This window comes from Saccoglossus kowalevskii, chromosome 5 (assembly GCF_978046115.1).
Source record: "Saccoglossus kowalevskii chromosome 5, keSacKowa6.1, whole genome shotgun sequence".
Lineage (NCBI taxonomy): Eukaryota > Metazoa > Hemichordata > Enteropneusta > Harrimaniidae > Saccoglossus > Saccoglossus kowalevskii.
In genome coordinates this window covers 12647407-12705621 of record NC_140645.1, presented here as the reverse complement: position 1 = coordinate 12705621, position 58215 = coordinate 12647407, and the positions used below count along the sequence as shown (strand labels likewise).

General features: G+C 35.2%; 3 protein-coding genes and 1 long non-coding RNA gene across 4 annotated transcripts; 1 reads left to right on the top strand and 3 right to left on the bottom strand.

The window, feature by feature from the left end:
• Positions 1-3683: 3683 nt before the first annotated feature.
• LOC100371259 (tRNA wybutosine-synthesizing protein 5-like) lies at positions 3684-15518 on the bottom strand. Its single transcript, XM_002734276.4, has 7 exons — positions 15344-15518; positions 9476-9641; positions 9192-9345; positions 7377-7565; positions 6327-6620; positions 5218-5364; positions 3684-4231 (listed from the first exon to the last, which is right to left on the bottom strand). Exons 1-7 carry the CDS (start codon positions 15492-15494, stop codon positions 3953-3955), a joined length of 1380 nt encoding a protein of 459 aa, XP_002734322.1. The 5' UTR covers positions 15495-15518; the 3' UTR covers positions 3684-3952.
• Positions 12419-15073, bottom strand: LOC146745510 (uncharacterized). The gene is made up of 2 exons (XR_014929502.1): positions 13041-15073; positions 12419-12544 (listed from the first exon to the last, which is right to left on the bottom strand). It is a non-coding gene; the product is annotated as an uncharacterized LOC146745510 (long non-coding RNA).
• Positions 15519-17351: 1833 nt separating the features above from the next.
• On the bottom strand, positions 17352-42549 carry LOC100371409 (bifunctional peptidase and (3S)-lysyl hydroxylase JMJD7-like). The gene is made up of 8 exons (XM_078008846.2): positions 41947-42549; positions 40920-41085; positions 39649-39802; positions 23583-23774; positions 22491-22623; positions 21928-22088; positions 20625-20777; positions 17352-19059 (listed from the first exon to the last, which is right to left on the bottom strand). Exons 1-8 carry the CDS (start codon positions 42128-42130, stop codon positions 18913-18915), a joined length of 1290 nt encoding a protein of 429 aa, XP_077864972.1. The 5' UTR covers positions 42131-42549; the 3' UTR covers positions 17352-18912.
• Positions 42550-44081: 1532 nt separating this feature from the next.
• On the top strand, positions 44082-57128 carry LOC102809803 (platelet-activating factor acetylhydrolase-like). The gene is made up of 9 exons (XM_006815887.3): positions 44082-44284; positions 45409-45575; positions 47160-47331; positions 47703-47829; positions 49787-49900; positions 50170-50261; positions 54787-54963; positions 55857-56005; positions 56276-57128. Exons 1-9 carry the CDS (start codon positions 44088-44090, stop codon positions 56386-56388), a joined length of 1308 nt encoding a protein of 435 aa, XP_006815950.1. The 5' UTR covers positions 44082-44087; the 3' UTR covers positions 56389-57128.
• The last annotated feature ends 1087 nt before the right edge of the window (positions 57129-58215 follow it).

Here is a 58215-nt window from a genome sequence, read left to right as displayed (position 1 = left end):
TGAGTCCCAAGCGACGGTAACACACGCTAAAAAGGGCAAAGGCTCATTGGTAGACAATTGTTTGTAAACAATGACACGCTATGGCCATCTGACGCATGCGCAGGCGACCCCACGCTTTAATGTATAGTAATCTTCAGAATGTGTCACCCCTTTGTGTTTTTGTAACAGCTCATGTTAATTATGTTTTCCTGCATTACCTATGAAACCAGGGTGATTTTACTGTTTCTTTATATCTATGTAGTTGTCTTTATATACCTTAAGCTTGTCATTACGTGATATTACGGGCCTGTGCGTTTTTATTATGGTAACCTGTATTTGTGACGTAATGAAAAGGTTTTGCCTCATGACTATCGTTTTGATTGACACTCGTTGAGACGCGCTGCGACGATTGGTTCGTCCCGCAACGTCACGCCCAACCGCTCACAAAACGAAAGCTCTTGAAAAATGGACTGAACGGCTAAGTACATGCGTTTTGGAAGCTCACGAAAAAGGCTCTAAATTCCGGCGATGGTGACTGTGAACACCAAGATCGACCTTGATTCCAGGAAAAGACACTGCAAGGTGAAATTTTGTTCAAGAGCACCTAGTTTAAACTGCGAAAACTACTTTGCCCCAAACCCGCCATGTCGGCCTAAACAATTATTGTAATCGAAGAAACGAAGCGAAACGAAACAAAACGAGACGAAACGGAATGACAAACATAATAAAAAATAAACTGTATTCAGAGAAAATAGGTTTTATACGCACAATATTTACAAAATATTTGTCCAAAATAACGAAATTGTAATTAGTAAACGGTTCGTTTCGCTAATTACATATATTCAAAAATCTGTAATTAGCGAAACAAGTGTCCAACACGTACAATATTCACAATTGTCGGACACAACATGGCCAGTATATTCACCTTTCAGTTGCTGAAAATAAGATTTTAAATAGTAAATGGCTCGTTAAGTAAATATTGTGCATATAAAACCCATTTTCTCTGATTACAGTTTATTTTTAGTATGTTTGTCATCCCGTTTCGTTTCGTTTCGTTACTTCAATTACAATAAGCCCTGTTACCAGGGGGACGTCGCCGCGCGAACCAGAATCATCGTCTGCGTTTTTACTGAATCGTTCACAGCGCATCTTTAAACCAGCTTGGAATATAGCCTGTGGGATCTTCTTTTAGTTAATGAACTGAACGAAATACGAGATATTCTGTTGCTGTAAACGAACATTTCCGTTGTTGTTGTTGTTGTTTTCGAATAAACACGTTTATGTCTGTCTTTGTGTTATTCGAATACTTCCCCATCATTGCATAGGAGAATTGACTCGAAGACGTTGCTGTAATGCCAGGGCTTACGACAGCCCAGGAGGAACAGATGTCGATCCCCTGTGTTTATGTGGCCGAAATTGTATCCTGTTAGAGAAGAACAGAATTGAACTCTTTTTTTTTTTGTAACTGTTTATACATTTGCGAATTAAGAGCCGGACACTTGTAATACGTTTGTTTTGTAACATTTCATTGTGTTCGAGAACTATATTTTACTATAATTTAGTTGGGTTTTTTTTCCATGCAAAGCCGCGTGGTGTGACTGAACGCGCGTGTCCGGGGTTTAGTTCCCATGACGACATATCTGGTCAGCTCTATTAATAGCGCCCAAGCTCACGTCCTTGTTTCCAAATCCGGTTATCCACGTCCTCCATTGTGCGTAAAACAAATTATCGCGCGGTGGACTTGGTGCGAGAAATACCCAAGTTTCCCCTACACAGGCACTTTGAATCAAATCCTTACCACAATCACCAATAAAACACTTCTAAATTTAAACAAAATTATTATTATCTCAATTAAACATTAAACGTTTATTCAGGCAGCAAAAAAATAAAAACACGTATTTTGCATTCCAATACAACACTTTGTCAAGCAACACATTTTAGGTAGATTTTGCGTAATTACTCAGCCCATATTTTTTATATATTTGCATCATTTCGACTTGGCCAAATGCTTGGAATGTATACTTTCTAACTGCGGAATGAACTGAGCCATCAATTGTATAAGTCTATGGGCGACACAAAGTCAATCATTCTAGACTTGTTTGGCTGATTACGGAAAACGCAGAAGCTTGCAGAACCAATATTCGCTACTTGAAAACCGGGAATTGGTTGATTGAGGACCTTTAATAGGTCAGCAGAAGTTTGCAGATTTCTGGTGCGTGGCAAGGGTGCCATCACGAGTCCATGCTGAGCTTTCAGACAAGAGAAGGAGTCAGTTCCCCGTCCTCCCATCCATATTCAGTGAAGTATATTTTACAGGGTTTCCCTCATGCCACAGTTTATTCCACACTTGCTTGTCTCGCAAGATGCATACTGTAACGCAAGATTTAACTATGGCAATACATTTTTTACCAAGTTTTGCTGTCAATAACTCGGTATATTAATGTGACAATGCAAATGCAAATTTAGCTAAAGACGGCTGACCTGTGAAGCGATCTCATGAATAAATGATCTATTCTGATTGTAATGAATCATCTTGATGTTTTTACTTTCAGCTTTTAATCAAGTATGTCTCGAGTGGACATGGAGACCAAGGAGATCAAGATACAACCCACTTTTACTTTTTAACTCACAAGCAAATGTATATATATGCCATACAACAAATTACATGATCTCACCCATACTGTCTCTTTAAAACCGTGATTTGTACTGACACGCTTTTATTACTAATCAACAAACAAACAAGAACAAATCTGTACATTCCTGTATGTATTTGAATATACAATAAAGGTCATAAAGCTGTGGTCGTCATAAATGTTTTGAAAAATACACATTTTTATAAATCAAAACGGAGGTTAGAATTCAAAATTGACAAAATCCCGCATTGTATTGTGAAATCAATTTTAGTTCTAGTTAATATTAATGAGATGGCTCACCATTATCCAACCAGCGAGCGCCTCGTTTTGAATATGTGATCGGCCGCCTGCGCAGTTTCTATGTAACGTGAAGGAAAGCGCGCGCATTTTTGGCGTAGACAAAGTTCATCAAAACACTAATAAATATTTGAATATGAATGAAATCAGATGATCGGCTTTTACAAATTTATATAATTATGTTTATAAGAAAAGCCCTAATTTTTAATTTCAATTGTATGATATGTAATTTTTTTAAGGAAAATATTGTATCGTGGTTAAGATTAGTCTTCTTCGCCATCCAAGGTTCATTTATTCGTCCGGCGCCTTACCATTATACCATGGCTGAATTTATATTGTAAAACTGTATATACTCTCAACGAAACGCGAGCTACGATGCGTTTCCATGGTAAATGGAACAGAAAATCGTGTATTCTTGTCAGATAAGCTATGATGTAATGCAAGACGGCAGATTCTACCTGTTCAAATTCTAAATTGATGCAGATTGCCGGGTTCGTAGGGACGCACGGTCATTCAGAGAAACCATGCGAATCTTACGATGCTTCATAGTTATAAAATACACGTACAAACGGCGATACGCAATCACCACTAATAATATGGGAAGCACTGTGTTTATATTGAGCTATAAAACAAGCTATGTTTAAATAAGTTAGGTAAGAAATATAAACAAAGGAATACTGATATCGATACACAACAGAGGACAGAATAGCGTAACTGTTTGTACGTGCTGCGTGTATGAACGCAAAACTATCGAAATGAGACAAGGCGATAAATAACAAAGTGGCGAAAACGTGTGCATGTCACTTGCCACGTATATGCAACATACACGCTATTTTGCTCTCGGTTTTATGCTTAACGGGGTTCATACAAGTTGTATACTATTTTAATTCTAATTCTTCGCAACCAAAAAATTATTGAAACAAATTCTCATAATAATTTTAAATTAAAAAGTTAAGGAAATGTGTGAACTTGTATTACTTACAACCACCAGGATATTTGAATTTGATTTGAAAAGTTACACAAATTCAACCAGCTCATCATTTTCAAAGTTCATCTTTAGAATCATCGTCGCTCACTGTCTGCATCTTCAGCTTACTCTTTTCTCTCTTCTTTGCTTCCTCTTTAAGTTCAAGAATTCCACTCTCGACGTCATTTTCTTGCAAATATTTTTCGTGGATCTCGTCGCTGATTATGAATTCTTGTAGCGGGCCAGCGGGTGGGACTGCTTTACGAAAAAACGTCTTGAGAGATTCGTCATCCAAATCTAGTATATCTTTCTCAGTCAGAAAACCTCTTTTATGTTTATCTAAAATATTCCACAGCTGTGAAAAAGAGGTTGGGAATTATCCGCATTTGAAATACGTGACACTGACATTAATAGAAATGCATATATATTGTGAAATTTCATTTTTGTACTAACAGCCTGGCTCGAATAATGTGACATCGCCCTGTATCCACGGTTTTGTCAGAATGGGTGGTATTTACGTTCAATCATCGATTGCCTGCCCTCTTGAAACCGTCAGAAACACTTCTATAGCAAAATAGGGACGATGCGTAATACAGAAGCACGCAGTACACTTGCGTAAAACGTTGATAATAAAACGTCTACTCAAATCCATCCAAGTTTGCTATTGCATGGCGGTATTTTGGAGGGTAACCGACGACCGAATGTAAATAGCGCCCACTATGACGACGTCGACCATTTCTCGTATGTGGCTAATACCTGGCGCAGTAATTCTAACGAGTCTGGTGGACAATACACCGTCGTGCATATAACTCGAGCACCGAATTTTTTTTCAGAGCTGAAGTTAAGTATATACAAGATTATATAGATCAGCTGAAACCAAGATAAGATACAAAGGTATTCCCTACGAGAAAAGCCTGATACCCATGTTTGTCGCATGTTGCTGTATGATACTGCACTTTGAAAATCAAGTTAAATTTGTTTACACTCAAAAGTCATACTTTTTGTTCTCCTAAACTGTTTCAAAAATCTGGCTTTTTAAAAAGTGTAAAGAATGCATTATTTCTTTAACATCGTGTTCTAAAAATGGGAGAGTTTTGAAAAATAGAAGGACAAGTTTTTCAAAATATGTCACTGTAACATACAAAGTAATGGTATTTCATGGATTCATTGGACAGTAGCTTCATAGTATTTCATAATAAACCAATGAACAGTGTCATGCGATTTATGATGAGTCCGATTCTGCCTTAAAAAAAACTAATAATTGGAGGATAAAACGCCAAGAATCAATCTTGTAACTTTCAGTACCTCGAAATGACACAAAGAAAAAGAGTTAATACTTACTTCATCCCTTGAAGCGATTTCATCAAAACCGTCAGCAAAACTCTCATAGATATTTTCAAAGAATTCTGAGTGTTTTGAAATGCCTACGGCTCTCTCCAATAATTCTTGCCGAAACAGGATGACGTCACCATAGCCAATATCCACCGTCTGAGTGCGGAATAGAAAATATTGAAAATATTTACATGCAATAGTAATATAATGTCCTGATGTTAATGTTGCATATGCACATATTCATGCTAACTATTTCTAAAGTTTTGAATTGTTAAAGCGGGAGAGTCATCACCTGCGCACGCGCGGGAATTGAGTCTTGAGTCCCAAGCGACGACAACAACACATGCTAAAAACGCAAAGGCTCATGGGTAGATGCTTGTTGGTAAACAACGACACGCTATGTCGATCTGACGCACGCGCAGGTGACGACTCCTTCGCTTTAATATGCTAGACTCTGGATCATTGGGACAAAATAACTACTTTTGCCATCGACCCGTGCTGTATAATAGTTTCGAATGATGATAGAACGTGTATCGTATCACGGCTGTTTTGAATTGGCCAAAATCGTTCTAGAACACACTGAATACTTATTAGGCCTACACATATAATCTCAGCGGTAATTTGATTGGCTGAAACTCCCTAATGAAATTCATGACGGCTATGTTACTGTAAAATACTTTATTTCAGCTGGAATTAATTTTCGCTGAAAATACTTTTTGGGTGTTTTGTATGGAATTTATTTTCATTGAATTTTGACGAGTTGAATGTAAAATATAGGGAAACAAATATATTCGCTGGATTTTATTTTAACTGATTCATTCCTTCAGCGAAAATAGCAAAAATTAGTTGCACGCGAAAATAAAGTATTTTACAGTAGCTAAAGTTGTGTAATGATTATGGCACATCACGCAACCATCACGTGATCACGAATTAAAACGTACATAAATAAATATAGAACATTAACCCTTTATTATGTTATATCACCCTGGCATTTTTCTTATTTTGACGACTGAAATATATATATATCATTATTTCTTCACAGATCACGAAGTCATTAAACATAGTCGTTACATTTATACATCGATGTTGATGGCCTCTATTATTATGAAATTACCAACCTTTTGTCCTTTGTGATAAGTCCAGAATATGTCCATGTCGGCCATGGTTGCATATTTGGGGGAGAATCCTTCACAATCTGTATCGTTGTACACACCGTGAGTTGTAAACAGCGTCGTCGTCGAGATGCTACGTCCATACGATCTCACTTGGTGCACGTACTTGCCAGGGATAAAGATGCAGTCACCTGGGAGGAGAGTTGTCCAGGTCCATTGAACTTTCCGTATTTCAGGAAATTTTACCATGTCAACGGCATCTACGTTGATTGACGTGTACGCTGAGCCTGCTTCTTCTGGCTGGATAAGCGAGATAAAAAACACGATGTTTTTTAGTTATATATAATATATCTTCTGTATATGGATTTATCACTAAAACTTAAATATTACGGGGTTATAGACAAACCACTCCGGTGATTGAAGCTAAAAAAAACTTAGTCAGAGGTTTTCAGATGTCTTCAAAAATGGCTTAAGCCCAGTTATCAAATCATTATAGTATAAGCAATGGCCATCCCTGAAAAAAAATAGTTCCTTGCTCGTAGCAACATTTTAAACAACAAGTGTGTTAAACAACATCACTCACATAGGGAAAACTGTTGCTTTATATGTTATTGGGGATTTCTGGTGCGCGCAAGATTTAGTCCAGATACGTCATCATTTTTTAGGCTCGTTCGTGCATACGCGCATCACAAATGACTTGCTTGCGTTGCGACGAAATACTGTGAAATACTTTATTTTAGTTGGAATTAATTTTCGCTGAAAAGGCATTTTGGGTGTTTTGTATCAAATTTATTTTCACTGATTTTTGACGAGCAGAATGTGAAATATAGGGAAAAAAGTATATTCGCTGGATTTTATTTTCACGGAATCATCCTTTCAGCGAAAATTCCAAGCGAAAATTAAGTATTCTACAGTAGGTTGTGTATATGTGTATAACACAGAGAACCGCGAACGAGGATAGATAAGAATTATGGTGGATGTTATAACGTGCCTGATATCACGTGACACTGAAGCACGCGAATGGTCTGTTACGGACGCAATACATTCAAGACTCACCTTGTACAAATTTAGGTACTCGTTATAAACAGGGTCGATCATTATGAAGTCTTTTCTGCCGGCTAGCAAGCAGTGAATATTATGGTCTGCGTCGAAATGAATGATAGACGCAGTGCCGCCGCTACTCATCCAAAAATTTAATTCCTGAAGATTTTTTTGAAAATTTCCGCACATCAAACACTGTTGTGCCTGAAAATAAAGTATACGATGTGTAAAACGTCTGTATTCTGTTATATTGCACGGTGGGATTTCTCGTGACTACTACTGGTTCTTAGTCCCATGAATGAGAATCTACCCGGTACCTATCCTGCATAGTATATCAAAATATGGTTGTCTAAATAGTAACTCCAAACCTCTAAACCTTCAGGTAAAAAATACAAAAATGAATACGTCTATTCATGCAAGGATTGTATACGATTTAGTTGATATCTCGTTTGTAGTATATTGTGAGTGATATAAACCACTTTCCCGCCAGAATAAATGGCGAAGGCGTCGTATTTTATTTTACATGCGTTGTTTTTCATGGCATGTCGGCAATACCACTGTTTATTTTTTTTATTTCTAGCAACAAGTTGATATAATATATCTTTCATCTATTTTTTTTATTTGCCAATTGGAAAATTGTTAGATCATTATTTATCTTTGCTTTTATCAAATTTTCGAACTCATTGTTTTCATTTATTTGTAATTCGCAGAGAGAAATAAAACTATCCACCAGTTTTAAATAAATTATTGACGTTCTTTCCCTTCAGTAGCGCAAAAGCATCGGCGATTTTCCTATTGTTATGTAGTTATTATTCCAGAAGGTTTCGTTGAGGAATTGTCGAACATTAACAGGCTCTGATGTAGTTGATATCCAAATAACTGTCAGTTTCCTTCAGAACGGGTTGCTTATTGATGCTTGCTTTTTAAGCAAAAACTCCTTCCTATTTCCAAGATAAGTTACTAAAATGAATTTAGCAACTTGAATATTCTTATTATTTATGCCACATTTCGACCAAAATTTACTAAAAGAGTATAAATGCTCGTTCGGGCCCTCGTAATTAGTGCCATTAATTATGATCTGTCTTTGCATTACACTCAGTTGTTAATTAAATTAATAGCATGTAGTTCCGAGAAGAATGAAAATAAGTAAGTGAAATTGATATTCAAATAGATTTGCTATGTGTATTTCTTCCCATATTGAGTAGGTTTTTTAATTTGTTTATGAAAATTGTAATTATTATTTTTTCAGATCCATAAAAAAGAGTAATTTCAATTCAAAAGAATTATCTATCCACACCAAGTCCAAATCCTGCCATATCATTTCCGTTGACCCCTCCTTTAATCCTATACAGATACATTTTGTCATTATTTACCCAAATACCTGAAAGTTTCAGGAAAAAACGTAGCACACTAAATACTCTTCGTAAATCAAGAGATGGATACGTATCGTCAGCATGCTACCATATTATTATTTCTGTTTTACCTTTATTAATCCAATTCACATTGCTATCACTTCTACTGGTTGAGCTAGAGCGTCAAAGCATAACATGAAGGGAAAAGGAGAAAATGTTTCACGCTCTCTGATACCCCTAAAGATGTCAACAAATCCGGGTGCATAGACATCATTTACTACACAGCTTGAAATATAAGTATTAAAGTTCGCCTCAATGAAGTGCCATTCGTATCTAGTTTGAGTGTTACTTTTAGTTTTTTTGGTATACAACGCAGAGGGCGCAAGTAGACTTCAGTTGAATTTCAATAGTGGCATGTGCTGAAAGTACATTTCCTCTCAGATTCTCCGCCTCAACAAATGTAGGGTACGTGACTTACCTCGACTTCATGTCGCATTTCGTCAGGTAACAATGAAACCACGTACCAGCTTCTTTCTTCGTAATTTTCGAGAAATTTAGAGAATGTCATTCGCATCTTGATTTGAGGGCGCCTCTCAACTTTCCGCTCAATTATCACATCTAAGTCGCCATACCTGTTGAAAATATAGATTAAGGGGCTGACCATTAGAAACTCTGGGAGGAAAGATGATGGCAAAATCTAGTGTTTTACAACATTAGAATATGTGATGGATTGAGAAAGCAATATACAGAAAATAGTCTCACGTTCTATTAAGATATTCGTCGCTCCACAGTTTCACGCCCAGAGACCCTATTGCTCCACCTCTGAACACCAGAGGGCGACTTTTGCTTACATGGTTTTCCCAGAAGTCTTTGGGATGTATTCCACGTTCGTACTCCACAATCTTTGCATCTGGTTCTCTTTGGTGACCTGGGCGTAAACGAGAATATTATTCAATCGTGATATTTTAAAGCGCGGTGGTCGTCGCGCAGCGCGTGTTCGAATTTCATGTAAATAAACAATGTATTTTACACGCGTTGTATACGTCGCTATGAGTCCCATATCGAACAAGACGCGGCACGACGACTGCCGCCCTTTAAATACCTCCATTTAAATCAGTAGCTTTTTTAGGTATAACGCTGGCAAGTACTGAAAGTGCACAATCGATGTGTTGACGTTGCTTCACTCTGCTTATAACTCGTATACGCAAATGACAGCTGACATCTCGCTGAGAGCGAGATCTGAACGAGACTTGTTCTTGCATCTTCATATACTGTTTCAAATCAGTAGCTTTTTTTTAGGTATAACGGTGGCAAGCACTGAAAGTGTTGCACAATCGATGTGTTGACTTTGCTTCACTCTCCTTGTAACTCGTATACGCAAATGACAGCTGACATCTCGCTGAGAGCGAGATCTGAACGAGACTTGTTATTGCACCTTTGTATACTGTTTTAAATCCGTAATCAGTGGTTACATAGTAGTAAGTCAGGGACACAGTAGACAATACGAAAGAAAAAAAGGAGCACTATTTAGAAGAAAAGCGGGGGGGGGGTGGTTTTAATAACCCTGTATGCATTTAAGGATGTTTACTCGTTGTATGGAAATTCGAATGAAAACAAGTAACTTGTAATTAGCCCAACGGAAACATGAGAATCAGTAAAATTACTGCAGCCGGCGGGAGGGGGCCTATTAACTGAACAGTAAAACGTACTGAAAAAATAATCATATTTAACAATTTAAAAATAGTGCCGGAACCACCGGAGGGCGTTGTTGTCCAGTAGCGCGGCAACCGGGTGCTAGCATGGCCGAACATCGACAGCAAAGTCGCGATCTATGAAAAATGCTTGAGTGTGTCCTATTTTTTGAAAATTAAAGTTGCGTTAGAATTTTCTGCATGGAGTAAATCGGCAAAACAGATGACGACTATATTTATTAAATTTCACAAAGGAGCGGGCAGTCAAAATTGTACATTCTTTCTTTTCGTGTTTTGCTTTTTTTTTCAAACATATTTTTAATACGGTATGGGAAATAAATTGTATTATGAGAAATAATTTGCATATAGTTTTACCAGACAACTATTATAAATAATATAAATAATATTGATCGCATAATAATAAATTTTCGAGTTGTGGGATGTTGAATAGTGTTTGTGGATTCGAACAAGAACTATAATTATTAAACTTAGCTTAACAGTTATGTTACAACCTTGCACATTGGAAATCTCGATTACATAATAAATCGATGGATGCATGTGTACCCGATTCACGTCCACACATAATACGTGTGAGGGCGTAAATCTGGTTATGCGTCAATTGCGCAACTGATTTGAATGACAATGACAAAGGAATCGCGCAACGGATGAGAAGCCCGGTTTGGGAGAAAAAAGGAGGAGATAGACGGAAGAGAGTGAACTGGAAGGAAAGGGTTGGAAGAAGAGACTGGAAAAAGACACGGCAAATGAAGAGCTCCCATAGCCCCCTTTTTAGTTATTTTGAACAGGGAACTTAGTAGTAATGGTGATTTATTGATTTTATTTACTAAATATTTGAAACGTCATAATTCGATGTACTCACTGTCTTGCGTAATTGGAGTGTGTGTATATATCCAAAAATACCTCTTGTAAGCGAGTTTAATTCCCGAAATTATCCACGCATAGTATACCCCAATCGGATTCCCCAAATTAACCCATTTGATAGCAAAAGTCCAAAGTACCGACGACAGACCGGTCACACATGGATGGATGGATACGCTCACACTCGTACACTAGTACGATCTTATTTGTGCATGGCCAATAATGTATTCAAATATTTTGCGCGGAAATAATGGGTAAAATTTAGGTTGGAACATTTAAAAAAAAATGAATATTAATGTTCCTCGTGTATTGTATCGTGTATCACCTCAATGTCCCTCCTAAACTGAAAGTTCCTAAAATAATATTAATATAGCAACATATCGAAACAAACTGGAACAGGACAAACACTAAACATTGTCACTCAATTAATAATATGTGTAGTGTATTAATTGTAATGCCCCTTATAAAATAATGAATGAATTGTATGAAAATATCCAAATAATAATACAGTTATATATATAAGCAACATCTGGCCAGAAAAAAAACAGCCGTCATATTTATTTACTACACTTATCCAACTGACATATTCTGAGAGCATATTACCAATATCTGATCTCATTATCAGCAGTATATATATATATATATATATATATATATATATATATATATATATATATATATATATACACCAATATCTTTAAAATATTAACAATACAATACACGAACAATTATTATATCGGGGACAGACACACCCCTTACCATCAATCTGATTAAAATCTGATGTAGTGTACGGGCTTTAATTATTGTGGCTATAAACTTATTTTAATTTTATTTTTTATTACTTTTGTTATTAATGCCCTTTTATTTTATTATTTTACTTTGATTTTGATTTTTTTTTAACTCTGCCCTACCTACATCTGATCCGACGCCTATGTAAGTCCCGTTCAAATCTCGCATAAGTAACAGCCAATCACAGCCCCCTTTTTATACAGGCTGTCGGTTGCTTACTTTTCAGTGTAGCGATACTCTACAGGCAATCTTTCTGTACATTATATTTTGCCCACTTGAATAAACCATTAATAGAAAATTGCTAGTATATTTTTATTTGCAAAAGAAATTCCACAGCATTTTACAATTTTTGTCATTACATTGAATATTTTTTTCACTTCCAACAAATGTGTACACTTCCAGATACATCTTCGCCAACCAAGGTTCGTTCATTCAGTCATCGCTTCAATTTTACATCACTGAGCATAATTATCTAGAATGGAAGCAAAAAAAATAAGTAAATCGTAATGATTAGAACACTGTAAACAGCTATAGTAAACAATGCAAACTGATTTTAAATTGTATAACGGTCACCGGCCTATGGCATCGACGCAGAAAATTGGAGCAAAAAAATATTTCCTGATCATTTGCGATGTGTTCCAATAAAAAAATATTTTATTCCAGTCCAAATCAGCTCAATTACTTTAATAAAGAGTTATTGTATAATGTACAAAATGATGATACAATTTGATGAATATTTACAGCTACGGCTTCAATACCGTAGACGGTTTTGACCCGACTGTCAACAAAACATCACCCGTCTCCAGGGCAGGCGACTGGAAAAAGACACTGGTGTTCGGTCGAAACGGCGGAAACAAAATCGTCACTCCCAGAATAACTATGCAAAATAACGATCTAAAGTCGAACCATTCGAGCTACAATATTAACATAAAAATGACTTTCGTTGCATTTGACAATGATAAACTTACCGAAAAGCCGTGTTATTCTCGGTCGCTAACGTCGGTATAATCCGCCATTTTATTTGAGTGTGTTTGCCACCCGACTCCGCCCGGTGACGTCATCATGTGCGCTATAGAAGGAGGTATGTGATTCGTTGACTAAAATCGTCGATAGTGGGTCTCGTTGAAATCTCGTTACATAGGCATCGGATCAGATGTAGGTAGGGCGGAATTAAAAAAAATCACAAAATCAAAATCAAAGTAAAATAATAAAATAAAATAAAAGGGCATTAATAACAAAAGTAATAAAAAATAAAATTAAAATAAGTTTATAGCCAAAATAATTAAAGCCCATACACTACATCAGATTTTAATCAGATTGCCCTTACCACATAATATCTTATCTTCATCTACGATGACACGGACGATAATTAGCACAGGCGATAATTGGATCGAGTAGCTGTGAAAGTCCTCCCCCCCCCCCCTGATTTGTAGGAAACTGAAAAACGCGTTTCACAACTCGTCTCTTTATTTACTTTCGTGCTGTATTCAAGATAGTAAATATCACATTTATTTTATTATCACTTGTGCGCTAGTTGACTGTGGTTCCGTAGAACTCAAACAATGGAGCGATCTCCCTCAGTAGAACAATGGACACGCTCATGGATAACCTCGACGATAACTGAGCACATTCACTTCATGACATACTTCCACGTGAGAAACACGATGTTCACAAAACGTAGAAATTAATAACTATACACGAATTACACGCGACATTAGATTTAATACCATCAATTTACGATTAACAGACAGTTGTCGTGGATTACTCTTTCTGTTTTAATTAAGCCATTATAATATATATGCACGCACGTCAACAGTGTGCCGAGAAAGAAGAGTGGGCATGTCAATATGTCCTAACAATTTTATTTTTTTTAAATAGAAATGAAATACAACATATGAAACGCCTTCTATCGAAGCCTGTAGTGCAACAGGTGACCTTTATTTTGATCATATCATACGCTGTTAAATTTTACATGAAAAGCAAGTTCACCGAACCATTTGTCGGGAAAAAATCAACATTCAATAAGATATATATTGTGTTTGAGATAAGAAAAAAATACTCTAAGCGTAATTCAAGGTGAAACAAATAAGTCCTTATATATATTAGAGGACGATATAATGTATATTTCTAAAAAAAATGTTCATAATGTAGATTTCATTTTTAACAATTTTAACAAAATGTAACTACATGTAACTGGATCCAAGTGAACAATTACGTAGCAATATGCACTCACAAATATTTTACCGTAATTCAACATTCAAACTACAATGTGCGTTTTGAATTTCACTGAGATAGGGAATACTTTTTCTTAGTTCGCATTTACGCGACAACTAGAAAAGGTGTACATTTGTAAGAGACAGCAAGACAAGACAGGACAAGACAAGGCAGGGTTTGGCATTGGAAGACCTTGTTGTTGTGTTGTTGTTTTTTTTCGTTTTTTGGACGTTCCACTTGAACACTAAATGCACAGATGCGTTCAAACAGAACGAGGAGATAAAGTCTAGAATAAGGTATTGAAAGTCTGCATTTTATCAAATTTGTTGGTAAATTTGTATTCAAAAATCAGAGGAATAGAGCTGCGTTTGATTCGCAAAATATTCCAATTTCCTACCTGTACCAACCAGGTAGTCGGGCAATGCGTTGAGTGGCTCAGTAATACTGCCCCGAACATGCATGCAGTATTGGAGCGTCGGGATGCTGGTGCTGGCAACTCAGATTAAACCATGCACGCGAAGCATAGACTCGCCAATGTTCTAAGTACCGAACTGACAAGCAGTTGCATGCAATAAGATCGCTTATGGGGAAAACGCAAAATCACTGGCATGTGTACATGTGTATTCCAGTCGGTTAATAAAACGTTGATTATAATAAAAGAAGAAGAAGCGGGATCGTCTCGCCGATGCGTTCTTTGACGTATCGTGTACGAGATTGGTAGCTGTTCGCAAGTTGCGATTCCGTATTCTGAGCGTTATATTACGAAACGATATTTTTGGATTTCGAGTGAAAAGACAGTACGCCCTCAGTTTCATAACTACCGGTGGACATAATCAGCCATTTAACGATGATATGCTGAAGCTTGTAACCTCAAATTTAGCTTTCCATCAGTACTCACTTGTGTGATTAAAATTGGCATACAAAATAACTGAATTTTACTGATGTCTCCATTTACGCCGTACTGCCGAACTAATGTTGTATAATACACTAGTGTAGTATCATACACCCGGCCTGATGGAATGTCACGAGTAGTGTACGATTTAATTAATAAACTTACCAAACGGCCGCAAATGACCTCGTGGCTCCGCACCTGTACTGTCAACGACCACTGGGGGAAACTGTACGCTGTCACTCGATTTGTAAAATGCACTAAATACCACAAAAACACATATCAGCGGAACACGGAAGTACTGACTCATTTCGGCCATGTTGATCGTCCCTACTATAAATATCGCGTGACCTCGCTAATGCGGAGACTAAGCACTTATGCATATGAAAGCGGTATTGTTACCAAGAAAACATCTAGGTCACGTGATCAACACTGGGCGGATTTGGGTCGAAGCTCTATTTTAACCTCATGAATAGATCAACATGATAATGGGTATTTGAAGTTGTGTCTCCATGGTTACAAGCGGTTTTTATTCTTCACAAAACATAATGTTTGACAATTACCATTTTACGTTTGCTGTACTGTACCCGGTGCCGTGTAACCATGGCGATGTTGTCAAGACGGGGTTTAATCTAAGAAAAGATCCACGATGGCTCTATCATGCAATAAACGAAGAACACAGGTACACTTAAATCAGCATATTAGCCAAACAACGTAATTCTTCCAAACTATAGTGATTGTATAGCGCAGGCTGATACCGAAACACGTGACTTGATGGGTTTCGGAGAGTATATACTTAAATTTAATAACATATGCTTGCTTTATCAATTCTATAATTTTTATTATTTTGAGCAAGGATATGGTCATGTACCGGGACATCGTTCCACCCCATAGGCGTCTTGATTTCAGCAACCAACCACTGTGATCAAAGTGACCCAGACAAATACAATATTAAAGCAAGGGAATATCAAAAGTGACCCCTCCGTTTATATTATTGGCGCGTTTCAACAGCCTAATAATAGGGCAAAGATAAGTTATGCTGGATCATATTTTTTACAACGGATTCAGTAGATACATGGTGTAGAAAAATATCACACGTTATACATGTACTAACAATCTTTTTACCTCCATGTAACAATAAACTACCATTCGCTCAAGAGATTCGCTTGGCAAAAATGAGATGCTTTCTGATTAGAAACCACAGTAGACTATCAAATTTTGTTTCCTGGACGACGCCGCTACATTCTTGCAGTATAATGTCGTTATGGCACCCAGCTCATAATTAATTCATTTTATAAATTTGTTAAACATTTATTAAGATCCGTGATATTTATTGATAATTATGAGCGACGCTAGTATTTTAATTTTGCACGCTAATGTTCGTAGTAACTAGCATACTGTTATTCGGAGTCTTGTCACATTTTGTAAATTTCTAAGCTTAACATACGTCTAGCATTAAATAGATGTTACGGAATTCAGACTACTAGTACTTTAATTAGTTATTGAATGTCATTCACCGAGATTTTGCGGAACACCGCCGCGTAGATTGGCACAGTCTAAGCAATTTATTTCTTTTTAAAGTTCAAATTAAATTTTAAAAAATCACGAAATGGAGGTGTTAAGGTGAAATTCCCCGTGATCGCAAAATCACCCCAAATTTCGCAAAACTATTTTCTTCCAAGTTTATTATTATTATAATTTAACTGAAAAAAAAATCACCACAGCTGGGTCATGATCAGTCTAAGTGCCGCATGGCTGTTACGCCAAGAAACCACACTCAACCCAAAACCCTCAGCTAATACTACTTGATTGTCTCGTGCCATTGAAAAATACTTCAGATACTGAGACGGGCGCCAACCAGCGTGGGCAGATCTCTGATACTGACGCTATATAAATGTACTGATTGTTTGATTGATTTAATTAAACATAATGGATATTCCGAATATCGATAGTTATACACTCACCATGAGAGCAAATACTCGTAATATACTGTAAAACATCTCGTTTTAGCTAGCATGCTATTTTAGCTAATATAGCTAATCTGTAATTTTGCTAATTCAAGATGTCACTAATTTAACTTTAGCTTCGCTAAAATGACATGTAGCTATGTGTTTTACAGTATAATGTCTACACTTGCTAATAATATCCTCATATCATTTTAAATTTTAGACTGTAATTAAATTAACTGGAGGTACATATAGTTTATTGTTACAAAAAAATATTATTATTACATGCTAGGACAGCGCCGTCATTTTATAATGAACAAATTGTTAATGCCGTTTCTGAAGAATTAGGTCCGAGCGAACACAAGCAACTACCAACATTTCCGAAAGTAGCATCAATGGATTTGGCCTACCCATTGAATCTGTTCCATTCTAACCTAATTCTAATGATAGTTTATTACTTTTCTAACAGAAAGTAAATGTACTGTTTTTATTCCAAACAGTCCACATGTTTAATAATCAATATATAATAAATACAGAAAAAAATGGTGAAGTACTGATGAGAATATAATTTTCAAAATTGTTGTTTGGTACATTATGTTAAATTTGAATATGATTTAAAGCACACAAAAACAAAGGATTGTTCTCAACCTGGCAAAGTTTGAAAGAAAGGTATTCCATCATACACCACCCCTCCCCCTTACAAGAAAGTAGAATATTTTTGACAGACTGAAAAAAAAATGTTCAGCACCTAGACAAAAAAGTTCTTTAACCCCGTCCCCAAAACAAATTTTTTTTTGTTTTTTTGGTGAACTTGACATTTTGAGAACAAACTTTCATTCAATGAACAATACAATATGCGTATGTACAGATTGGTTTAGTACATACATACAATCACTGAACAGTGATTTTCATTTCATTTTTTCATTAATGCAATTTTATTTTTAAGTATCAAACAAAAATATTAAAAAATGAATCCATACTAAATCTTTGAATATATATCAGAATAGTTAAACAAAAAATGAAGAGTTAAAAAAATTACAGCATTTTATAGCATGTAAAAAATGAATTGAACATTAAAAGTGTTTGTCTTCAATAAATATTTCCATGTCATGCTGGTACAGACAGTTAAAAATAGAAAAATTTCATTTGATATTTTGAGAATTAAAAATAAATACAATTCAATTTTGTGAGTTTCTAACAATATTTTACCATTATATTCAATGGTTTTTATGATTTTTGTAATATGCTCACTAGATACAGAATGTGCCCTCCTTCATCCCTTTCAATCACTGTTTCTAACTAAAATTTTTTGCCACATTTTTCATATGATTCAATGTAATTTTGTGTTAATTTTGGATTAAATAAGATAAACGTCATATCATATTTTTACTGACTCAGATTCACCTCTTGTAGCAAAAAATTAACAAACCACAAAAAATAAAATAAAATATCATACACTATTCTGCGAGACATTTTGAGGTTTCTATGACGACAACAATTCCACTCTAAAGTATCCACTTGAAAAGTATAAATCACATCAGTTTGTCACTTCCATTCACATATACTATGTTTGAAAATAACACCATGGAAAATTTCAAATTTAAATTGAGTTTGAATACAATACCTTAAAATTAAGTTTATAAATGACTATCAATATCAAGTTTTTTGCCATGTGATTGGATAAGATGAATGACATTATCTCATTTACATAATAGTAAAGACATTCAAAATATTGAGATTCAGATAATCAAAGATGGCCGTACAACCAGAAATTTGCATACAAGTTACAGTTCAAAGTTCATCATGAGTCTCTCCTCCAGATGGCCCATGTGGAGGATCAACAAAGCGAGCAAAATCTTTCAGAATTTCTTTGTCCATATTAATAATTTCATTTCGGGTAAGAAATCCTTTACCAGCTTTGTCCAACTTGGCCCATGCCTGGAAAATAATGTTGTGAAATATATTATAACAACTTATTTCAAATTTCTAAGAGAAATCTAATCACTACTTTTACTGTTGCTGTTTATTTTCTACTCAGTATTACTAAAATATTACCACTGAGGGCGCTGTATTCAATTATGATGTCATACATATACATAAAGAATCAGGACTACATTCTATTGTTCAACACAAAAATTGAAAGCAGTATTCCTGATTTATTCCTTCAAAATGTTTGTTCTGCGTCAGAATTTGAAAAAACTCCCTCAGGGTTCATTTTGACAAAAATCACAAATGCCATACAAGTTTACAATCTTGTTTTCAAATTTTTATGCAGTTATGGAAAAGTTCAATGTTGAAATATAAAAAAATATTATGTTAATGGCGGTAGTCGTCAGGTCGCGCATGTATGCGATATGGGTCTCATTTAAACAAAGATGGCGACTTTGACTGTTGCGCAAACCAATGAGTACAAACTGAGCGGTTACCAATTAGGTATATTTTTTGGTCGTTTGAAGGTTTGAAGGAGTCGCCGGTGGTAATTAGTGTGAAGCACCAAGGGCAAAACTCATACTTGTGATTTCATTAGAAGAGTGCATTGGATTCTGGGAAAATCAATGTTTATCAACACAAATGTAGCATATGTGCAGTGCGACAACTACCGCCCTTTAATAATGTGCCATTTTTCAAATTGCTATACAACCAATAAGCATACAGATAATTATAAACCCAAATTTCCACGTGATATCGTCAAAATAGTTTCAAAATGTTTCACTATCTTGAGTTTCAAACAATTTCCAATCCTTTGAGTGTCAGTTATTTTTCCCGCCCAAAATTTCAGTGTAAACATTTTCTTATTCTGTAAAATTATCACTAAATTTCATCAATATTTTGGACAATACAGACAGTTTTAGATATTGCTTTTAGTTTTTGATCAAAAGGTTTTTCAATTTCTATCAACATTTCATGTGGAGAAAAGCACACTGTACAAAATTAATTTGTAGATGGTGCCAACAATTTCAGACTTTTTTTATTCCTTGTTTCTCGGGTTTTTATACCGATAAGGCAATTTTTTTGAGGAGGGCGAAAAAAAATAAATAAAATTAATTCTTTTTTTCCATTAGATTTGTGTGATTCTCAAAGAATTGTAAGTGAGATCATTGATCAGAGAGAAGAAATGAAATAAAATGTTATTCCATGTATAACCTTGTTTCTCATCTGCGCAAGACTTCGGTACTTTGATCATGATACTAGTACTCCCACAAAAATGCAATTTGGATTTGTTATGCGGCGGGTGGTCAAAAAATGAAGATAAAAATAATATTTTTTTAGCATTTTTTTGCGCTCACAAGTTGGCGGGCTCGAGAAATTACGCTGAAATAAAATTATATTTCATTTTCGGCTCCTGTTCATTCACAAAACAAGGGATAATAAAAGTTTGGCCTAAGGCATCTTGTTTTTACACTTTTCACTCATTTATATCACAAGGGACAACTTAAGGGTGCTTTATCTTCTCGGTCTATCCTAGAAAACACAACAACCTAAGGGTGCAAAATCAAACACACCTGCTCTGCTGGCGGTATATTTTCTTCCTCCTTATCCTGCATATCGTAGTAATAATAAATAAACCGCTCTTTTAATAACCTATCCTCTTCTTGTGAAAATGCGAGTAAATTCCGACGTATAATTTCTATATTCATGTAACCCATGTCAATAGTCTGCAACAATAATTTAAAAAAAAAATAAACAAAATGTAATTTATACCATGAAGGGAGAATAATCCATGATATATCCTAGAATATTAACACTTCCCTTGACAATATGTGAGTAGATTTGTGAAAAACAGTGAGTTATCATGGAAATAACTTATGGCAGCCATTTTGAATTCTAATTGTTGTATCTTTCACATTCATTGCGCTGTAAATTAGAAAAAGTTATTGATGATCACCGATATATGTTACTAAATATTATCTGCTTTGATTATATTAACTAGTCATACCCTGTGATTAATAACTAGTGCACATATACATGTAGAATTACTGTATAATTTTTTAGTGATTCCATTTTATAATTGTTGCGCATGTTCTTAAACATTTTTTCTATGTTTTCAATAAAAAGCAACAGTTATTTAGGACATTACCAAATAGTATTTACTATATCAGCAGTAAATGCGTATGTTGGCTATTTCAATCCTTTCACTACCATTGGTGTTGTATTACGAGAATAACGCAAAGTATGCACAGAGGTGGTATAGTGATTGTATCGACGAACACATAGCAAAGGTCAATGTGGGACTGCACTGCATATTTTGTGGTATTCTCATGATAACTTTATTACTATACATCTTTTCTAAGTTTGTAGTAATAATTAAATGAACGATAACAGCCTGAAATTGCAACAAAGAATGTTTCGCACTGGTGTAAGTTTGCTTTCGTGACAGAACTCTATTTCTATCACAAGCTGATAGTGCTTCTGGGTTTTAAGTGATCAAAGGAAAGTGTTTGAACGTTATGTGTACAATTTCCTAATAAGGAAATATTTAAAAGAATGCGTAACACTTCCAAACATGTCTGTAAATTATAGAATTTCATTTTGCTCATATTTGAAAGAAATACCCAATCATTAAGTGTGATATACAACTATAAACATACAGCTGAAGAAAGTTGACCAAGCTGAAAAACGAGAGTAGAAATGCTGAATCAATTTTTTCACTGCATTGGCCAAGTCATCTTTATGAGCAAGGGGGTTAAAAAAAAGTTGACAGAGAATATTTCACAGGTACTTTAACTGCAGCTACAAATAACAAATGTAATCGGAGAATTAAAAATATTTTGAAAGTTTCAACTAGACAGTATCAAAATTAATCACCTTGTCACCTTTCTTGTACGTCCATGTCACGTCAATATCTGCTAGACTTGTATAGTTAAATGTTGCATCATCGCAATCACTGTCGTCAAAGTCACCATCCGTGGTAAAGAGTATCGTAGCGGCAAGACTTCGACCATAAGACCGCACTTGGTGTAAGTAACCTATCATGAAATATACACAGGTTTTATTTTATTTCCACAATATTAGTTTTCATCGTGGCTGCTTTAAATCTGATTAGACGTTTGTCATTGCTACTAGAATCAGATTCAATTAAATAAAAAAAAAACTATTAATTATAACCACCCAAAATATATTTGCTGCATTAAAAAAAAGAAATTTAAGCCTTAAACCAGATGGGATTTAGAATGGCAGTGGTCGTCACACTGTACATGTTCAAATCATACGTAAATAATGTACATATTTGAATTTAAATAAATGATGCCAATTATCTCCCATCATAACTGTCAAATTAACTGATATACATGTAGAGATGGGGAGTTTGTATCACACATTTGTCACTAAATACTGCATGGATATATCTGACAGGAATGAAATGTACATACCAGCAGGTAAATAAACACAATCACCAGGTCTGATTGTTGCCCATGTCCACGGAACTTTAGCGATGTTTGGATTCTTATACATATTGATCATGTCCATATCCATCGTGGAATAACTTGATCCAGAATATGATGCCTATACAATATGCAATGAACATGAGGAGTGAAAAATATAAAACTTGTCTCCCATGGGAATTTAATGAAATACCATACTGGAGTGCATTTCTAATAAATGTGTAAAATTTTAAAAAATTACTTATTTTGTCCACACTGTCATTTATTTACTAAAGCACTAATTGCAAATGCTACAATTGGAGTAAACAGGTTATGGTGCATGGTAGTATCTCATCCAGAAAATGAGATTGCATAAATGATGTTATTTTGGGTTTTTTGATTCACCCACTATTTCTTGGTGTTTCTTGCAAGCTTCAATTCCAAAGTCTGGTCTCTTAACTGACAAGAAAATCATTGGAAATTACCCATAATTCTTAACATATTTGATCCATTTTTAGTAACGTTATGTGCTTATGTAAATGACAGGGGTGTGTCTACAATTTATGGTGGAAATAAATTTGAAAGATCCAGTATACAATTATTATAATTTTGGTTTATGCTTGCTGCTATTGGTTTGCTACACCAATATACACAAGTATCCAACCATTAAATACTGAAAACTCTTATATTAAAAATATTTCATCACATTTATCAACTTCATGGTATTACATAACAAACATAATTGTTTTACTGTGAAATTCTATATTTTAGCTGGAATTAATTTTCGCTGAAAAGACTTTTTGAGTGTTTTGTATGGAGTTTAATTTCACTGAATTTTGCTGAGTTGAATGTAAAAAGAGGAAAAAAAGATATATTTGCTGAATTTTATTTTCACTGAATCATCCCTTCAGCGAAAACAGCAAAAATAAATTCAAGCGAAAATTAAGTACTTTACAGTAGCACATGTACATCCCTGAGGGAACACAGCCAAGGACGTGTATTCAGCTGAACAACATCAGTACCCAACTCGTTAATGTACGTAGCGATCAGAAAACTCATTATATTCTAGTAAAGAAGTGTGAAATTTAACTTAATTCCTACCTTCTTGACCATGTCTAAATAGTCTTGGTACTTTGGATGAATTAGAATAATGTCTTTTCTACCGTCAAATAAACAGTGAATATTGTGATCTGCATCGTAATGTAAAACTGATGACGTACCACCGCTACTAATCCATAGATTACATTCCTGTACAAACTTCTTAAACGTACCACAAAGAAGACAGTCAGGTACCTACGTGTAAGGAGTGTAAAACAAAGAGTGATAAATCATGGCAATAATTTTTTTGTCGTTAGTTCAGTTTCTGGTCAGCACAAAAGGTGCAATTAATTCATACATTTATTCCACCAAAATACAGTAGAAAATGAAAGAAAACAAAACCACACCAACTATATGAAAATCTCAACAGTGCATTTTAATTTTAATTTTTAATTTTCCATATTTTACTCGTACATGTACATGTAGCATAAAAAAAGCTAACCAATGTGAGATGTGGCTAGTAATCTAGTTGGAGGTGAAAGGAACAAGGTAAATCTTTCAATATTTTTTTAATTAAATTTCATATTTTATTTACTCTTAGTTTTGTTTATAATGACTTTATTTGGTTTGCTTGGAAGTTATTCCAGAGTAATATCAGAAATAATATGCAGTGTAGCGGAAAATAATATTTACTTTTCACCAAAATAGTTTTGCTATGTTATTTCATGTATTACCTGGGAATAATGTGTGCAACTGTAAGTAGCACGAAAATCCTAAAACTAATCACTAGAAAAAAGACGAGAGTGAAAAGTAGCAACGAGACATGTGAGAGCGAATAGGAGCATAGTACACGTACTTCAGAATGCGTACGTGTTATCGTTGTGGAATATGCAAATATTCAATGTGGGTATTACTGTTGAATACTAAATAATTTTGTCAAATTATTGGCTCAAATTATTTCTAAAACTAGCGAATGTTATGCAATTCCTGATTTTTTGCAAAGTAATAAGTAAATTTAAATCTGTAACGCTAAATTTGTGAAGAAATTTTAGAATGTGCACATAACTAGAATATATCTACATTTGGAAATGGACAAGATTGTTGTTATCCTCGGGGGCGGAGCTACGTCACAGACGTTCCACGTTGCTAAGACGCGCACCACTGTACCATGCATTTCTATGGGCTCTGTGTGCGCTGCTGTGGAACGCCGGTCAAGCCGGTGAAAATTCAAGAAAACAACACAAACTCAACTTTGAAGTAATCCCGAACAATCAAATTTACACACGTAGGGCTAATCTTGTTGCACTGTTCAGAGGAGTCTCAACAATCATCCCAAAGTACCGTTTTATGCGAGTTTTCGGCTTTTGTTTCACCGCCGCGGGTTGCCAGGCGGTGAAAATACCCGGATGTTCGCCCCCGAGGATAGAACGTTATAAAGTATATAAAAAGTGAAAACAAGTAAAATATTAAGGTTGAAATGTCAGTTTCCATTGTCAATACTGACAATGATCATATACATGTATGCTACTAAAATAATCATCATCGAAAAGTGATATTATCTATGAATTTAGAGTTGCACTTTGAGTTTTGTGTCATTATTAGAACCCCCCAAGTAAAAAAAAATAACACTGGGCTCAACAAATAATATGGGTCAAAGCATATCGTGTGGAATAAATACCACAGAATATTACTGCAGCTTAAACACAACAGAACCATGAATATCACAACTGCTATTATAATAATTGTTGTTTAAATTAAATTTTAAATTGCAATGCTATATAGGAATGCAATTTAATTGACATCAAGAAAATGGTAACCTTATATAGAGATGCGATTTAATCCAAATTTAATTAAGTTATTAACTTTATTAGTTACATTTATACTTATTAACCTTAATAAATATCCAGTCACTTATTAGTTTATTGACCTTATTAAACATCCAGTCACTAAGAACCAACTGTTTGTTACACTGTCATTGTGATTTGCATGTATCTTTTGTCAAAGGCAACTAATTAAATTCAAAATATTTGGAAATATTGGAAATATTTAAAAATCACAGAGCTCACACATTTTTTATATGTTTACAAGGACTATCATATCATCTATATTGTACTGAAAAGTCAAAGGTTAAAAGTTCAAACATTTGTCATGGTCATGGATGGTATTCGTTTTAGGAATAGGAGTGGTATGCATTTCATTCGATGAGCAGTGTTAAAAAAGACGATGGTGGCTGGTATGGCTGTGTGGTTGTTTTCGCAAGTTCTATTGTATTTTGTCTGGTAGTGGGATGTCAAATGGCTACGGGAGTTTTCCTTGCGGAGTTCATGGAGTATTTTGGAGAGGGTGCCGGAAAGACGGCAACAATTCAAGCCATTCTGTCCTCAATGATGCTGTGCCCAGGTAAGTTGGAAGAGTGTAAAAAAACATTTTGCATACATGCAATGTACATGCCATGAATAAAAGTGGCCAAGACACAAACGTACCTACACACGAATTGATGACATCACAAAATACATGACCTTCAATTAGACCTGCATTTTAGTTGCTAAAATTATGTATGGAAATGAATTACGCAGTGATGTAAGATATACAACAAGCGCTAAAATCTCTAAACTCCCTTATGTTACATGCAAAACACAGGCATTATAAAATACATTTTTAGTACATAAAATTGTACATGTATAACTGTTCCAATTTTGATAATTTAATGTATCTACTCTTATTAAAACAAAGGCATTCTCACCATTTTTATAAATTACACAATTCAAAATGAAGTGAGGGCTTTCTATTTACCAGTTGAATAAAGGTGAAATGTTTCCAGATGGCATTGGTGTACACTATGCTCATTGACCAGCAAATTTAATTCAACTGCCATTGAAATATACACATATCAATATTTATAAATATGAAGGGAATGCTTTTGTTATGCCAAGAGTACTGTACAGTATTGTTTTGTCAAACAATAAAACATTCATAGCACAAATCACATCCAATGGTGAGAAGAACAAAGCTTTGTATTGTAGTATTCACAAATGGTTTCCAAATAATATGAGATTATTACGAGGATACCTCAAAGTATGCACAAAGGCAGTACAGTGGTAGTATCGACCGACACGCAGATATACTCGTAATCATTTCATATTTGGAATTCAAAGTTCCTAATATGGTATGATGAAAATACCCCGTAAAATACCACAAAATTACGGCACGCTGTAACTTATGACATTACGGTGACAGATGAGATGTATAATAATAATTTTTATTTTCAGCATCAGGACAAATTCAAAATGGTGGATGGATTGATACCAATCATTGACAAGTAAATAAATGATATCTTAAAAAGTTTGTGGCATAGACTTCTGAAATTTTGAACAGACGACACTCATATGTGAAAGACTTATGTTATTACTAACAAAATATAATTATAGGCATTTACAGTACAGTCAGGTTGTAACTTAAAATTCAAGTTCACTTTTAAATGGATTTGCTTTTCATGGATACTTACCGGGTATTAATAATTTTTAAAGTGCAACTTATTCTTTGCAGTATTTATCTATGTTACTATTATAAGCCATATTTAGGTATAGATTACACTTAAATGGGAACCGATACTATAAATAGGGGCAAGATGGTCACTGCAATTTAGTATGCTTATCCGAACCAAGCCGCTCACATCATGGCGGGAGCACCGGGAAAAGTGCCATTTCTGATGCTTGGAGATCAAGTTGTGATTCCAAATACATTTTTACGGGGGCATGAATATGTACGCTGGCGATTACACTCATCTGCTTGGGTTTTTGATGTATAAATGTTAATGTTTTCGATCGAAACGTGCCACGACAAGTAAAAATCCCGAGTTTAAAATGGTGGCTAATGTATGCAAAATGCCTGTCAATCACAGTTTCAGTAAGCAAGCACAATAAGCATTCATTTACTTAGTGGACAGAGGCAAAGTTAACTACCCATGAGTACATGGTGCAATCCATGGGATTGAGTGGTTCCCCTCTAACCATTCAGAAATGTATCAGTTTTGAAACCAGTTAAGCCAGTTTAAAGTGAGTTAAATTTTAAGTTAAGTTCAGACCGAGTCTGACGAGGTTGTGTGCTCCAAACCCAACACACGCCTGACAGAACGATGTAGTTTTTCACTTCGCCTGGAGATTTGTTGTCAGTACCAAACAAATTGCAGGAACCTTAGATAGTGACAGCCATCAAAGAGTAACCATTCACGAGAGAGTTTATATGTTTGTTGACATGTGTGATAAGATGCTGGCAAATCTCCGCCCAATGTTTATCATTTTGTTGAAAACAGTCTGTGATTTATGACCTTAATCCAAACACATCTTTGATTGACGGTGTTACCATGACCACCAAAATGAATAATCATTGCAAGAAGGCGTGAATTCGCAGTATTGATCTTGCCGACAAGACATACACTATTCTGTCAGGCGTTAGTGAGGTCTGAAGCTGTTCGGCCGGCGAGGGCGCCACTCACGTATACATGTCAGGCTAGCTCAGACCATACTGTAATTATGTATAGTTATAGATACTTGTAAACATTATAAACGGCTAATGATATTGTCCACAACATAACGCCCCTAAAACATGTGCATATGTATGTTGCCATAGTGATAGATGCGATGAATTAAATCTGATGAATCTTTTAATACATATATCTTTGTCAAAAATCACAAATACTACACACTGAGAAGGCTATATGCAGTGCACAAATGAGTTTATTACTTTTTTTTTCACTTTTCTTATATGTATCACTAAATAACTAATATCTGTTCTATGATTAATTTTATTTATTTTATATTTTTGATTATCTTAGCACCATTGATCAACAGTTTAAACATTGGTACCAGACCATTGGTTATTTTTGGTGGAATACTCTCCAGCATTGGAATGTTTATAGGTTCATTTACAAATAGTGTTGACTTATTAATAATAAGTTATGGTGTAGTTGTAGGTAAGATTTAATTTATTCATTCATTCAATCATTTACTCATTCGTTAAATTAAAAGCATAATAGTACAAAGAAACTGAACAATGGATTTGTAGTTGTTGTCCACCTGTTTCAGTTTGGAGCGATAATATAGACAGTCATGTTCAGGGGGCCACAGCATTCTACATTATGCACTAGCCAACACCCATGTTGTGTATTTGGCATAAAACAAGCATTGCAGATTTAATATCTACATGTAATACATACTGATACCATGTGTGCCATAATAACAAACTCTCACAGTGCAATGTTGGGTTTAAGGTTGATTAAATGCTTAATAGTGCACTTGAATATCGTGCAATTCTTAAACTATCACACATCCTGGTATTTTATGACCCCTGAAGGTCATACATCCTGGTTCTTTATGACCCATAAAGGCCATACATCCTGGTACTTTATGACCCCTGAAGGTCATACATCCTGGTTCTTTAAGACCCCTGAAGGTCATACATTCTGGTTCTTTATGACCCCTGAAGGTCATACATTCTGGTTCTTTATGACCCCTAAAGGTCATACATTCTAGTTCTTTATGACCCCTGAAGGCCATACATCCTGGTTCGTTATGACCCCTAAAGGTCGTACATCCTGGTACTTTATGACCCCTGAAGGTCATACATCCTGGTTCTTTATGATCCCTAAAGGTCATACATTCTGGTTCTTTATGACCCCTGAAGGTCATACATTCTGGTTCTTTATGACCCCTGAAGGTCATACATTCTAGTTCTTTATGACCCCTGAAGGCCATACATCCTGGTTCTTTATGACCCCTAAAGGTCATACATTCTGGTTCTTTATGACCCCTAAAGGCCATACATCCTGGTTCTTTATGACCCCTAAAGGTCATACATTCTGGTTCTTTATAACCCCTAAAGGCCATACATCCTGGTTCTTTATGACCCCTGAAGGTCATACATCCTGGTTCTTTATGACCCCTAAAGGTCATACATTCTGGTTCTGTATGACCCCTAAAGGTCATACATCCTGGTTCTTTCTGACCACTAAAGGTCATACATCCTGATACTTTATGACCCCTAAAGGTCATACATCCTGGTTCTTTATGACCCCTAAAGGACATACATTCTAGTTCTTTATGACCCCTGAAGGCCATACATCCTGGTTCTTTATGACCCCTAAAGGTCATACATTCTGGTTCTTTATGACCCCTAAAGGCCATACATCCTGGTTCTTTATGACCCCTGAAGGTCATACATCCTGGTTCTTTATGATCCCTAAAGGTCATACATTCTGGTTTTTTATGACCCCTGAAGGTCATACATCCTGGTTCTTTATGATCCCTAAAAGTTATACATCCTGATTGTTTGTTTTTTTTAGGAGAGGTATCCTTATAATAGCAATAATTTCCATTATAATTTTTATTGAACAATTTCCAAATTTGAAATGCAAATTGTTTGCATTTGGGGTGAAAATAATTGAAAAATTTTTGTTAATTGTGAATTTGTACCCAAAGAAAATGCAAGCCTAAGGATTTTTGACAAAGATTAATCAAGCATTCATGATTTGATATGAATATATTCATAATTATTATACCTCATGACATGACAGCCAATCAAATTACCGTATTAGAGGTTAACATTTTTGTATGTCTACCTCTTGCCATAATTGTACGTTAACCTCCATCTGGGTACCTTCCTCCTCAATTTACCCGATTTACACCGATAACTTGTCAGGGGAACACTATACGTGGCAATATTCGTGAACTGATTTGTTTGCCGGGTTTACGTTCACTATTTGACTATCTTATTGGAGAGAAAAACTAGGATTTTGTAGCGATTTCGTGTGATTTTTAGCCAAGCTTGTCGTGCGTTCAACAGCATGCTCAGCTATGCACTTTGAGACATTTAATCTGCGATTGCGTAGTTCCTCAACCTAAATAATCTGAGAATCGTTGGCTTTGCTGTTACTTATTTTGTGTGTTTGACAGTATATTGACATATTATGTACAGTGTATTTGTTGAAAGAGAATGGTTACATGACATAATAAACCTATACTCAAGCAGTATGCAGCTCCATGTGCAGCTCATTTCAGTGTTCGACATGTAATGCGAACTGTAACGCAATGTAGCGTATAGCTGCGCACAGAATGGTGCAAGATGTTGTTGCAAAAATCAATTCTTTGTCAGGCTGAAGCTGTTGAAATTAAGTTTATCAAAACTACCATTGAAAGTAAAAAGGTGTCCACGATAAATAGAATTCAATCACTGCTCTTGAACTCTTTCAACTTGTATAATTGTGTTCATACATGCATTCAGATCTACAAGCGTGAACTTAAGTTTGCCATGATTGAGTGCCACAATTTCTGTTTTAAGATTTATTTCTTTTGAGAGGTATTCGCCTCGGTTGACAATGAGTTCTTCTGGTCGCTAAAACTGTATGTCCACCTCTGTTGGGGTGTACATTTGTATAATGACATTTATTTTTATTTCAGGGATTGGATTTGCATTTTTATATGGACAGAGTATTATAATTGTTGGAAAGTATTTTCACAAGCGTCATGCATTAGCCAATGGAATTGTCTATGCCGGTGGTGCTATAGGTATCATGGCCTTACCACCACTATATCAACTATTGATCAATAGATATGGGTGGAAAGGCACAATGATGGTATTGTCTGGAATTAACTTGCACATTGTCGTGTGTGGAATGTTGATGAGACCACCACCACCACCAAAACACGACCCAGATGCAACGTTGGATACGACGAATCCTGCACCGTTAACAATGGCTGAAAGTAACGTGGTATCCCAAGATATATTTAGGGGTGGGATGAAAGGTACACTGGAGGAGACAAACAACAAACAATGTGAAGATGACCAAAGTGATGAGTTCGTCGTCCCCACTGGTGTTGTAAATGGAAATAACAAGAAGAAACCCAAGAAGCTACAAACAAAAATTGCGGTTCGATTGGGATTACATTTGTTCACTGATTCTTGGTTCTGCATTCTATGCTGTACTGCATTGATGAGTGCAACAGGACACATGGGAATGATGGGTCATCTCGTGTCAAAGGCCGTGTCGGCCAAAATTCACAAACTAGATGCAGCTTTCCTAATGACAATCACTGGAATTGGGGCACTAGTAGGCAGAGCCACTCATGGCTGGTTTGTTGATCTGGGACACTTTTCCCCAATGTTCTTTGTAGCATGTGCATGGTGTGCTGCTGGGACATCAATGCTGCTGTTTATGGTTGCCAATGGCAACTACATAGTGTATGCCTGTCTAAGTGCATCATATGGTTTCTTAAGTGGTATAGCAATTCCTTTAAATGGTGCAGTGTGTATGAAGGCATGCCTGCCAATTGACATCTTCTCTACTGCATTTGGATGGTTTTTATTAATGCTTGGACTAGGAAACCTGCTTGGACCTGTTCTTGGAGGTAAGAATGAATAATTCAGGTACTGGGAGGTTAACAACGTTAATTAATTATTATATCAATCAGAGTACAATATTGGGGAAAGAATTAAAGAAAACAAAAAATCTAATCTGAGTTGAAGAATTGTATGTTCTATTAAAACTGAACGTCTTAAATTAAATTCTCGTCAAACCATAATGATCAATATTATATCCAATAGGATTCCATCGTAAGTAAACAGTACATCATGAGTGGCCATGCAGGCCTAAAAAAAAGAGCGACTTAAATTCATCACTTGTAAAAATTCCAAATGTACTTTTTCTATTAAAGAGGAGAGGAGGCGTGTGGTGACATTTTGCTCATATTAGTTATTATGGCAAGGCCAGGATTTCTTAGCAAGAAATAAGAAAGAAATACAATTGGGGATAAATAAGAAAGAAATACGATTGAGGATAAATAAGAAAGAAATACGATTTAGGACAAATAAGAAAGAATAAGATTTAGGATAAATAAGAAAGAAATACGATTGAGGATAAATAAGAAAGAAATACGATTTAGGATAAATAAAAAAAAATACAATTGAAGATAAATAAGAAGGAAATAAGATTCAGGATAAATAAGAAAGAAATATGATTGAGGATAAATAAGAAACAAATACGATTTAGGATAAATAAAAAAAAATACGATTGAGGATAAATAAGAAAGAATAAGATTTAGGATAAATAAGAAAGAATAAGTTTGAGAATACTTGTGGTATGCAAATACAACGTAGCATTTTAATTACAAGCTCCCATTCCAGTGTCTTCAAAATTCCTCTTAGTAATTCTACTCCATTACAAGAAATTGTGTTTATTTCAGGTTGGGTATATGATGTAACATCCAATTACAATTTGTCATTTTTATTGGCTGGTAGCATACTAATACTGACAGGACTTCTCATCTTTATGCAAATCATTCACAAAAGATGCCAAAGGAAAGAACCGGTAGACAAGGATGTAAAAGAAGAACCGCTTATGGGAATATCTAGAAGCACTGATACAGCGAGTGAAACTGAAATACAGAAAGTTACTATTCTGTACCGATAAAACAAAATATAAACATAAGTTATCACATAACATCTATATAGCAATTTTGAAAATATGTTTTTGGCTATTGTTTTTTTTTAATTATTCATTGAATATTTATATAATTTTTCAGGGTTATTCATGATGTATAATATACAATGTATAAAATACTATGATGTCATCACCTATAATACTATGATGTCATCACCTATAATACTATGATATCATTATCTATAACACTGTCATCACTTATAATACTATGGTGTCATCACCTGTAACACTATGATGTCACCTGTAATACTATGATGTCACCTGTAATACTATGATGTCATCACCTGTAATACTATGATGTCATCACCTATAATACTATGATATCATTATCTATAACACTGTCATCACTTATAATACTATGGTGTCATCACCTGTAACACTATGATGTCACCTGTAATACTATGATGTCACCTGTAATACTATGATGTCATCACCTGTAATACTATGATGTCATCACCTATAATACTATGTCACCTATAATACTATGATGTCACCTATAATACTATGATATCATTATCTATAACACTGTCATCACCTATAATACTATTATGTCACCTATAATACTATGATGTCATCACCTGTAATACTATGTCACCTATAATACTATGATGTCACCTATAATACTATGATATCATTATCTATAACACTGTCATCACTTATAATACTATGATGTCATCACCTGTAATACTATTATGTCACCTGTAATACTATGATGTCACCTATAATACTATGATGTCATCACCTGTAATACTATGATGTCACCTGTAATACTATGATGTCATCACCTGTAATACTATGATGTCACCTATAATACTATGATATCATTATCTATAACACTGTCATCACCTATAATACTATGGTGTCATCACCTGTAACACTATGATGTCACCTGTAATACTATGATGTCACCTGTAATACTATGATGTCATCATCTATAATACAATGTCATCACCTGTAATACTACGATGTCATCACCTGTAATACTATGAGTTCATCACCTGTAATACTATGGTGTCACCTGTAATACTATGGTGTCATCACCTGTAACACTATGATGTCACCTGTAATACTATGATGTCACCTGTAATACTATGATGTCATCATCTATAATACAATGTCATCATCTGTAATACTACGATGTCATCACCTGTAATACTATGAGTTCATCACCTGTAATACTATGGTGTCACCTGTAATACTATGATGTCATCATCTATAATACAATGTCATCACCTGTAATACTACGATGTCATCACCTGTAATACTATGAGTTCATCACCTGTAATACTATGATGTCACCTGTAATACTATGATGTCATCATCTATAATACAATGTCATCACCTGTAATACTACGATGTCATCACCTGTAATACTATGAGTTCATCACCTGTAATACTATGAGTTCATCACCTGTAATACTATGGTGTCATCACTTATAATACTATGGTGTCATCACCTGTAACACTATGAGTTCATCACCTGTAATACTATGGTGTCATCACTTATAATACTATGGTGTCATCACCTGTAACACTATGATGTCACCTGTAATACTATGATGTCACCTGTAATACTATGATGTCACCTGTAATACTATGATGTCACCTGTAATACTATGATGTTATCATCTATAATACTATGGTGTCATCACCTGTAACACTATGATGTCACCTATAATACTATGATGTCACCTGTAACACTATGTCATCACCTGTAATACTATGATGTCATCACCTATAATACTATGATGTCATCACCTGTAATACTATGATGTCATCACCTGTAATACTATGATGTCACCTATAATACTTTGATGTCATCACCTATAATACTATGATGTTATCACCTTCAATACTATGATGTCATCACCTGTAATACTATGATGTTATCACCTTCAATACTATGATTTCATCACCTGTAATACTATGATGTCACCTGTAATATTATGATGTCACCTGTAATATTATGATGTCACCTATAATACTATGATATCATCAAACACTGTCATTACCTATAATACTATGATGTCATCACCTGTAATACTATGATGTTATCACCGAGGTATATAAATGTACCAAAATGAGCCAAGTACGAGTGAAATGTACGGGCCGTACTTATCAGAAAATAGCGAGTGCGGTTGATGTCTGTAGCGAGTACGGGTGATATTTGTAGCGAGTACAGGTGGTATTATTTGTAGCGAGTACATGGAGGGAATTTAGCGAGTACAAGTGATAAAATGTCACGATAGCGAGTATGAGGGTAAAAAATAGCGAGTACGGGGTGGGGGTATTGCGGGGTAAAATGTACGGGATTTATACAACAATTACTGGTGCAGCAAAACACTCCATTTTAGAAAGAAAATATCAGTGGTACGAACTGAAACTAGTTCAATCTAACGAACCGAAACTAGTTCCATCTTAGAAAAACTAAATGTGGAAGTGAAGCAGCCCTGTTTAATTAATTATATATTCTCGCTAAATTACCTCCATGTACTCACTACAAATAATACCACCCGTACTCGATACAAATATCACCCGTACTCTCTACAAATATCACCCATACTCGTTATTTTCTGAAAAGTATGGCCCATACTTCTCACCCGCACTTGGCTCATTTTGGTACATTTATATATATGTATCACCTGTAATACTATGATGTCATTACTTGTAATACTATGGTGTCATCACCTGTAATACTATGATGTCATCACCTGTAATACTATAATGTTATTACATGTAATAATATGAGGTTATTATGAGGATACTGCAAAGTAAGCACAAAGACAGTACAGCGGAAGTATTGACTGACACGCAGTGGAGGTCGATGCAGGCGTGTACTGTCTTCGTGCATACTTTGCAGTATCCTCGTAATAACCTTATTATTATACATCTTTTCCACTGATGGGAATGCTGAAATCCAGAACGTTTAGCACAGATTTAACAAACTTCATTGTGTTGGATCGGGTCAACCCTTGGAGGCAGGCATGTTTGTTTTTATTATTGTTCTGAATCATGAACACACATCACTGATGGTATTTTTTATATCGACAGAAATGACCTTTCATATTGATATTTTTACAAAATAAACTTTCAATCATTATTATTGTCATGGCAACATGCGAGTAATTGTTATTTAATAGCCTGAAATTCAAAGTAATAAAAACAGTACCGTCGCATAATATGGTTTCCTCTGCATACTGTGCGAGCACACGCATTCTCAGATAATGTTTAGCGTGTTTAACGCTACAATAAGTGTAAAATATCACATTGATCGTTAGTACTGTCAATCATGTGCACCGCGGTAATGTAATGTTGTACCGTATATACATCACACAAATCACATAAAATATCCTCAAGTTACAGAATAATGAGTAATAGGAATGCGTGACAATTAAAGTCATTGAGGCTGAATTTACCAATAAGTTATAACTGAACAGAGTGGGAGAATAGATGTAACTGGTCAATATCCAATATGCTTTGCTGTTACAGATTTATGTATTGCATTCATACCAAATTTAAACAAAATGTATGGAAGTGTGTCTGAGAAATAAGATTTTTTTTTTATATGGCATTTGACCATTTTTAATGAATCCTGAAACAAAATGACATGCACCAGTACCGCACTATAAGTCATGTCGGCATTTTATGAGCATTGACAGTGTCACCAACTACTGTAAGTTTACCATTATTCTCAGTACTATTGACTAATTGCTGTATCAATACTTTCAAGAGTTCCATTATCTGTCAGATCTAAGCTTCTTTGCCCCAGTGTCTGGCTATGCTGTGTTATTTCGATCAATGTGAATGGGTTTCTCAGCCTCTACACATAATATAATGAGGTTATTACGAGGATACCTCAAAATATGCTTGAAGACAGTACAGAGGGAGTATCAACCGATGTGCAGCGGAGGTCGATGCGCGGCGTACTGTCTCAGTGCATACTACTATGTCCCCAGGATGAATCTTTCACTTTCCCAACATACTTTAAAATATACAGCCGTAAAACATTGGAATTCTCTACCTGAGCCAATCAAACAAATTACTAATAGAATAACTTTCAAAAGTTCCCTAAAACAACATATACTGAACAACGTACTTTAATATTTAAATACTAGCTTTATCATATGTATGATACAAATATTATTTGCAGCTAAACTTTATTTGTACTTGCCCACGATTGTTCCACTAATAATATGATGTGCAGAGTAGCGCATTAACAGCTCCATTTTTTTTTTTTTTTTTTTTTTATTGTTATTATTTTACTTATTTATTTCTGGAGATTTTGTTTTTTTGTTTGTATGTGTATATATGTATGTGTGTGCACGTATATATACGTATATATATATATATATATATATAGCCTGCATAGAAATGTATATTGGTTAGGATTGGGCCACAGACTAGATTAGTTCGGATGAATTACCTCTGTGGTCCACACCAAGAAATTATTATTAGGTTTTCAAGACACATGTCTTGGAAACCTATTGTAATAAGCGCCATTTCGACACCGTTGCACATATCTGGAAAAATTTTTCATATGTTTGTAAAGGTTGATGAGATCTAGTGCATATCCTAAGATTATGCATATTGGTCACGTGGTACGGCGGCCATTTTGAATTTAAGGCGAAAAATGGCATGCTCATTTAAACACCTTTCTGAGGGTCTAGGAGTCTCAAACTTTCGCTTAAAAGAAGCATTGGCCCTAAAGCTACGTATTTCATGAAAAAAAAGTTGAACGGTCATGTGACTTTTTTTTCTAGAATTTTCTAAAATATTGTTTTGCATCTCATTTGCATAATTTTGATCGTATCAAAATTCCACGCCATAATTTTGAAGAACATCATACATACTACAGATTAATCAAAGAATCATGCAAGTGCGACCAGTAGTTTTGGAGCAGTTGATTTATGAATATTTTTCACATTTTATATAAAATAGTCAGCAATGTTGCATTATGGGAAAGGGGGGAGGGCCCATATACGATACACATTGAATTGACATATATTGAGAACTATTGAATATACAAACATGGAACTAACGCTATATTGAAGACATTGGACAAGAGAATTGACCAAAATATTGGATGACCATATATGGTCATGCAACTCATTAAATATGCATGTCTCTAATATCTCAGGCACTATTGCAAGTACAAACATGGAACCAATGCCATATTGAAGACATTGGACAAAAGAATTGATCAACATATTCGATGACCATATATGGTAATAGAACTCATTAAATATGCATATCCATAATATCTCGAGCACTTTTAAAGATATAGACATGTACCCAAACCTATATTGAAGACATTGGACAAGAGGATTGACCAACACATTCGATGAACATATATGGTCATACAACTCATTAATTATGCATGTCTTTAATATCTCAGGCACTATTGCAAGTACAAACATGGAACCAATGCTATATTGAAAACATTGAACAAAAGAATTGATCAACATAGTGTATGACCATATATGGTCATAGAACTCATTAAATATGCGTGTCTCTAATATCTCAGGCATTATTGCAAGTACAAACATGGAACCAACGCTATATTGAAGACATTGAACAAAAGAATTGACCAACATATTCGATGACCATATATGGTCATAGAACTCATTAAATATGCATGTCTGTAATATCTACGGCACTATTGCAAACACAAACTTGGAACCAATGTTAAATTGAAGACATTGGACAAAAGGATTGACCAACACATTCGATGACCATATATGGTCATAGAACTCATTAAATATGCATATCCATAATATCTCGAGCACTTTTAAAGATAGAGACATGTACCCAAACCTATACTGAAGGCATTGGACAAAAGAATTGACCAACATTTTAAATGACCATATATGGTCATAAGACTCATTAAATAGGCAAGTCTCTAATATCTTAGGCACTGTTGCAAGTAGGAACATTGAACCAATGCTATATTGAAGACATTGGACAAGAAAATTGACAAACATACCCGATGACTATATATGGTCATAGAACTCATTAAAAATGCATGGGTATAATATCTCGAACACTATCACATATACAAACATGGAACCAACGTTAATTTTCAGGGCTATTGCAAACAGTCATACATGGCCATGCATTGCATGTGACTTGGCCATGTGCCATGGTCTTGAAAACCGGTGATTGCTGCTATGCAGCTATATTTATTATTATTATTATTATTATTATTATTATTATTATTATTATTATAAGATTACTAGAATTGTTATTATTATTGGTGAAATTTCATATTCGAAATTCACGTTGCCAAATATGGTAGGATGAAAATACTCCGTAAAGTACAGCAAAATTACGGCACGCTGTAACTTATGGCGTTAGGGTGACAGATATATTAAGTATCATTTTTTGACGATAACTGGGAGAACGTTGTGCTATGACGTGTAGCTAGACAAGCTAGCTAGATGGTGCATCCATTTGAGTCAGACATGCAGTAAATATTTGGTATTTATCCTACCATGTATTCGGTGATATCTACTTAACTATTAAAGGTAGCTACATACACACAACTTTTCATTGAGATGATCAGGCATCCAAAAAGAGATGCTCAATATTCATTATACCAAAACAATTACAATGAGCATACATAATTTATTTACCAACCTGTATATCTGGTCTGAGTTCATCCGGTAACACGGTAACCACGTACCAGTCTTCATGGTGGTAACTATCAAGGAATGTGGATAATTTAATTCTGATTGGTGCCGATTCGCGATGTTCTTTCTTTTTTTCAATCAATACATCAATATCGCCATAGCTACAGTGAAAAAAAAAATACTATTTAAGTATCAAAGTGCCACAGTTGACAAGTGACAACTTTGTTTGGTTGTGTAGTTATCAATTAGAATATTAAAAATTAATTTATTATTATTATTTGTTGATGATTATGAGTCTGAATTTTTGACTGCAAATAAAGAAACAGACCATGAATTCCTGTTTCCTGAATTATCGTCAAACGCGATGCAATTCTATTTACGCATGCATAACCTACCTAGCAATGGGCATTGTTAGGATAAAAATATAACAAGTCAAAAGACACTAGTAGACATGCAACCCGGAAGAAGTCAGTGACACACTTGAAACGTTTTTTAAGATAGTGAAGTGAGTGTGGGTGGGTAAAAATTTTCAGAGGCTGGTACGAGTTAGTTGAAAGATGATGGCAGTTTTATTCCAGGGGAATTTTTACGTTGAGAGTTGGAAACATTGATGTTCGGTGCACTGCGACTTAACGCTTGGAACTTTCAAAATCTGTCCTACTTTCTGGTTTAAAAATTGTTGCCCCAGGTCACGCAATATGCGCAAGCGCATAAACGATCAACATGTAAAGGCTACCAATTCAGGAACTGGGAATTCATGAGACAAATTTTAATGGCTAGTTTGGCAACTCTCTATTAGAAGGAAAGCTGTACAATATGCACAAACACACTGAAATAGTACAGATTATCCTCGGGGAGGAGCTACGTCACAAGACGTTCCATGTTGCTAAGACGTGCACCACTGTACATGCATTTCTATGGGCTCTTTTCGCGCTGTTATGGAACGCCGGTCGAGCCGGTGAAAATTCGAGAAAACAACACAAACTCAACTTTGAAGTAATCCTGAACAACTAAATTTATATATGTTACACACGTAGAGCTAATCTTGTTACACTGTTCAGGGGAGTCTCAACCACCATCCCAAAGTACGGTTTTCTGCGAGTTTTTGGCCTTTGTTTTCACCGCCAGGGTTGCCAAGCGGTGAAAATGCCCGGATGTCCGCCCCCGCGGATAGCAGAGACTGAACCCCATTAACAGAAGGTAGGTACCGATAGATATGAAGTTGAAGGGCCACTTAACTTACTACAATGAATACAAGGCCTGCCAATCACATCTCACCTTTCAGTTAAGTATTCATCAGTCCAGTTTTGAAAAGCTCCAGATTTAGTAACAGCATTTCTGAACACCAGAGGGAGCTTTTTACTGACGTGTTTTTCCCAGAATTCTCTAGGATGTAGCACTTGATTGTATTCCTTGGCTCTGCCTTCAGATCGCCTTTGATGACCTAACAATGCAGTCAGATTTAAATAAAAAATAAATTAAGAAAAGAAAATATGCTGTAGATGTAGATGTGCATTGTTAAATTCACACCACAGGCATGTTCATGATTCCATAATTAGAGAGGGGGATGCTGGTTCATGTTACAGGATATACAAAATGCATTTTATAGGATATAAAATGGAAAGTTCCATTTACAGTAAAAAAATAGGTTTTTACACTTTTCAGATAAAGCAAATTTCTAATTAGTTTACATTTTTATAATATTATAATTTGTGTTTAAGAATCAAAATTGGAAAATGCGTACAAATTACAATATTTAATGTGGAAAATGCTATATAATGTTTACAAAAAATATGATTTTTGTACAAATTATGGACGAATAAAATGCCTGCTTTCAATATCTTAAGTTGTCGCATGCACCACAGAGAGCCCAGGAACTATAATCAACTGTATGCACTCTCTATGGGGGGGGGGGCCTTATCGACTGGACCATTGTATCTAGTGTATGAAATAGACAATGGATGATTATTGATTTATTCTAGTGACATCAGTAAAAATAAAGTCTTTTGCGAAATTTGAAATGCCAACTAATATTCTTCAAGCTGGTATTTTTTCAAGCTGGTATTTCTTGCAATAGATACAAGCCGATACCCCCCCCCCCCCCCCCCGCTCATAGAAACTTCATACAGTTGATTATAGTTCCTGGGCTCCCTGTCTGTACATGCACATGTAAATTTGATAGTGTTTAATTAAAAAAAATCATGTCCCATAATAATAAGTTAAATTCTGGATTGTGCCCAAATATTCAAAAGTGTTCTCTAAGTAATACCACTAAAATTACACGACTGTGCAAACACGTTCTTACCTAAAGGTCGGAGATGCCCATCTGGTATTCCAGAATCGCTTTTCCTGATGACTGGTGGGAATTTAATGTCTGTCCGCTGGTCTTTTGGGAAAGGAACTCGAGAAAATGATCCAGTCGATGTAACTATCACAAATGACACGCAGAAAATTCCTAAAGTTTGCAATACACTGAGGCCACGAACCATCTCGAATTTTAGCAACAACACAACTAATATAATTTTTTTTATGGGCAAAAATATTTATAAAATTAAACGCCGACGTGGATTCTAATATAACCGCCACGTAACAATTTATTTCGTATTAAATTACTAAAATATCGATTTACTGAGAGTATGAGCACATAACTGGTTAAACTTTTGAAACCATGACAATTACGATTCATTCATCGGTGTCTGACCAATCAGTGCTCTTCAACCTGTTGCAATGTCACGCAGAGCGGTAATCCTCGTTAACTTTCCCACGCCATCGACGCCGTTAGTGATACTCCAAATAAAGATCGGTCGCCCGCTTTAGTACTCTGGTGACTGGCTGCCAACATCGATATATTCACGGCAGCACATTTAAGCGATAGACAACAAGAAACAGACGCATCAACGGTGTTCATGTTATGCAACAAGGAAGAGCCAGAGTTAAAGAGAAGTCGTTGAACTCGGTCAAGGGTCACGGTAGTTGCTTGCCCAATCAAAACTCTATTTATTTACGTCATTGTGCGCGGTATTGATGCTCAGACCACTAAATGCGGAAATACGGGTGTTGTGAGGGGAGAGGCGATTCGTGTCCGTTCGTCCCAAAAGAATGCCAAAGAGACCGTGTTCTTTTATGAGGGTCGGCAAGAGGTATTTTCGTGAGCTGTAATCAATTGTTTTTATTTTCGTAATAATGTAATTTAAATAAATAAAAAACGTAAATTCGTAGACATGAAAATGTAATCAGCTATTTTATTCGTCCGTAATTTGTACAAAGATCTTATTTTTTGTAAGCCTATAAAGCATGTTCCACATCAAATGTTGTAATGCATACGTAATTTCCAATTTTGATTCTTAAACACAAATTATCAAATATATTATGAAAATGTAATTAGTAATTTGCCTTATCTGTAAAGTGTAAACACCTATTTTTTTTACTGTAAATGGAACTTTCATTTTATTTCCTGTAAAAACTTAAAATGCCTTTTTTTTATTTCTTGTAACCTGTACCAGCTATCCCCCTTGCCCCTCGATTTATCCATAAGGTCTATGATTTATCTAGATGTGGAAACTCGCTATGTAAGCACCCCGTGGCAGTATTGGACTAGTGGGAATATAGTCGAACTCGGACATATGCAGTTGAGTGGGCGAGTTCTACCACTCGCCGAGTTCGGCGGTCACCGGCGATGATGATGCATTACAAGATCTACAACCGCGCTTAGCAAATCCGGTTAGCAACTCAGCTGGCATTGTTGCTGTTTTGGTCTTCGGAACAATATGACAGTAACAGTAATCGAAAATAGTTAATTTATGTTAATTTGAAAGGCTCATGTTCTGCAGTTAATTTTTCATGTCCGAGTCCCACAATCTTAATATTTTAAGGTGTTTATATTGGCCAGGGAATTGCACTACACCGATTTACAAAGTGATTGTTTGCAATGAAAAATTGTAAATTCTGGGTATATTTTATGTACGAGAAGATTTACATATATACCTATAATTTACAACACCGTACATTGTTTACAGTTATTCCAATCGAAATGTATTTCAGATTGACAGTGATGTTTAGATGTACATTGTATGTGTATCGTATCGTCAACCTACTGCTAACCTAACCTTCATTAACATCACAGTACATGTGCGTTGTGTTACGCCGCCAACGACCAGGTGCGCTTTAGATAAAAGAAAAAGAGCAGTTTTCAATAATGTTATCGCTGGTGGCGCTTATCAGCTCTATTTTCCCGATGACAAGCGACGTGCACGGCAAGCGACCGACCGTCATATGTATTGATCCTTATTAAAATATAACTAATCTAACTTGTATTAGCGAATATAGTACTAGTACGACACACAATATTAAAACTAAGGCGGAAACTTACAATCAAACTCCACTTACATCGGGATTTTGGTCAATATCATGTGATTCTTCAAAGTATCAGGTGACTTTTCAGATAACATGACCGTGAGGTCATCGTCACTGACGTCGAAAATACTGGGTATTCTTCGCAATGTACCGGCAACTGATATCATAAAAACACCCAGAATATTTACCATGTCGGCCTGGCCTTTTTCGAGACATCTTGGAGTTCCACCTGGACAGGGACCTTTTTTGGTTGGTTGTTTTGATGTTATGACTGGTCATTCTGCGGAAGGGTGAGTTCATTTCACTGACGAAATAGTAGATAGATAGATAGATAGATGTTTTATTTGACACAAAATTTAGCATGAATGAAAAAAAAACATACAATAAATCAATGGTCAAGAAAAACACAAACAAAACAATAGACTAAACTAAAGCTTAGATATAAAATCAATAAATTTTCCCAAGCAATTGACAATGAAGCTATCTTTAGTGCCTAGCAAGCACTTGAATTTCTCATGAGTTGATAACTTGCAAATGTTGTCATCATAAATTGCTAATTCAGCTTCAAATTTAATACGAGCTTGTACAATCTGACTATTTTTACATGTGAGTAATACATGAAATTCATCCCCAATAGCCTGTTCATTACATAGAAAACAAAACCTTTGCTCTGGAGGTGTTTTATTATATCTAAATTTTTCAATTGGCAACGCGTGAGAAGAAATGCGAAACTTAGTGAAGCTGACCCTGTGTTGCACATTTTTGATTTGTTGTAAATATGGTTCAAATTCAAAATTTTGTTTAAACTTGTTAAAAGTACGTAGCTTATTCTTTTCTGGTTTAAATACCGTTGGCAACCAGACTTTATTATAGTACACTTGTTTGAATTTGGTTTTGAATTTTATAGTGTTAGATTCATCGCTAATTTTAGTTAATGTGAATAATCTTTTAACAAATGCTGTCCAAGAATTACCGTTCATTTTATTGTCAGTATTAAAATAGTATATAAAAGAATACATATTGATATGTATTTAAACTTTGTACCTCGGCCCTTATACTTTATAAGAATCCAGTCATGATGTCAGATCATCCCTTACCTTACCGACCATTCTGCAAATATAACGTGTATTTGTTTCTGTTTTAAAGGGCGGCAGTCGTGCCGCATCCTGTTCGATATGGGACTCATAGCGACGTATATAACGCGTGTCAAATACATTGTTCATTTACATGAAATTCGAACACGCATGACGACCACCACGCTTTGATATAACGTACCAGGCCCCAGTGTATATGTGAATCCTGACTCTAGCCTAGCCATGTACCCCAGCGAAAATAATTACAGTAACTTAACCTGACAATTAAAAACATTTTGTCAAATAAATGTGACATATCCCTCTATCTTTTTTGCTTACAGGAGTTTTTTGCGTCTCTACTACCCGACCAATGTGAAAAGTAATAACGTACGACCCGACAAATCCCAGCATCCTTTGTGGTTACCCAAGAAAAAATACGGTATCGGTTACGCTGAGTTTATTAAATTGTCATCCGGTGTTATGAAGTCATGGATGAGCTGGTTGTTCGGTATGTACTTTTATAATTATATGTAAATGTATGCACTATCTTCTATGCATACTAATTGATTGTCACATTTCAAAAACTGTAAACTGTAATTTTCAAGATTTCAAGATTTCATGACATTTAAGAAGACAAAATTTGTGACATTTTGTGTCTTAGGACTCCAGGGAAATTTTAACTGCTAAACAATTTGGCAATTTTCCTATGAACTTTGTCTTTTTTAAATAAAAACGGTTAAAGGGCAGTGGTCACCACACCACACATGTTCGACATTTGTGTTGATAAACATTGATTTTCCTACAATTCAATGCGCTTTTCTAATGAAATCGCAATTACGAGTTTTGACCTGGGCACCACTTGCACTAATTACTGCCAGCGACTACTTCGATACCTTCCAAATACCAACAAAAAAAATACTTAATTAAAGCTTGGTAATCTCTCAGTTTGCCAAAATTGCCATCTTTGTTTATATGAGACCCATATCCCCCGCATGCGCGGCGTGAAGACTACCACCCTTTAACATGTAGTGCAAAAATAAAAGCAGATGTCGTGTTAATGCATTTTTAACATTAGTGTATATGTTTTGATTCACACAAATACAAAAATTGTCATGGATTCTCACTACACTCACAATTCTTGTTGATGCATCACACTAACTACATGCTTTACAAGTTTCACGACAATTTTCAGGAAATGAACATAAGAGAAATATTTGCATTGCAGCATTGAAACAGACACACAGTGGCACACGCCCCTTTCACCCTCCGTAAATGTTGATTACATATTGTTTACAAGTCATATATCTGTTTTTTTTTTATTATTTGTGCGTGAACGTGGATATAATCTTGTTTCATACTCCTGCAGATCATTAACATGTTCCAAGGATAAATGAACTTTTATTTACAGTCTAGGTGTGTTTTTTTCACATGTGATTGTTTTAAAATCATGCATTTTTTGAGTAGACATGATCATGATGACACATTATTTTCGTATTTTCTGTCCTTCATGCTCATTTCCAGAGGATGAGAAGAAAATATCTTGGATGCATTAGCTTTTGTTGCATGCTTTTAAATAGCAGTGGTTGACATGCGAGGCATGTGCAACATTTGTGTCGATAAACATTGATTTTTCCCATAATTCAATGCGTTTTTCTCATGGGATCACAAGCATGAGTTTTGACCTAAATACATCATACACTAATTGACAGGTGACTCTTTTGATATCTTCCAACTACCAAACAAATTACCTAGCTAAAGCTTGGTAATGTCTCAGTTTGTACTTATTGGTGTGCGCAACAGTCAAAGTCGCCATCTTTGTTTATGTGGGACTCGTATTTTGCGCATGCGTGGCATGACGACCACTTCCGTGCAAGATTAGTTCTCAGCAATGGTAACGTGATATTTGTACATAGCATGCATTCATCATCTGTGGCTGAATCTTATGTTCAGTCATCTTTTGTGATTGTAATTTTAACTTTTCTATACATCACTTATCATCACCTTCAGAATCCACTCACCATACTTTTAACATTGATTTTATAAAAAACTATGTTATCTTCACATTTGTAACTGCATCTTCTGCGTATTTCAGATTCATACAGAGTACCGGCATACTGGAACAGTCCATTACTTCCAAGTCAACACAAATCATCATTTCCGGTGATGGTTTTTTCTCACGGTTTAGGGGCCAATAGGACGACATATACCACAATCTGTCTAGAAATGGCATCGCAGGGTTTTGTAGTCGCGGCTGTGGAACACAGGTAATAATTAAATAAATAAGTGAATAAATAAATAAGTAAATAAATAAACAAACAAACAAACAAACAAACAAATAAATTAATAGTATGTCAACACAATCTCAACTAACAACCGACAACCATGACACATCTGGGAAATTCACTTTAATACAAAACCCCACAAGTTTCTTCAAGAGGGCACTGTAACGTCAAGTAACATGAAATAAGATCTCTCCATCTTACATCACATACTTGAGATCATATTCTAACAAGAGAATGCCCTCTGGTGGACAGTTGTATATATCTTTTGTTTATGTCGCCAGCGATGCAGATTAATTGTAGTGTTGTTTTATGATATGACAGATGTCATATGTGTATATATTTATTTGTTGTAGAGACAAATCAGCTTCTGCTACATATTATCTTCATCCAAGTGATGAAGGTACAGACTTAGTTGAAGAGTGGGTTCCATATGAAAGACCTGTACCTGGGGAAGACGAGTTCCCACTCAGAAGTAGACAGGTGATTATTTTCTAACACTTGCAATAAATTCACCAGATTTTGTCATGCTTAACTGTCATGCTTATTCTCGGGGCGGACATCCAGGCATTTTCACTGCATGGCAACCATCACGGTGAAAACAAAAGCTGAAAACTTTCAGAAAACAGTATTTTGGGATGGTTGTTGAGACTCCCCTGAACAGTGTAACAACATTACCCCTGCTTGTGTAACATATATAAATTTGATTGTTCAGGATTACTTCAAAGTTGAGTTCCTGTTGTTTTCTCAAATTTTCACCAGCTCTTCACTCGGCCTTCCTTAGCAGCATGCGCAGAGCCCATAGAAATGCATGGTACAGTGGTGGCACGTCTTTGCAACATGAAACAACTTGTGATGTAGCTCCGCCTGACACAACTGGGAAATCTTTTTTTTTAGCCACATACTTGTAGTGTCTGAGTCATTGCTCTGTGATGCCCTCATAATCACATTATTGGTAGACATCTAGTGGAACTTTCTCATTGCATTTTAATTTGAAATTAATCTGCCACCTTGTAAATATTGCATAATTATTCCTTATTTTAAATTGGCAATTCTTTATATGGTATTATGAAATGCTGTAATACGGATATTATTTATTATTATACATCTGTCACCGTAACACCATAAGTTACAGCATGCCGTAATTTTGCGGTATTTTACGGAGTATTTTCATCCTACCATATTAGGAAATGCGAATCCAAATATGGAATGATTATGCACGTAAGCATTGTCTAATAATAAAAGCAAACATGGCTGCCACCAGGGTTTGACCGAACCCTACACAAAGAAGGTTATTACAAGGATACCTCAAAGTATGCACTCAGACAGTACACTTTCGCATCGACCTTCGCTGTGCAACGGTTGATACTCCCGTTCTACTGTCTTTGTGCATACTTTGAGGTATCCTTGAATTAAGCTCATATAATAATATAATTAGTAAATTACATTTGTAACATGATTGATTTTTCCTTCCAATAACTTGTTTTTTTATTGAAATTTATGTCTTTTTGTTGCATTGATCATGCTGAATAAAAAAAGGCAGTTTAAGATCATATGGCCGGCATTCATTATTATAAATAGGGTTAAACAAATTATCACAATGTTTTGTTAAAGCATTATTTTGTTATGAAAAATATAAGTACCTTAAATGTTGTAGGATGATGAGACCTTATTACTAAGGAAACCAGTGATAAATATGGGTTTTTAAAACTCAAATCAATTCCATTGATATTTGTTTGACCATGTATTTTCTATCTCAGTTTTATGGAAAACAAAATAAAATTATGAACATCTGGTAATGTATTTTAATTAATGGTTAATAGTAGGCAATGTTTGGTAATCAATATTCTTTGTATCTATTCAAAAAAGATTAATGTTTCAGTCAACGTTATAAAAATATTTTATATGCCATCGAAAAATGGGAGTCGTTTGCCCAAAATGTCCATTGTTTTGAATAGTTACTATGGATACTGACTACTGAATGTTGCATACTTTATGCTCATTAATTATGCAAAATAGATGCAAATTTTACTCAGTTCAAGCATGACTGACACACTTTTGATTAAATTATTATTTTTGAATCTCAGTTGTATGTATTTTGACCAATTTTGAATTCAAAATGGACGCTACAGTAGTGAATAATGCTATGGGAAAATCACAAAATTAATTGTTTGTTTACAGAATCTAAACACGTGCTGGGCAACGATCGCCACCTTTTAAGTACATAAATACTATAAACCTCTTCGCAAGAGAGACATTTTTGGAAATTTGAGGGTTAATGAAGATCATGAAAATTTTTCCTACGACACAGCGACTTTTGTGAAATTTTGTCTCACATATGCCATAATATCATCCAATCACCAACATATCTATATCTGAAAACTAAGCAGTTTACAGTAAAGTATATTTATGATTATATATAGTATCAATATGTTTACAGGTGAATCACAGAGCCGATGAATGTGTGAAAGCATTAAATCTTTTAGAACAATTAAACAGTGGTGAAAACATTACGAATATGATGGACAATGAGTGTAATTTTCACCAGTTTAAGGTGAGTAACATAGACTGGAGGATGTGATATTTTTGACTTCCTACGTCACTTTGTGATATCCTAGGTTTATGATTTTTTGATTGACACCCTAGATTTATGATATTTTAATTGACACCCTAGATTTATGATATTTTGATTGACACCCTAGGTTTATGATATTTTGATTGACACCCTATGTTTATAATATTTTGATTGACACCCTAGATTTATGATTCACTGCAAAGGTTAACACTGTTAATGTGATATTTGTTCAATTATTATCATTACAGGGCCGATTGGATTTCAGTAAAATTGCCGTTTCTGGACACTCATTTGGTGCTGCCACTGCATTGATGTCTTGCCACAAAGATCAGAGGTTTAAGTGAGTATTTGGCAAATCTAGAAGACTCTTAGACTTATAATCCAGTCACTTTACAACATTCCACTAATGCCTAGCTGTGATACTAGTAATATCTCATTACCAAGATTTATGCAAATGTCGCACACTATGCAAATTCATAATTAGTCTCTGGAAATAAGATACTCAAATATGTTTATTGGCCAATTTGAATGCTTAGCATAGGGAATCCCCCATAATGCAGTCACTTTACAACATTTCACTAATGCCTAGCTGTGATGCTAGTAATATCACATTACCCAGATTTATGCAAATGTCGCACACTATGCAAATTCATAATTAGTCTCTGGAAATAAGATACTCAAATGTGTTTATTGGCCAACTTGAATGCATTAGCACAGGGAATCACCCATAATCCAGTCACTTTACAACATTCCACTAATGCCTAATTGTGATGCTAGTAATATCTCATTACTCATTCAGATTTATGCAAATTTTGCACACTATGCGAATTCATAAGTGGTCACTGTAAATAAGATACTCAAATATGTTTATTGGCCAACTTGAATGCATTAGCACAGGGAATCCCCCATAATCCAGTCACTTTACAACATTCTACTAATGCCTAATTGTGATGCTAGTAATATCTCATTACTCATTCAGATTTATGCAAATTTTGCACACTATGCGAATTCATAAGTGGTCACTGTAAATAAGATACTCAAATATGTTTATTGGCCAACTTGAATGCGTTAGCACAGGGAATCCCCTATAATCCAGTCACTTTACAATATTCCACTAATGCCTAGCTGTGATGCTAGTAATATCTCATTACCCATTCAGATTTATGCAAATGTCGCACACTATGCGAATTCATAAGTGGTCTCTGGAAATAAGATACTCAAATATGTTTATTGGCCAACTTGAATGCATTAGCACAGGGAATCCCCCATAATCCAGTCACTTTACAACATTCCACTAAAGCCAGCTGTGATGCTAGTAATATCACATTACCCATTCGGATTTATGCAAATGTCGCACACTGTGCAAATTCATAATTGGACTCTGGAAATAAGATACTCAAATATGTTTATTGGCCAACTTGAATGCATTAGCACAGGGAATCCCCTATAATCCAGTCACTTTACAATATTCCACTAATGCCTAGCTGTGATGCTAGTAATATCTCATTACCCATTCAGATTTATGCAAATGTCGCACACTATGCGAATTCATAAGTGGTCTCTGGAAATAAGATACTCAAATATGTTTATTGGCCAACTTGAATGCATTAGCACAGGGAATCCCCCATAATCCAGTCACTTTACAACATTCCACTAATGCCTAATTGTGATGCTAGTAATATCTCATTACTCATTCAGATTTATGCAAATTTTGCACACTATGCGAATTCATAAGTGGTCACTGTAAATAAGATACTCAAATATGTTTATTGGCCAACTTGAATGCATTAGCACAGGGAATCCCCCATAATCCAGTCACTTTACAACATTCCACTAATGCCTAATTGTGATGCTAGTAATATCTCATTACTCATTCAGATTTATGCAAATTTTGCACACTATGCGAATTCATAAGTGGTCACTGTAAATAAGATACTCAAATATGTTTATTGGCCAACTTGAATGCATTAGCACAGGGAATCCCCCATAATCCAGTCACTTTACAACATTCCACTAATGCCTAATTGTGATGCTAGTAATATCTCATTACTCATTCAGATTTATGCAAATTTTGCACACTATGCGAATTCATAAGTGGTCACTGTAAATAAGATACTCAAATATGTTTATTGGCCAACTTGAATGCATTAGCACAGGGAATCCCCCATAGTCCAGTCACTTTACAACATTCCACTAATGCCTAATTGTGATGCTAGTAATATCACATTACCCATTCGGATTTATGCAAATGTCGCACACTGTGCAAATTCATAATTGGACTCTGGAAATAAGATACTCAAATATGTTTATTGGCCAACTTGAATGCTTAGCACAGGGAATCCCCTATAATCCAGTCACTTTACAACATTCCACTAATGCCTAGATGTGATGCTAGTAATATCACATTACCCATTCAGATTTATGCAAATTTTGCACACTATGCGAATTCATAAGTGGTCACTGTAAATAAGATACTCAAATATGTTTATTGGCCAACTTGAATGCTTAGCACAGGGAATCCCCTATAATCCAGTCACTTTACAACATTCCACTAAAGCCAGCTGTGATGCTAGTAATATCACATTACCCATTCGGATTTATGCAAATGTCGCACACTATGCAAATTCATAATTGGACTCTGGAAATAGGATACTCAAATATGTTTATTGGCCAACTTGAATGCTTAGCACAGGGAATCCCCCATAATCCAGTCACTTTACAACATTCCACTAATGCCTAGATGTGATGCTAGTAATATCTCATTACCCATTCAGATTTATGCAAATGTCGCACACTATGCGAATTCATAAGTGGTCTCTGGAAATAAGATACTCAAATATGTTTATTGGCCAACTTGAATGCATTAGCACAGGGAATCCCCCATAATCCAGTCACTTTACAACATTCCACTAATGCCTAATTGTGATGCTAGTAATATCTCATTACTCATTCAGATTTATGCAAATTGTGCACACTATGCGAATTCATAAGTGGTCACTGTAAATAAGATACTCAAATATGTTTATTGGCCAACTTGAATGCTTAGCACAGGGAATCCCCTATAATCCAGTCACTTTACAACATTCCACTAAAGCCAGCTGTGATGCTAGTAATATCACATTACCCATTCGGATTTATGCAAATGTCGCACACTATGCAAATTCATAATTGGACTCTGGAAATAGGATACTCAAATATGTTTATTGGCCAACTTGAATGCTTAGCACAGGGAATCCCCCATAATCCAGTCACTTTACAACATTCCACTAATGCCTAGATGTGATGCTAGTAATATCTCATTACCCATTCAGATTTATGCAAATGTCGCACACTATGCGAATTCATAAGTGGTCTCTGGAAATAAGATACTCAAATATGCTTATTGGCCAACTTGAATGCATTAGCACAGGGAATCCCCCATAATCCAGTCACTTTACAACATTCCACTAATGCCTAATTGTGATGCTAGTAATATCTCATTACTCATTCAGATTTATGCAAATTTTGCACACTATGCGAATTCATAAGTGGTCACTGTAAATAAGATACTCAAATATGTTTATTGGCCAACTTGAATGCATTAGCACAGGGAATCCCCATAATCCAGTCACTTTACAACATTCCACTAATGCCTAATTGTGATGCTAGTAATATCTCATTACCCATTCAGATTTATGCAAATTTTGCACACTATGCGAATTCATAAGTGGTCACTGTAAATAAGATACTCAAATATGTTTATTGGCCAACTTGAATGCATTAGCACAGGGAATCCCCCATAGTCCAGTCACTTTACAACATTCCACTAATGCCTAATTGTGATGCTAGTAATATCACATTACCCATTCGGATTTATGCAAATGTCGCACACTGTGCAAATTCATAATTGGACTCTGGAAATAAGATACTCAAATATGTTTATTGGCCAACTTGAATGCTTAGCACAGGGAATCCCCCATAATCCAGTCACTTTACAACATTCCACTAATGCCTAGATGTGATGCTAGTAATATCACATTACCCATTCAGATTTATGCAAATTTTGCACACTATGCGAATTCATAAGTGGTCACTGTAAATAAGATACTCAAATATGTTTATTGGCCAACTTGAATGCTTAGCACAGGGAATCCCCTATAATCCAGTCACTTTACAACATTCCACTAATGCCAGCTGTGATGCTAGTAATATCACATTACCCATTCGGATTTATGCAAATGTCGCACACTATGCAAATTCATAATTGGACTCTGGAAATAAGATACTCAAATATGTTTATTGGCCAACTTGAATGCTTAGCACAGGGAATCCCCCATAATCCAGTCACTTTACAACATTCCACTAATGCCTAGATGTGATGCTAGTAATATCACATTACCCATTTAGATTTATGCAAATGTCGCACACTATGCAAATTCATAATTGGTCTCTGGAAATAGGATACTCAAATATGTTGGTCAATTTGAATGCTTAGCACTGGGAATCTCATAATACAGTCACTTTACAACATTCCACTAATGCCTAGCTGTGATGCTAGTAATATCACATTACCCATTCAGATGTATGCAAATGTCACACACTGTGGGTTTTCATAATAGTTCTCTGAAAAAATAAATAGTTTATTGCTACACTAGGGAAATTGTTGATATTCACACGATGTCTGATGATTGACAATACTTACATTGATATTGTTTTCATTCAACCAATCAAATCTACATTAGCTGAGCATGATATTACTAGCAACATATCTAGGCATTAGTGGTGAAGCATATGGCTAGTGGAACGCTACATAGATGCTAGCCTTGTTATTAGATTTAATTGTTACTAACATTACTTCAATTGGTTTATGTTGTGTTACATCCCAGCTGTGCAGTAGCTTTGGACTCCTGGTTATTCCCTCTGGAAAAAATGGTGGCATCCGAAATGAAACAACCAGCATTATTTATTAACACAGAGAAATTCCAGTGGCCAGGAAATATTGTCAGAATGAATAGATTCTGCCATGAAAATAATCAAACTGATAGGAAAATGATTACAATAAAGTAAGTTTAGTTTTGTTATTACAAGTGTGTAGACTATTACACTGGATTGTTGGTTGTCATGAACCAATTGCGTATTTTTGCGTATGCGTATAAAAATGTATTTGTAAAATAATATACTGTAACTTTAAAGGACGGTAGTCGTTGCACCACGCATGTACAACATTTGTGTTGATAAACATTGATTTTCCCACAATCCAACGTGCTCTTCTAATGAAAATCACAAGTATGAGTTTGACCGTGGCGCGACTTTCACTGATTACCGCCGGCGACTCCTTCGATACATTCCAATAACCTAAAAATACCCAATGAAAGCGTGGTAACGTCCCAGTGTGTACTCGTTGATCTGCAACAATCAAAGTCACCATCTTTGTTTTTATGAGGCCCATATATCTCGCGCATGCGTGACAAGGCGACTATCGCCCTTTAATAGGCAATACTGTTGGATGTGTTATTACCGGTAGTCCCCTTTCGGACGAAGACATGGACTTGACGTGTCTGTCTGTCTGTATCTGGTATCTCATAAATGCTTGGACCAATCAAGCACAAATTTCATACTTGTTTTGATTCACAACCTTAGATTTATGATATTTTGATTTGATACATACATACATCAGAAATAATATCAGACGTAAGTACATGATGTTTAATGATTAGACTCAAGATGGCCGAATGCAACCATTTTTAAGCCAAAAATCATAATATAATAAATTTGTACATAGTTGGATTTCTGTGTAGTTTATTTATTATGTACTTGTAAAGCATAATAAATTCTGGGGACCAACAATTTCGTACATTTTTCAACTTGGTTGTTAATAGCCACTAGAGAAAGTTACCTTATGAGCTGTATATTTGGGTGACTAATCTCTTATCTCATCTCTTATATTGTTCAACAGAGGCACTGTACATCAAAGTCAAGGGGACTTCCCATTTTTACTCAATTCAGTACTGGGACGAATAATCAAATGTCGAGGATCTTTAGATCCTCATGTTGCCATGACAATAAATAACAATGCATCATTAGCATTTCTCTATAAACATTTGGGTAAGTTAATTAAGTTAATTAACGAATTTCATTTTTTTTTATTTGCTGAGTTTATTCATACGCATTCCAAACTTAATATTACCCACAATGCTCTTTATTGTGCAAATAAGGACCACAGTGAAATGTGAACTTCAAAAGAATTTCACAATTCTGCTGACTCACGAAATTCATAAAAATGATTCTTGTGAAATTAAAATGCTTTACAGTTAAATGTAAATTTCAATGAATGCTATGTTTATTTGTTTTAATTTTTTTGTAATTTACCCTCAGGCATGGAATGCAACAGGAGTTATGAAGAAGTCCTTGCGGGACGAAATGAACATGTCATCATTGGAACAAATATCAAACTTGATCCGGAATATAAAAAGAAATCTGGGCTTTGATGGTGATGATCAATATATATCAATCCCTCTGGTGAAATGAAAAATGTGATCACTGTGACAAAGTATAACCAAATACAAGAACAATGTAAAATATATTAAATGTAAAAAAGCTTTTTTTTTCTCTTCATGATCTGAAAATGACTTCTTTGTGACATTTGTATATACTCACGAATTACTCCTGGTCGATACTTTGTGGTATTTTCATAATAATTAATGGGACAAGATTTATAATTAATCCTTTCTCATATGTGATATGTTCTGATACATATAATTCGGGAAATGCAATAACTACCGATTTTGATTCCTCTGAAAAATTTTCTACTTATGTTATAGCAGATAATACAATTTTAATATATGTTAATTTTAGAAACTAAATTGTACAAATCATCGCATTGTGTAGAGTTAGATCTTTTTACAATTCAGGAGTTTCAGATGTTTAAAACTGTATTAACAAACTGATACAACTAATGTGGGTTGGCAAGAAGTCGTTATTATAACAGATTAAACTATGATATATAAACTGAGCCATATATGAGCAACAACGCAAATGCAGCTATATAAGCTGCATTAATCCAATTTTTGTAACAATTTGAATGGATTCTATATTTTTTTTTTGTAAATTTTGATAACTTTTGTAAATATAAACCAATGCTGTATAACAAAAACAACAAGTGTGACCACGGCGACAGAAATATTGCGCCCTGCAGAAAATAATAAATATCTATAATTATTGATCGAAACGTAGTTAAATTGAATTATACATACGGGAAATGTGGCAGCATACACGTTTCCTACAAACAATAACAATGAGCAGCGAACTTAATTAAAATTAATTCGACCAGTAGATTACTCCGAATGTAATTGCGCGGCACTGAAATATTTGCTGAGATAATAACCTTATTCATGTTGACTAGTCAAAATATAATCTATACCACACATGTTCACTGGCCATATTCGGTCCTCACCGAATTAATGTCATTCGTTTCTTTCTCGCATTGAATAAAAATAACCCTTAGTGTGTGTGTGTGTGTGTGTGTGTATGTATATATATATATATATATATAGAGAGAGAGAGAGAGAGAGAGAGAGAGAGAGGAAGGTAGTCGATTATTCCAGGTGAGAGTGTTCGATACTAAACGATGAGTTTGTAGAGCAGATTTACATACGTGGACAGAGAAATTAAGACACGACTACATGAGTACAGTTCACTCTACAGTACTGTTTCGTAAGGTACATGGAGTACCTCACTCATCAGGAGTTAAGACTTTATTAAATAAACCACCGAAACAGACTACGTTATAAGCGCTACAGATTTGCATAACAATGGAGTGTGTTTACGATATTAAAACTAGTTGTTGCATAGCAACGATTTGGCTGTGTCTACAGGAAGAAAAAAGCTCATTTCTTTTATTTAAACTACAGTAATGTGGTTGGAAAATTATAATATATTTCTCTCTAATACATAAGTTGCAACGTTTGCTTGAAGTATTGTATGGTGCAGCACGCGATAACACTCTCCATTTGATGTCGTAATCGATGTTGTCTTTTAATGACCAAGCGTATTTACTGAGCTCTGTTGCGTTTCTCAATGATTGGTTGCGTAGCGATGCTGTGTGGTTTCTGTACCAGGTTTTAAATTCATTTCCTGTTAGTCCCACATATGTTTCACACTTGTTGTTGTCTTGCCGTCTGATATTAGCTTGGTAAACCAAGGCCGATTGTAAACAATTTCCGTCTAAGGGGCATTCAGATTTCCTACGGCAGTTACATAATCTGTTGATCTCGGTACTGGGTGTATTGGTGTTGGCCGCTGTAAGTTGTTGTTTG

What these genes read in the sequence shown, in the direction of transcription:
- LOC100371259 (XM_002734276.4), bottom strand. Translation starts at nt 15,494, where the DNA reads ATGGCCGAAATGAGTCAGTACTTCCGTGTTCCGCTGATATGTGTTTTT. An exon ending in AAATGCGACATGAAGTCGAG is followed by an intron (nt 7,566 to 9,191) that starts GTAAGTCACGTA and finishes CTTTATTTTCAG; the next exon opens with GCACAACAGTGTTTGATGTG. An exon ending in CTTATCACAAAGGACAAAAG is followed by an intron (nt 5,365 to 6,326) that starts GTTGGTAATTTC and finishes TTCCGCACTCAG; the next exon opens with ACGGTGGATATTGGCTATGG.
- LOC100371409 (XM_078008846.2), bottom strand. Translation starts at nt 42,130, where the DNA reads ATGGTTCGTGGCCTCAGTGTATTGCAAACTTTAGGAATTTTCTGCGTG. An exon ending in GATGAATACTTAACTGAAAG is followed by an intron (nt 39,803 to 40,919) that starts GTGAGATGTGAT and finishes TTTTCACTGTAG; the next exon opens with CTATGGCGATATTGATGTAT. An exon ending in CGTACAAGAAAGGTGACAAG is followed by an intron (nt 20,778 to 21,927) that starts GTGATTAATTTT and finishes TTATTGTTGCAG; the next exon opens with ACTATTGACATGGGTTACAT.
- LOC102809803 (XM_006815887.3), top strand. Translation starts at nt 44,088, where the DNA reads ATGACCGTGAGGTCATCGTCACTGACGTCGAAAATACTGGGTATTCTT. An exon ending in ATGGATGAGCTGGTTGTTCG is followed by an intron (nt 45,576 to 47,159) that starts GTATGTACTTTT and finishes TGCGTATTTCAG; the next exon opens with ATTCATACAGAGTACCGGCA. An exon ending in AGGAAAATGATTACAATAAA is followed by an intron (nt 54,964 to 55,856) that starts GTAAGTTTAGTT and finishes ATTGTTCAACAG; the next exon opens with AGGCACTGTACATCAAAGTC.